The 72,089-nt window shown below is 34.3% G+C and overlaps 1 long non-coding RNA gene across 2 annotated transcripts; it reads right to left on the bottom strand.

Moving 5' to 3' along the window:
- Nucleotides 1-33,110: 33,110 nt before the first annotated feature.
- On the bottom strand, nucleotides 33,111-42,101 carry LOC138152931 (uncharacterized). Of its 2 annotated transcripts, none has more exons than XR_011166253.1 (4): nucleotides 41,472-42,101; nucleotides 40,767-40,868; nucleotides 38,424-39,008; nucleotides 33,111-37,703 (listed from the first exon to the last, which is right to left on the bottom strand). It is a non-coding gene; the product is annotated as an uncharacterized lncRNA (long non-coding RNA). The 2 variants fall into 2 exon arrangements; XR_011166252.1 differs by having other exon boundaries at nucleotides 38,428-39,008.
- Nucleotides 42,102-72,089: the final 29,988 nt, after the last annotated feature.

Below are 72,089 nucleotides of genomic sequence, written 5' to 3'. Positions count from 1 at the left end.
CTAAGGAGATGCAGAAATATGCTCACCAAAGGGATATTTCTTCAGTTACTTACCAGATTTATATTTTCAGCATAATACAATTGAACAAATATTTGTTAAGAACCTCCTATTTTCAAAGACCTATCTTAAGAAATGGAATAATAAGTGCAGGAAAATAATAATAATGACAATGAAAATGGTAATAATAAAAACACCTCAAATTTATCTAGCACTTACTACATACCAGGAACTGGGATAAGCATATTAAAATTGTTATCTCATTTGTTGCTAAATACTTAAACACCTTTTTTGGAGGGGGGGGTGAATTTTATAGTAAATGAAATGTTAAGATAGCCATTGACAGGTTTTGGGAAAGCAGATTTTTTTTAGATTAGGTAATCTGAACACATGAGCATGTTTTTAAGCAAATGCGAAAGATTTGCGAAAAGTATGAGAGAGTACCTGGGGTTAGAGAATAATGATCTAGTGTTATGATAGAAGTCTGTGAAAGAGAGAAACTGAAGCAACAAAGTTCCAAGTATGATCAATTTATTAGTAAAGCAAGCAATTGCTAATAAATGGGGTTCAAGGTTTTTTGTAAACCAAAACAATACCTGACAATCAAGGAAGTTTTTTTTTTTTTTTAAAGCAATTGGGGTTATGTAACTTGACCAAGTGTTACATAGCCAGTTTTTTTGTGTGGGTGTTAAATATCTGAGGCTGGAACCGATCCCAGGTCCTCCCAACTGGCGCTCTTACTAACTGCACGACATAGCCATCACAAGGAAGTTCTTTAGTAGTAAAGTGATACTATCTATTATTTAGCACCTTGGATGTTACTGATTTACAATTGGCTAGAATCAGAAAATGGGGATTTTGCACAATCTGGGGATTTTAACACAGCTTGGAATATTTGCCGTTAGCCCTTCAAGAGATACATGTGACATTTATCTTAAGCAAATATCTCTTAAAAGTGGGTAATTGGTCACTTACAAGAGAGAAATAGGGAACTAAAGTTACAAGTGTAAAAAGTTTCAAACTCATATAATGTGGAAGAATAGTAATTTGATTAGTTTGACTAATCCTTAATGAAATAAAGTAGTATATCACACTTCAATATCACCTGAGACAATTCCAAAAGACTCATGATGGAATATGCGATTCATATCCAGATAAGGAACTGTGGAGTCTGAATGCAATTTGAAGCATACTATTTTCTCTCCCTTTTTTTCTTTCTCATGATTTTTCCCTTTTGTTCTGATTCTTCTTTCATGAGATGATTTTTGCGGAAATATGTGTAATATATTCCACATATGTAGCCTGTATCAGGTTATAGGCTGTCTTGGGGAGGGAAAAAAAGGAAGGAAAGGAAAAATTTAGAATTCAAAATCTTATAAAAGTGCATATTGAAAAATAAAAATAAATAAATAATAAAATGTAAAAGGAAGAAAGGGTGAAAAAAGCATTTCAATATCACAACTCTCCCTTTTGATACTTTCAAGAGGCATACCTATTTGATCAGAGTATAGAAAACTCATCAATATCTAATGAACCCTATATCATCTCATATATCATTCCATCAAAATCTTTCAATGTAAAGCAACAATTACAGAATCAAAAAGGTTTAGCTAAATCTATTTTTACAAAGCCACTTAATAATGATCAATATTAATTAATGTTGAGAAAATCTTCATACTGTAAGCACAACAGTTGATATAGAACCAGACAATTGTAAGTCCTAAAGAAAAGAGAATATATTTAACTAGAATTGTGAGTATGCCTCCTCCAACACATAAACCCTAATATACAGAAATATGGATCAGAGGGCCTTTGTTCCCATACAGATGCAAATAATTGCATATATAAAAATCCTTCTTCAGATTTTGAGAACTTGGCACTAATATGTATTCAGAGTCTCTATCTTCTATTAGAAAAATTTGGAAGCCATACATTCTTAATTCTTAAAGAAAACATTCTGATCATGATGCTTTTCTGAAAATTTCTAGTCCATTCAATTAGAAAACTTTCACATTCTTATCTAATTCCTCAGTTTGGAGGATGATATTCTCATATTACTCTGATAGAATATAACTATTAACAAAGGTGAATGGCAAAATTGGAAACTCATCAAATTCAAAATGAAAACAGTAATATATTTCCTACTTACATTCCATTATAATAAGTTACATTTTTCAGTATTCACCTAATAATTAATCCATATAGTATTACAAGAAATTTTAGTTTACTTGCACTGATTATAGAACTTTTCTATCAAAGGAGGGACACAGTTATGAAGAGAACCAGACTTTTCCATCAATTGCAAAGACTGGCCTTACATGAGCCATAAAAGAGGGGGGAGTAACAAACATCAACTCTGTTTAATTTTAGACATAAGTCATATCTGTCTGTCAACTAGGATGCAATCTTCCACAGTATACATACGGTGTAAGCCAGGTTCACAATTAATCAGGTGGGAAATTTTCCTACCCAGAAGGAAGGTAGCACAATTGGAGATTAAGTCAAGAGAGCCTTTGCAAGGTCATCCCCTCATCTTTTTACTGATTCCAGACATAGAACTGTAGCAGTTCTCAAATTGCATTCAGTTCGGGAAACATATGGAATTTCTTTAAATGACAGAGCAATGGCTTAATTATGTTTCAGACATCAAAACTTAAAATAATATGAAGTTATAATTCTATGAGATTTTATCCCATATAGCAAAATTTCACAAAATCATAGATTAGGGCAAAGTTATTGTTACTTTTCTCATGCTGTAATAAGTTTAAGGACATTGTATTAATTGATAATTACATTCTGGATTTTAGTCATATACAATGAATATCTCCCCACAGTAAGTCATTATTGTTATTTTCTAATTTAAAACAAAATACACTCCATTAAATATCTAACAGTTTTCAAAAAAAAAATTGTCACATTCTTTTGAGTTCAATTTATAACAGCCTCCAGATAAAAATTGAAGTTACTTTTCTAATAGCATTTCTGATACAGCAGTTTTTCAAATTTCACAATGTAAGAAAGATTTTACAAATACAAAAACATGCACAAGAATTTGCACTAAAAATATTAGCAATCACGAATATTAATTCAGTCAAATTCATTTACAAATTATCCTACTTACAAAATAATTTATCTCATAACCCCTGGAAATTTTATACTAGTCATATCTTAATCTAATATGGAGTAATTACCCTCAACAATAGTTTATATAATGCCACATACTGGCTTTTCTTGATTTATTTTTTTGATTTTTTAATTTTTTTTTGTTGGAGTGGGGAAGGCAGGGTAATTGGGGTTAAGTGATTTGTCCAGTATGACAAGGCTAGTAAATGTTAAGTTTCTGAGGCCTGATTTGAACTCAGGTCCTTCTGACTTCAGGGCCTGTGCTCTGTTCACCACATCACTTAGCCAGCCCTTTTTCTTGATTTATGAAACTTTAAAGTGTTTCAAAGTAATGCCTTCTCTGGTATTTTAAAATGTATACCATTAAAAAAAACCTTTTATTTATAGTTTGCATTTCTGAAATGTATGAACAATTTTAACTGTCAATGTGTAGCACCAATGCAATATTTACAGTGCCTACAATCACTACAAATATACCTGTATGGTGCTCAATTGTAAAATATAACAGACTCTCCATATAGAAACCAGAAGCAAAACATTTATTTAGACACCAGAAAACCAAATCCCAAAACCAGTAAGCTGATTCCAGTATAGTAGCAAAGAAGTTAATAAGTCATAATAGCACAGAGAGCCACACGAGCCTTCCCACCAACCAATATTTACTCACAAACCTAACTTTTTCCCTCAGATGCATGCTCTCCTCCCTCCAATCTAGCTCTCTCTGACTCTGAGCTTCCTGTAGGCTCTGCTACACCCTTCATCAAACTCCTCCCACCACAGGCTCCATGTGAATACATTCAGCCTATTAGGGGGCAGAGTGTATTTTCAAATCAAAAAGGTCTTCAAATTCCCTTAGGCTCATTAAGGGGTAAGGAAGATCTTCAAATTCCCATTCCCATTACACAATGTCAACATTATATTTTTCTAAAGTCCTTTTTTAGTGACAGAAGGTTTTATCCAGTTGAATTCCTATGAGGTCTGAATACTGCATTGCTTATCCTCTACATAAGCACTTCAAATTTATGTGCTTCTCCCAGCAACACTGGGAGGTAGATGCAAATATTTCATCTCAGTGTAAATGAGATAAGAACAAAAATTTCAACCAAATCAATTCTTGATTTATAAGTATTAATGCCGATATTTAAATATCTTTTTTTTCTCAAGGGTTTTCTTTTCCTTTTTTAAAATTGATTTGTTTATTTATTTTTAGTTTACAGCATTCAGTTCCACAGTCCCATGAGTTTCAAATTTTCTCCCTCTCCCTTTCCTCCCCCACAACTTCATGGCAGCATGTTCTCAAATATATGATCTGCATATACCTTCACATTAATTATTAGTCAGGTTGTAAAAAAGGATTACAACTGATGGAATGATTAGTGGGAAAAAGGAAACAGAATAAAAAAAGAAAAAGAAACAGAGCAAGTAGTTTGTTTCAATCTGCATTCAGACTCTGCATCTTTTTCTCTGGATGTGTATATCTTTTTTGATCATGAGTCTTTTGGAGTTTTCTTATAACCTTACATTGCTGAGAGGAGCCCAGTCTATTGAGGTTAGTCATCACACATATGTTGTGTCTGTACAGATTTCTCCTCGTTCTTCTCTTCTTGCTCAGCATCAGTTTATATAAGTCTCTCCAGGTTGTTGTGAAGTATGTCTGCTTCTCATTTCTTATACCACAGTAAAATTCCATGACATTCATATACCATAACTTGTTCATCCATTCCCCAATTCATGGGCATTGCCTTGATTTCCAATTCTTTTTCACAACAAAAATAGCTGCTATAAATATTTTTGTACATACAGTTCATCCTTCTACTTCTCTGATCTCTTTGGGATATAACCCTAGAAGTGGTATTGCGGGGTCAAAGGGTATGCTCTTATTTATAGCCCTTTGGGAGTAGTTCCAGATTGCTCTCCAGAATGCCTGTATCAGTTTACAACTCCACCAACAGTGCATTAGTGTTTCAATTTTTCCACATCATCTCTTTAATCCACTTTATATCTCTCTTTGTTGACCTCAATATATTTATTAATGACTATGCTTGGAGTCTGTTTTCAAACAGTTCCTCTTTTGAGCGGGATTAAGGGGAAGGAGGCCTGTTGTTTTGAGTACAGTTTGCTTAAAAAATTAAATGAAATTAATTTGCTAAAAATTAATTTAAAAATTAAATTGAAAGTGAAAATGATACTAATGACAATGTCAACTGACTTTCCATAGATCTTTAAAGTTTGTGAAGGTCTTTTCATATCATTTGATCTTTCTAATGCCAATGGCATAAGAGCTCCTTGAGAACAAGGGCTGTCTCATTTATTGCTCTGCATGCCCAATATATGACTGAACCTACACACTCAATAAAGGTATGAATTTCCTGATTACACAGAAAGAGAATCCAGCTCATTTGTTCTTGCTAATGTACTTTTACTTCATCATTGTCACTACAAAACACAGAGTTGCTAATCAAAACAATATGTAGGCTAAATGTATTGTTTCATAATGCTATGTTGTGTTATCATAACTACTTTTGATGTAATGAATTACAGCTTCTTTATTTAAAATTTGACAACATAGCAGTTAAATGCTGAAATCATTGAAATCTGCCACAGTGAGAGAAAATCCCAAACTGTTTGCCTTAGCTTTGATTTGAAAGACTGGATTAACACAAGCTAATAGAAATTAGCAAGGGTGTTGTTATTTGACCCAGAATGCATGCATTAAGAAAAATTTGATGATACATTTATTTTAGAAACTTTCATTGAAATGTTTGGTTTAATATGTGTGTGTGTGTATATATATATATATATATATATAATATGTATATTTTATTATTATTGCTTAGGATTTCTTGGTAAATCATAGCTCCAAACCAAATATTTGTAAATAACATTTCAATTTCACCATTACCCTTCCTACCTAATTAAGAAACATATTGTAAAACAAGCAAATAAATAAAATATAAGCAAGTCACCAAACCCATGTGACTTCTTAGCCTCTACATTTAAAAAATCATAAGGAGTCATAAATAAAGATATCCCTTAAAGCAAACCCAAAACACAAGAAAACTTTGGAACCTAAAGAAATCTCAGGGCTATCTGATAGTACAAACAATATCTGCATGAGAATATACTCTACTTGACCATGGACAACTGAGTGTCTTGGTTTTGCTTTAAGGCCCAAAGTGAGGAAGAACCCCTGATCTTCTATGTCAATCCATTCTACCTGAGAAGGGCTCTCCTCATTAGGAAGTTTTTCCTTACATCAAATCTAACCTCTTTCCAGCTTTCCCCCTTTATTTCTAGTTCTGCCCTCTGAGGTAAAGCATGACAAACTTGATCTCTCCTCTATGTGATAACCTTTCAAATACTTCAAAACAATTTTTTTCCTTTTTTTAATTTTATTTTTATTTTTAGTTTACAACGTTCATTTCCCCAAGATTTTGAGTTACAAATTTTCTGCCCATCTGGTTAAAGCAAGAATGATTATCCCTCAGAATGTTCACTTGGTTTCTGTATGATCTGCAGGCTAGGAGCTCTGAAACAGCCATATGCTAACAGCTCCAGGACCAACATACGGCCACAAATTCTCACCCCATGGAGCAGGGTATGGACTGCTCCATTCCTCTCCCTGCCTCAGTTCCAACAGAGTTCTACACTGACCTTTTACTTTGCCTTTAGCATTTTTGGTGTGATAGTTCTGGAAACTGACACTGCTGCTGGTGATCCACTCTCCTGAAGTCTGCTTTAGCTGCTGCTGGTTGGGGCCATACTGGGGCTAAAACAATGTGCTCATGCTGGCCTGGGCTTGGCTCCCAGCATGCTATTATGGAGCCTTCTTGCTGGCCTCCTGGGCTGCCTTTAGTGGAAGATTTGTTTGTCTCTGACTTTGTGAGTTCTGCAGCTAAAAAGTTTGTTTAGTCATATTTTATATGTATTTGAGGTCATTATGGGTGGAGCTCACAGAGTTTTCCTTCTTCTGTGCTGCCGTCTTGGCTGTGCCCAAAGAAAATAATTCTTTAAAAATTAGTATTGAGCAATTGGAAGCTCACTTTATGATAAGTCAATAAACAGGAAAACAAACAAACAAATAAAAGAATAAAACATAGAAGACAATGTAAAATTTCTCATTGGAAAAACAACTGATCTGGAAAATAGATTCAGGAGAGTTAATTTAAAAATTATTGTACTCAATGAAAGCCACAATCAAAAAATAACCGAGACATCATCTTTCGAGAAATTATCAAGGAAAACTTCTCTGATATTCTAGAATAAGAGGGTGAAACAGAAATTGAAAGAATCCATAAATTATCTCTAGAAAGAGATCCCAAAATGAAACTCCCAGGAATATTATATCCAAATTCCAGAGTTGCCCTCAAGGGGAAAACAGAGCATGTAAACAGAAAGAAGCAATGCAAGTATCATGGAACCATAGTCAGGATAGCACAAGATTTAACATCTTCTGTATTGAAAGATGAGAGTTCCTGGAATATGAAATTCTGGAGGACAAAGGAGCTCAAATTACAATAGAGAATAACCTATCTGTAAAACTGAGTATAATTCTCTAAGGGGGAAAATGGAAATTCAATGAAATAAGAGGACTTTCAAGCATCCTTATCAAAAAGACCACAGCTGAAAACAAAATTTGACTTTCAAATACAAGACCCAAGAGAAGTATAAAATAGCAAACAGGAAATCATAAGGGACTTAATAAGTTTAAATTGTTTACATTCCTAAATAGTAAGATGACATGTGTAACTCCCAAGAACTTTTTCATCATTGGGGCAGGGAGTAGGCATACACACACATCCACACATTCATAATCCATATACACATAAAACACACACATATACATACATATACATACATACATACATATAGATAGATAGATAGATAGATAGATGAGTGTGTGTGTATTTATATATACATACACACAGTGGGCACAGGTGTGAGTTGAATGTGAAGGGATAATATCTAAAAAAAATAAAATTAATGTGTGAGACAGGAATGTACTAGGAGAATGGGAAAGGGAGAAATAGAATGGGATAAATTATCTCACATGAAGAGGGAAGAAATAAAAAAGCTTTTAAAGTAGAGGGGAAAAGGGGGCAGAGGAAGGGCCTGATTGAATCTAACTCTCTTCAGAATTGGCTCAAAGAGGGAATAGCATACGCACTCAATTGTGTATAAAAATCTATTACCCAATAGGAAAGGAGGGCAAGGGTATAAGAGAAGGGGTTTGATAGAAGGGAGGGCAGATTAGGGGAGGGGCTAATCAGAAGCAAAACACTTTTGAGGGGAGACAGAGTAAAAGGAGAGAGAAAATAGAATATACAGGGAGGGGGATAGGATGGAGTAAAAGTAAGTTGGCAATAGCAATTGTAAAAAAAATTTAAGTAAGTTTCTCTGATAAAACCTCATTTCTCAAACATGTAAAACTGAGCCTAATTTATAAAAAAACAAGGGCCATTTTCCAATTGATAAAGGATCAAAAGATATGAACAGTTTCATTTGGAGTAAGTTTGTTTAATAAGTAGTCTTTAATTTTCTCAATATATAGTAATTTAAAGTGACAAATTTAGGCCACAACACATTATCAGCTGCATCTCTTGCAGTTTTAGATCACAAAGTTTAACAGTACACTCTTTTGTCATTCCTTATTATTATCTGATTTCCTGTTAGATATGTAAACAACTGTGTGTATGTATTTTAGTAGTGAATTAAGTGAAAGGGGCTGTATTGACAGATTATGGGAAAGCATTATTTTTAGACCAGGGAGTCTGAACACATAGGCATGTTTATAAGAAAATACAAAGGATTTTCTGTTTATTTTTACACTTATTTCTTCCCCTTCCAGTTTGAGTTTTTTACAATTAAAAATGTCCATCCCTTCATTCACTTCTTCAAGAATCTTATTCACTGAATGGCCATTGCCTCACTCCATTTGAGCACTTGAAAAAACCTTAGCTTAAAAGGGCCAAGGTCTCCCACTGCATTTTGGGCCATCTCCAGTCATTCTATTCATGAGTGACCACTGGACCTAGATGGTTCTGGAGGAGAAAGTGAGACTGGTGACTTTGCACAGCCCACACTCACCCAAATAAAAGTCAACTGCAAGTCATGTCATCATCTCCCAGATGTCATTGTCCTCTTGGAGAAATGAAGGACAAACCACATAAAGTATTTAAGAAAAGTATCAGAGAGTACCTGGGGTTAAGAGAAGAATAAAGTTCAAGTGTTACAATAGAAATCTCTGAATAACAGAAATCGAGGCAACAAAGTTACAAGTTTGATCAATTTATTAGCAAAGCTAGCAATTGCCAATAAATGGAGTTCAAGGATCCTCAATAACCAAAACATCATACGACAGTCAAATCAATTATTTTCTTGTAAAGTGACGTGATCTGTTATTAGCACTGTGAATGTTAACAATTTACAATTTGTTAAAATCAGAGAATGGGAATTTTGTACAACATGGGAATTTTTATACCACTTGGAATATCTCTCATCATCATTTCATGAGATATATTTGAACTTTATCTGAAGTAGGCTTCTCCTAAAAGTAGGTAGTAGATGACTTATTAGAGAGATTAGGGCTCTAAAGTTGCAAGCTTAAGGAGTTTTAAACTCAAATAATGAGGGAGAAGAGTAACTTGATTAAACTTGAAAAAGCCTTAATGAAATAAAGCAGAATATCAAATTTTAATATCATACAGGGTATCAAAATCCTTGAAGGAGATCATAGAAAGGGAATGAGATCAAGGGTCCAGGTTATTCATCTTTATCAATTGGAATGATATCTCTTCTTTTGGAACCCAAAAGTAGGAAGGAGAACAGAGGCAAAAACTTGTGGAATTCCTTGTTGATGTTCTTAATTTTCTCAGTAAAGTAGGAAACTATGTTACCTGGTATTAATTTCGAGTCCTATCAGTCATGGAAAAAAAAGAAGCAAAAGCTGGATATTTTGCTATGGAAATGAGGTGGGTGTATTTTTTGGAGGAAGAATTAGAGCAGAGAAAGAAGTTAGTGGGGGCAATTCAGCCTTAAGGCAAGGATTTTTAAAGATTAAAGACAATAGCTTATAAAGGAGTGAACCATGTGATTAGAAGACAGGTGAGGCAAGTGGAGTCAGATATACTCATAGAATAAAGATGGTTCAAGTGATCAAAGATCACAATACAGGTGAAGAACAAGTTTAGTGTGGAGAAAAGGTAGGAGAAAGCAGTTTTCTATCAGGGTGCATTCATAGAACAGAATTTCAAAATTGTGTATATTTGAATTGGTCCAATTCTGAGATATGCTCATGTCCAAGGCATAACCATATTTGCCTGTGGAAGTGAGAAAGAATTCATCAAAGCTGAATAAGTTGAAGATTTTGTGAGCCTTTGTCAAAAGGACTACTTAAATTAAAAAAAATAATAATAATAATTGAAGCCAGCAGTGATGATGGTTAGCAAGAGAGTGGTGAAGATTTCTGCTCCAAGAAATCATAAAATAATGATACATGACCTAGAATTAAAAATGACAATAACAAGAGAGTTTTTAAAGCAGATTCTAAAAAACTCAAAAATTGACTACTCAATTTTGCCCCCTAAAGTAAATCAGACAACTTTAGAGCTTTTCAGTAGAGACACACTAGACTACTTTTTAAAGGACTACTATATTAGGTCCAGACATTCAATCATTTCTGAATTTATTTAATGATATAATCATGAAGTATCATATTTTCTTGGGATAATAATGAGAGATTCATTCAAATGCTTTGCTGAATTCTAATGTGGGCAGTGGGATACAGTTTTGGACCTGGAATCAAGGAGTGATTGCTTCAAATCCTGCTTCACTGACCCTGAACTTGTCACTTAATCTTTCAGTCATTTTCTTCTCCAGCTCATTTTATAGATGAGAAAATTGATGCAAACAGGATTAAATAACTTGTCAGGATCACAACTAAAAAGGTTTTGAAATTGGATTTTAATTCTTGTCTGATTTTCCTGACTCTAGGCAGAGTGCTTTATCCACTATGTCACACAGCTTCTTTCACTCCCTTCCTCTGTCTCTCTGTCTCTCTGTCTCTCTTTGTCTCTCTGTCTCTCTCTCTCTGTCTCTCTGTCTCTCTCTGTATATACACACATAAACACATATACAAATGTATATATAAATATAAGTGTATATTTATGTGTGTATATGTATATACATATACATACATATACACACACACTTTAAAGCACTGTAGTAGTGCTATGAAATACTATTATAAGAATGACTTTCTTCCTTGTGACAGACTCCTTGAAGTGTCTTGTAGTTCTACTTCAAAATTGTGCTCAAAGAATCAGAGCATAAACCATGTATTTGTAACTGAGAATTTGCTATAAACTTATATCTACTAATTCTGAATTTATTTCAGTTGAGCTTAAGGAAATCATGAACCACTACTTTAGCTGAGCTTTCACCACCATAGCTCATTACCCTCAAGCAAATTGTTCAGGTGGAGAGAATAAATGACCCCTAAGGATGCCCTGAAACCAATTGTTGGCGTTATTTACCTACCAAGACACCCAGTTTCTTATTCTATAATCAACAACACTACACTTCATTTCCATTCTTATATACTTCCCCCATTGCCTGGCATATTCCCTTAGATCCTTTGGACACCATGAGCCTAAGCTCTTCTATTCAGTGAGTAGGCAATTTACAATTAAAAAGGAGGGGGTTTGATTTCTGTCTCAAACATTTATTGGGTGTATGACATGAGGCATGTCTCTTTATTTCTCTAAGATAAAGTTTTTTATAATCTATAAAATGAGTAGGTAGACTGAATGACCACCAGAATCCCTTCCAACTCCAAATCAGAGGCCCTTTTACAAAGTTTTATGAATAACTTTAATAAAGGCATAGAAAATATTCTTTTAAATATGTAGTTGACAAAAAAGAGAACAGTAGTGGATTCATAGACTAGCAAAAAATCTTAATTGGTGAGATAATTTGGCTGCATAGAAGGTGACATTCAGTGGAGATAAATGTAAATTTACTTGGGTTCAATCAATCAACTTCACATACTTTTTCAGTGGCTAAGAACTGAAAAGAAAATTATGCTCATCGATTGGGAAATAATGAAATAAGTTTTAATATGTTAATGCATTGAAATGTGACTGCAGTGTAAGAAATCATAATGGACTTAATATTATGGAAACAGAAAATATTGATGTAGGTTTTACATGACTTCATATGTCTAATTGATGTCATATTACTTGCCTTCTCAGGAGTTAAGGGATGGAGGAATTTGAAATTAAAATAAAAAGGAATGTTTTTAATGTAATTGGGAAATATTTAATTATAAACTGATACAAGGGAAAATAAGAAGAAACAGGAAATTATATGTAAAGGCACTACAAAAATGCAAATGGGAAGAAAAGTCACAATAGGATAATTGATACTAAAAGTTGTGAAATTATAATGATCAAATTTTTTCCCAAAGAAGAGTTATAAGATGGGAAATTGGAGTATGTATACAGAACATTATATATAATATGAGATTTTTAATGGGTTAGATTTTTGAATTGTACATCTTAAATTTATTTTATTTTTTTGAAAGCAATGACCCTCTATGGGGTAGAGCAGGGAGAAACATTTTAAACTCTACTTCACAAGTAGAAGATATAAATAGCATGAAAAGACAAAGAATGTATCTGAAAAAAATAATGGATTGTAAATTTAGTAAATATGTTATTATCTGGTGAATCTCCTTAATCAGATTAACACTCAGATTTTCATGAAATTACAGGTTTCATTGAGAGTGTCGGAGTCTCCTTATTCTACGAATAAGTAGGTGATAATTCAAATTTACTCTGTCCTGTTGAGATGATATCTGGAGAGTTCTACATTCTGGGTGCAACATTTTAGGAGAGATAATGAAAATCTGGAAAAAGTCCAGAATAGGGCAATTAGGATAATGAAGGGCCTCAATTTCATGTCATATGAAAATCAGTTAAAGAAACCTGAGCTATTTAGCTTAGAGACGACATAAGGGGTGTAAGATATCAGATACTCAAAGGAATATCTTGTGAAAGAGTGAACTTATTGGCTTATTATTCTCAAAAATCAGGACCAGGAGAAGGGGCTAGGGTTTGCAAATTTGAGGTTGTATAATAATAAAAAAAATGAGGTAAACAAAACAAAACTAATAATTACTTATATCTTAACATGGAATTTGTTGCCTACTCAATTAGTAGGTTTTCTTTCAATGCCAGAATTGAAGAAAACATGTATAAACATTTATATCGTTTATTATGCCTTTTCTTTTATAATTCTCAATATATAGCCACTAAGGTCTTTATTTGTCCCTAAAATTCTGTAATTCTGATTCTGTGGTTCTATGTGCTATTAGGTAAGTTAATTTTATGCTCTTGTGGAGGCAATTTGACTATGTATGCCATATTGAGATAGATAGCATATCTTTGCAATATAAGTAACAAAAATTTTTACCAAACTATTGATATTATTTCTGAAATTTAAATACCTTTGTGAATGCTATTTGTGAGAATTTTGCCATTAATAATCACAAAAATTCCCTACATTTCCAACCCATATAAAAGAAGAGTTGCGGATTTTAATGCTGGTTATGTATAGTTCCTATGGAGTGTTAATGTTAAAGTTTATCTATTCGTTTCCAATATTTTATTTTCAAGATTCAATTCAATTCATTGCCTCTCATATGGAAGTCAATACAGGCAGAATTACATACTGTGTAAAGAATCAGTCTCAATTTAGGAAAATTTTGTTCACATCTCACCTCTGATACCTACTATGTCATACTATATAAACTCCTTCACCTTCTCAGAATCTCTAAGCTTCACTGGGCCCCCAAAAGGCTAGAGGACACACACACACACACACACACACACACACACACACACACACACAGAGGAGAGAGAGAGAAAGAGAGAGAGAGAGAAAGAATGAAAGAGAGAGTTAACAACCTCTGATATACTAAAAAGTTGGTGGGTGAATATCAAGCTTTTCATTATACTTTAAAGTGATCCTTTTCAATACAGAATTTTCTTAGTCTTCAAGTATTGAACATGTTGTTTAATTGCTCTCTGATAGTAATTGAAGATAGCTTTACTGCATGTTAGAAATTAACAAAATACCTGCTCTGCCTTCAAGGAAAATTGTTGTGTCAAACACCAAGAAATAAGACAGAGATAAGTATACCTTCAAGTGAGGGTCTATTTGCTATTGAAAAACTATACCCTAGGCCCAAATCCTAACTTATGTGCCATTGTCATAAACTAATGGGGTTCCATAAAGAACCAAAAGTAAATAGAGTTTTTAAAGGAACTTTTAAATGCTAACATAGTGGTGCCTTTCCTACCAAGGAAATCCTTCATTGATTTCCCATTGTCCAAAATATAAGCACTACAATATTTATTTTTAAAGGGAAGTTTTCCTTGATAATCTCTTGAAAGATGATATCAAGGGTCTTTTTTTTTTCTTAATGTGGTCTTCAGGTAGTCCGATAATTTTTAAATTATCTTTCTTTTTGTCCAGTGAAATAGTTCACATTATCTTCTGTATTTTTTCATTCTTTTTGTTTTGTTTTATAATTTCTTGATTTCTCTGAGAGTCATCAGTTTCCATTTGCTCCATTCTATTTTTTTGTACTATATATTAATTTAATTTTTTAAAAATTTATTTGTTTGTTTTTAGTTTACAGCATTCAGTTTTACATACTTTTGAGTTTTAAATTTTCTCCCTTTCCCTTATCTCCTTCCCCAAGATGGCATGCAATATGATATAGGCCCTATGTATTCAGTAATAGTAAACATATTTTTACATTAGTCATGTTAAAGAAGAACTATAAGCAAGGGAATGAACAAAAGAAGAAATAAACAAGAAAAAAATAAAACAAAACAAAAAAGAAAGAGAGCAAATAATATGTTTTCATCTGCATTCAGACTCTGTAATTCTTTCTCTGGATGTGGATAGCTATTCCCAGAATGAGCCTTTTAGAGTTGTCTTGGAACCTTGCATTACTGAACAGAGCCAAGTCTATCAAAGTTGGTCATTGCACAATGTAACTCTAACTGTGTAAAATATTCTCCTGGTTATGTTACCCTCACTCGGCATCAATTCATATAAGTCTTTCAAAGTTTTTCTGAAATTTGCCTGCTCATCATTTCTTATATCACATTAGTATTCCATTGCATTCATTGCCACCACAAAAACAGCTACTTTAAATATTTTTGTACATGCAGGCTCTTTTCCTGTTTTTTATTATCTCTTTGGGATACAGTCCCTAGAAGTAGTATTACTGGTTCAAAGGGTATATACATAGTTTTATAACCTTTAGGCATAGTTCCAAATTGCTGTCTAGAATGGTTGGATCAGTTCACATCTCCACCAACAAGGCATTAATGTTACAATTTTCCCACATCTTGTTCAATTTTTGTAATTTCTATGTTTTGTCTTGTAAGTCAATCTGACAGGTGTGATTTACCTAAGAGTTGTTTTGATTTACATTTCTCTAATCAATAGTGATTTAGAGCATTTTTTAATATCTGAAATTTATATTGCACTTTAATTTTGTCAAGCACAAATATTTCCTAAATATCACCTCATTTAATCCTCATAACAACCCTGAGTAGGAACTTATAGGAATATATATATATATATATATATATATATATAGTATTTATTTTTAGTTTTCAACATTCATTTCTACAAGATTTTGAGTTTCAAATTTTCTCCCCATCTCTGCCCTACCCCACCCCAAGATGGCAACCATACTGATTACCCCTTCCCCTCTCTTCTTTCCCCTCCATCCTTCTCTTCTCTCCTTCCTCCTTACTTTCTTGTATGGGAAGATGAAATTCTGTACCCCATTAACTGCATATCTTATTTCCCAGTTGCATGTAAAAACTATTTTTAAATTAAAAAAAAACTTTGATATCCAGATTTTCTCCCTCCTTCCCTCCTCACCCACCCCCATTGAGAAGACAAACAATTCAGTATAGGTTATACATGTGTAGTTATGCAAAACATTTTCAGAGTAGTTATGTTGTGGAAGACTAACTCTATTTTCTTCCATCCTCTCCCATCTCCCCATTTATTCCATTTTCTTCTTTGACCCTGTCCCTTTTCAAAAGTGTTTGCTTTTGAGTACTGCCTCCCCAAATCTGCCCTCCCTTCTATCATCACCCCCTCTTATCCCCTTGCCCCCTCTTTTCCTGTAGGGTAAGATATTCAGTTCAGTGTGTATGCAATTCCCTCCTTAAGCAAAATCTAATGAGAACAAAGTTGACTCATTCCTTTCCACCTACCTTCTCCTCCATTTTCATAGCTTTCTCTTGCCCCATTTATGTGAGATCATTTACCCTATTCAATCTCTCCCTTTCTCCTTCTCCCAATATATCCCTCTGTCATCTCTTAATTTTATTTTTAGGTGTCATCCCTTTATATTCGGCTCACCTTGTGCTTTCTATGCCTACACATACACACATAAACATACACATATATACATATATGTGCATACACACAAATATAAAGACATATATACAAACGCATATATGTGTATGTTTATATATACATGTGTGTATATGCATATATGTATATATGTATGTATTCCCTTCAACTATCCTAATACTGAGAATAGTCTCATGAGTTAAAATATCATCTTTCCATGTAAAAATGTAAGCAGTTCAACTTTAATAAGTTCTGTATGATTTCTCTTTCCTGTTTACATTTTCCTGCTTCTCTTGATTGTTGTGTTTGAAATCCAAATATTTAGAGCAATTTTATATGACTATAGATATCTTTAATTAATTCCTCTGAACACGGCTTGTTCATATCCTTTACCATTTATCAACTGGAGAATGACTTGTATTCTTATACATTTGACTCATTTCTCTCTGTATTTTATAAATGACTCCTTTATCAGGGAGACTTGTAAAAATTCTTTCCCAGTTTTCTGATTTCCTCCTAATCTTGGTTGCATTGACTTTGTTTAAAAAAAAACTTTTCAATTTAATGTTCTCAAAATTATTGGTTTTACATTTCATAATATTGTATATCTCTTGTTTGGTCTTAAATTCTTCCATTCTCCATAAATCTGAGAGGCAGACTATTTCTTGCTCTCCCGGTTTGCTTATAGTGTCAGCCTTTATATCTAAAATGTGTGTGTATATGGACTTTATTTTGGCATATGTTGTAAGATATTAGTCTATGTCTCTTTTCTGCCATTCTTTTTTTTCTAGTTTTCCCATCACTTTTTGTAAAATAGAGAGTTCTTATCCCAGAAGCTGGGCTCTTTGGGATTATCAAACAGTTGACTATTATAGTCACTGATTACTGTGTCTTTTTTACCTAACCTATTGCACTCATCCACCACGCTATTTCTTTTTTTTTTTTCATAGCAATCGGGGTTCAGTAACTAGCTCAAGGTTACATGGCCAGTTATTGTGTGTGTGTGTGTGTGTGTGTGTGTGTGCTGATAATCTGAGGCCAGAAATGATCCCAGGTTTCTCGACGCTGGGGCTGGCGCTCTTATGCACTGTGCCACCTGGCCACCCCAACCCTGCTATTTCTTAGCTAGTACCAAGTAATTCTGATGATTGTGCATTATAATATAATGTAAGATCTGGTTTGACTAGGCCACTTTCCCTAGTATTTCTTTTTGTCCTTTCTTTTCAGATGGGGGAAGGCAGGGCAATTGGGTTTAAGTGACTTGCTTAAGGTCACATGGCTAGTAAAGTGTTAAGTGTCTGAGGCCGGATTTGAACTCAGGTTCTCCTGACTCCAGGGTCAGTTCTCTATTCACTGCACCACCTAGCTGCCCATCTAGCATTTCTTTTCATTAATTCCCTTGATATTTTGGACCTTTTGTTCTTCCAGATGAATTTTATTATTTTATTTTATTTTTTTGTAATTTGATCCATTCTGATTTTTCAGGAATTATTTTCCTCAGTGAACTTTTGGACATCCTTTCCCATTTGGCCAATCTACTTTTTAAGGCATTCTTCTCCTCATGGGCTTTTTGGACTTCTTGTGCCATTTGATCTAGTCTACTTCTTATGGTGTTATTTTCTTCAGTATTTTTTGTCTCCTTTAGCAAATTGTTGACTTATTTTCCATGATTTTCTTGAATCACTCTCATTTCCCTCCCCATTTTCCCTTTCCTTCTCTTATTGATTTTTCAAAATCCTTTTTGAGCTCTTTCATGGCCTGAGACCAATCCAAATTTTTCTTGGAGGCTTTGGATATAGGAGCTTTGAATTTGTTGTCTTCTTCTGATTGTATGTTTTGCTGTTCCTCATTACCCAAATAAGTTTCTATTCTCTTGAGGTTTTTCCCATTATTTGTTCATTTTCCCAGCCAATTATTTGACTTTTTAATTCTTTGGTAATATAGGGCTCTGCTTTTAATGTGGAAGACATACTTTCCCAAGCTTCAGGTATTTGTGCAGCTGTTTTCAGAGATACTTCTAGGGACCTATACATTTTTAGTTCTTCAAAGGTGGTATGCTAAGGAGAAGTGCTTATTTCTCTGCTGGCCTGTACTCTGGTCTGTGAGTGACCACAAACACTCTTTTCAGCCCTGGAACTGTGAAGAGGGTTCACTATTCACTGCTACCAAAATCCCCCAGACTGTTCCAGGACTGCCACCCATATCCAACTATGGACAAAGCAACAGAATCCTGCCTCAGTGCCAGCAAAGGGACCCCTGTAATCTACTTTTGATCAGTTGTTTGGTCCCCTTAACATCTATGATATGAGAGCTCTGGAAGAAGCTGCTGCCACTGCCAACCCTACTGATTTGGCCACTGCTGCCACTGCCAGAGCTATGTTGTATCCAGGGCTGTACTGCACTCCTCACTCACCCAGTTTCTGATCTGATCTTCTAAGTTGACTTTTGGCATTTGTGGGTTGAAAAATCTGGAAATTGCCACAAGTGACTAAGATTCAGTCATCTGAGTCCTGTTCCAGGCTCACTAGGACCCAGTCTGTGTTGACATGACTTGCACTACACTACATTCCTCTCCCAGACAAGCTTAACAGACCTTTTCTGTCAACCTTCCAGAATGTCTTGGGCTGAAAATTTGTTTCACTTTGTCTTTTTGTTGGTTCTGCTGCTCCAGAATTGTTTACAGTCATTTTTACAGGTATTTGGGGGACAGCTCAATGAGTTCCTGTCTTTACACCATCATCTTGGCTAGACCCCTAGCTATATTTCTTTCTTTCTCAAATGCAGACAGGACAAAAATTAAATAGTCTTTTTTGTATGGACAAACTGTTCCATCTCAAAAGGCAATCCAAAAGGTATGTAGTTACATGATCAGAAGTAGTGACAGACTCCTAACCTTCACATGCTTCAGTGTCCACATGGTAGATTGCAGAAGGCTGATGACCATTCTTCATAAAGCCAGGGCTCAAAGTGGACATTCTCCATTCAGTAGACATTCAGTCAAAATATACTTATGAGGAAACCAAGGGAATTTTTGTTAGATTCCTTCATGTGGGGAAGATATATTAGTGAACTATTATGACCAGATTATCTCTGTTATTTTCCCTTAAATAAGTTTCCAAGAATGTACCTCCCCCTTTCAGTGAACCATGTAGAATCACAAGTCAAATAACTATTTTAGTACACGTCTGTGTGAAAGAAGGGAGAAGTTTTTTTGTACTGGTACTTTCAACATATTTTGGTTTGTTTCTTTTTAATTTTTTCAACATGGGGAAGTATTGGTAATACCAAAAATTAGTTTTTTCCTGATTTTCAAAAGAAGGGGGCCTGTATTCTTTAAGGCAAGAAAACCTACTTTAAAATAATCTCCCTCTGTCTCTCTGTCTCTGTCTCTCTGTCTCTCTGTGTTACTGTTCGGTGTCCTGTGTTTACCTGTGTAATGTCATGCCAAGAAAAGGCAACTTCCCAAGGTTCAAAATACCAGCATAGCTGCTCTCCATTTTATTCAGTGACAAATTAAGAACAGAGAAGGTCAAAATATGACATTATTCAAAATACAGCATTTACTAAGTGTGATTAAATAATCTCCAAGTACTACCCCACCCCAGGACCTTACATTCATTCAATCAATTACAAAGTCCCTGTTCTAAATACTACTCCACCCCTAGGCTGTACCTTCATTTAGTCCATCACAAAACCCCTCTTCTCAAATGGAGATTAGTTTTCCAATCATTAAGTAAAGTACATTCATTTGTTCACCCATAGAACAGAAAAAGGTCAAAAGTTTCCCACCCCTGGATCACAATTGAATCTACCCCAGAGTTACAACAAGTTTAAGCACAGCACTTAATACCCAAATGGAGGTCTTTTATTCATCTTGACATGAGGCAAGTTCTCAGCAATCTTTCTATGTATAGTGCTTATATTGGTAGGCTATGCAAAGATAAAGAGGCTGGGATAAGAAATCTCTTGAGGCATTTGTGGATGAGTATAACTTAAGCTATGTTCATATTGTGATACTTTCAGATCTATGATCCCATTTCTTATAAACAATATGAAGTCCATAGGTAGAAAATGCCTTTAAATTTTTATTCTTTTTCAGGCTTAAAAGGGACATAACTTTCTTGCAATTTATTGCTCAAATATTTTCAAAAATCAACAGTTATGGGTACAATACTGACCATAAGAAGTATCATTGCCTCATGCCATGTGAAAACAAAAACAAAAACATATTTCTACTACACATTGTCCTTTCTATCAACTGTTCTGATCCACTGATTACATTAACAAGGAAGGGGATGGGACAATGACATTTTTCCCTTTCCTACCTAATTGATAAATATAAAAGAGTTCCTCCAAGGATTAGAGATATTTTCTTCTAGCTCCAAATGTAAACAGGCAGTTTGGATTGTGATTTTATATTCTCTAGTTTTTATTATCTTAATTATTCTTCTTGATATTTTATGACTCAAGTAGAGGGTCCAAGGAATTTGAAAATTGTGTAAGCAAATGGAAATGTTTTAAAAGTACATGACTATTAGGAAGTCTAGGTGACACAGTGAATAGAGCAGTGGCTCTGGAGTCAGGAGGACCTGAGTTCAAATTCCAGCTGCAGACACCACACACACACACACACACACACACACACACACAAACACTAGCTGTGTGACCTTGGGCAAGTCACTTAACCCCAATTGCTCTACCTTCCCCCATCCAAAAAGCTAAAAAAACAAAATAAAAGTATGTGACTATTTTCTGCATACAGCTCATTTGAAATTTTAGGTTTTTTGTATTTTACAAACTCCAATTCTAATCCCTAACTACTTTTAAATTATAGTAACTATACAAAGAGATGTTTAAATTATAGTAACTATGCAAAGAGATTTTCAAATATATAAAAGATGTATTTATTAAGAAAAGATACCATTTGCTTAATTAAATTTATATTTTTGCTACCTGGAACAAAAAAAAAATGCTTCTTTTTGAAATGAACATTGATATGGTCCACTGTTTAAACACTCTGAACAATAACTTCTATTATATTTATTTTTTTAAAACCCTCATATACAGTTTTAAAATTAATTTAAAATTTAAAATTTAAATTAAGAAAAGAATGTGATAATTTGACAGCTTTCTTGGCACCTATATGACTTTTTTCATCTGAGCATCTCTAAGCAATTAGCACCATTATTTCAATTACCATTTAACTATTAATCAATTAGTACAGCACTATTTTTGTATAAAAAACAAAATCTCAGAAACATAGAAGAATTTGTACTTTTACCAAGGTCAAAATCAAGTGTAATTGTCTGAATCAAGTTTAGACAATTTAATCTCATGCTTTTATTATTTTCTTAAGTGAGACAATATAATACAAAGACAACTGAAAAGTGCGAATAACCAGCATTTGTGATTGTGTGTGTGTGTGTGTGTGTGTGTGACAAGAGGCAAAAAAAAAGGGCCCAAAATTTAGTTTGGAACAGGGAGGTGACAGATTCCCTAGCACTGACTGAACAGGGTAATGGAAAATCTCATCTAGGTTTGGAGATTGTGTGTGGCAAGTAAGCATCATGGGATAGGAAGGCAAGCTCCTAGTAGTTTCATATTTTAAATATTTATTTGTCTATGAATATGAATTATTCTTATTAACTAGTTTACCTTTAGTTATTTATTTTTAAATTAACTTATTATTAAACAAGTGTTCATTTTTATTATATATAATTATACACACTTATACAATCATTACATAATTATTAATTCTATTCATTTATCAATTAATTATAAACAATAATTATTTAATTAACTAGATTATTTTTTATATTACTGAAGGAATTAATATCCTGTCAATAGCCACCAGGAGCAAAATCCTAATTGTCCTCCATAGTTACCATTCTCTGACAGAGTGAAAAGTATGCTCCATCAACTAGATATTTCCATATGATTTTTCCTTCACTGAATTATCAGTAGTTTTAGAGTAATACAAAGTCAACCTCCACTCCACCTGCATGTCTTAGGTTACATTGCCTATAACAATTCATACACATTTAGATAAATGAGTACAAAAATTATATGTTAAAATGAGTACAAATATTATATGTTAAAAATAATTACCACTAGTATCACATTTTTTATTTCTATTACACCATTTTATTGACAACACCATCTTAAGATCTTAATGATTTCATTGGTTACACAAACTCATAGTGTGCATAATATCTTTAAAAAGTCTTCTTTAGGCTAGAGTTAGTTTATTTCCAAAAGTGTATAAACACTAAGTGGTCAATGGGTTTAGAAATACAAAAGGATTAAACTTCCTCTCAGGATAATTATTATCTTGGGATAAATTGGGGAAACCTTTAAACTCATTAACTGAGATCCCATACAAATGCATGCCTCTCTCTACTACTACAAGCTATCATTATTTTAATCATGGACCTTATTAACATAGTCATACCATCTAGAAGGAGGAAGCAAAATATTTTTACATGAAAATATTTTACATGATTGAGTTAATATCTGCAGTCTTCCCCTCTTTATAGAATCATTCAGGTTGTCTTCATATAACATGGACTTGAACTCTCAACACCTTTCGTATTCTGATTGGCCTTTCATCTAGTTACTCTCAAGCTATTCAATATTCTCACTACACTATGGTAGGGCAGTTAGGTGGTACAGAGGAGTATCAGACCTAGATTCATCTTTCTGAGACTCATCTTCCTTAGTCCAAATCCAGCCTCAGACATTTTCTAGTTGTGTGACCCTGGGCAAGTCACTTAACCCTATTTGTTCAACTTCCTTATCTGCAAAATGAGCTGGAGAAGGAAATTGAAAACCACTCCAGTATTTTTTCCAAGAAAACCCAAAATGAGATCATACAAAAAGTCAGACATGGCTTAAATGACCAAAGAACAACAACAACAAAATATGCTGGCATAACTGAAAATAATACTTTCTTGCAGAATCAGATGAAAAGGAGGATTTAAGAGTGAGAAACAGAAAATGCAAGGATTAGTAGGGTTTTGTTGTTGTAGACATGTATTTCTTTATAAGTTTTAAAAATGTAAAGACCTCTTGTAGTAAAAGTCCTCTTCTCATGTTGTTAAAAAAGGAAAAAAAATATTGATCAGAGATTGAGAGACTACTTTACAATGAGATCTAAAATCACTATTCTTCAATAGAGTAAAATCAATTTTCATATGAATGAAGATTATAAGATATGCACATGTTTAAACATGTTCTTGTAAATGTTGGTTAAAGCATTGCTGAATAAAGTATATAGATAGCCGTATAACTCATCAATAATGTTTTGAAACAGAATACATAGATAGGTAGATAGATAGATAGATAGATAGATAGATAGGTAGATAGATAGATAGATAGATAGATGAATATATCAGCAGTCAACATGAGGAGCCAATTTTGAGGAGGTAGACATATGATTAATTTTATATTTTAACACCAAGTAAAACTAAAGTAAATTAAAGGAGTCTGTGGGAGAGGCAGGGAGGGGGAAACCCAAAGCCAAAACCAAAACACAAAAAAATTTATGTTTCTGGAAATAGCAGCTTGACTTGCTCTTCTTGGTTAACATAACGTATGGATTATCTACACAGGTTTGAAAATATATCATCATAAATAGCAAGTATATACCGTTGTAGTGATAGTAATGATATATTGAAAATAAAAATGGGTGCTCTTAATAGGTACTACATAAATTAAATAATAAAGTGGACTTTTTTAAAACAAAATAAACAAAAAATAAAGGACACCAAGAAAATCACCAAGCTTATCATTAATAATTCCTACGATCTTTTTGTCTCATCAAATCATTGGATTTTAGATACCTTCCCAGAACCAAAATGGTGAAGTAAGCAGGAAATAGTTATAACCTACCATATTGACCTCCAAACAACTATAAAGTAGTGCCCCTAAACAAATCCTGGAATAGAAGAACCAGCAAAAATGATGGGGTGAAGCAATATTTTAGCCAAAGAAACTTGAAAGATAGGCAAGGAAGGTTAGTCTCACTTAAGGTATAAGGGAAACCCAGTCCAGAGAAAACATTCCAGCAGGCCAGCAACAATCCCCACCTCAGAAAACCTGTGAAGCAGGCAAATTCCAACATTAGGGAATGCCTCCCCCCCCCCCCCCCCCCATGTGCCTTAGCATAGCCAGGGAATGCCACAGACTCCAAATCTGAGAACTGTCACATGCTTCAGCATAACTCTGGACAAATAGGCAGCCACCAAAATACAGATCAACATATGCTCCATTGTAGCACTGGGGAAGCACAGAAACACTCCACCAATCTCAGCACAAACCAGATACCAGTACTAAGATGACAGATCGACACCAGGTAAACTCTCAGATGCCTATAGCCTACAGCAACATCAATCACCTCCCAAATTACACCCTCACCTTAGCACCAGACACAAGGGTGCCCATAGTCCTCAGGGAAGCACCAGTATAGCACCAGATAAACAACCATGGCTTGCAACTCCTTGAAAAAGATGACTGAGGAAGTGCCTCTTACATTCCAGGAGCAGAGCTCACATTTAAAAGAAGAGAAAAAGATCAAAAAAGATGAACACAAAAGAACATAAAAAGAATCTAACCATAAAAGTTTTTATGGTGACAGGGAAGTACAAGATGCAAACTCAAAAAAGGATAACAATGCCAAAATATCTATTTTCAAAACTGCAAAGAAAAATAGGAAATAGTCTAAAGCCCAGAGACAACTTGTGGAAGAGTTCAAAAAGGCATTATGAAGCATATGAGAGAGGTAGAAGAAAAGCTAGGAAAGGAAATGAGAGTGATTCAAGAGAATTAGGAAAAAGGACTCAGCTTGGGGGAAAAAAAAACTGCTTAAAAAGTAGAATTGGCCAAATGGAAAAGGACATGCAAAAACTCATGAAAATGTACTGGCCAAATCAAAAAGGAAGTACAAATTCCAACTGATGAAAACTTAAAATTTAAAATTGAGCAAGTGGAAGCTAATGACTCTTTAATATAGCAATATTCAATCAATCAAACAAATTCAAAAGAATAAAAAATTAGAAGAAAATGTAAGGTATGTCATGGGAAAAATAACTGACCTGGAAAATAGATCCAGGAGAAACAATATGAGAATCATTAGACTGCCTGGAAGCCATAATCAAAAGGACTACCAGGACAGAATTAAAAAAAAAAATACATATCACAGGAAACTGCCCCGATATCCTGAAACCAGAGGGCAAAATAGATATTGAAAGGCTCTATTGATCTCCTCTGGAAAGAGATCCCAAGATAAAAATTCCAAGGATCACTGTAGCCAAATCACAGAACTGTCAGGTCAAGGGAAAAAATATTCCAAGTGGCCAGAAAGAAATAATTCAAATATTGGGGGAGCCATAATCAAGTATACACTGTTGTGAACTGATCCAAGCATTCTGGAGAGCAATTTGGAACTATGACCAAAGGGTGATTAAATTGTGTGTGCCCTTTGATCCAACAACACCACTACTAGGTCTGCTTCCCAAAGAGGTCACAGAAAAGGAAAAGAAACTACATATACCAAAATATTTGCACCAACCCTTTTTGTGCAAAATATTGGAAATTAAGGGGATGGCCATCATTTGGAGAATGACTGGAACAAGCTGTGATATATGAATGTAACAAACACTTTTGTGCAAAGAGAAATGATGAACAGGCAGATTTCAGAAAAGCCTGGAAAAAAGTTATATGAACTGATGCAAAGTGAAATGGTCAGAACCAGGAAAATATTATACACAGTAATGGCAACATTGTTTGATGATCAACTATAAATAACTCAATTCTTCTGAGCAACACAATGATCTAAGACAAGTATAAAGGACTAACAAAGGAAAATTTAATCCATATCCAAATAAAAAAAAAATGATGGACTCTGAATTACAATTGAAGCATACTTTTTTCCCCCTTTAATCTGTTTCTTCTTTCACAAATCTGACTAATAAAGAAATATGGTTCATATGATAGTGTTGAACCAAAAGTGACAGTGAGTGAGAACTTAATAATTTTAGAAGTGGAGTTTATTTAGCCAGTAATGGCAGGGGGCATGTACCCAAATTGAGCAGCCCTGAGGAGCATATGCTCAGGGTTTTATAAAGGCAAAAACCACAACTTAACAGTTAGATTACATAGTAATCAGTTCGTTGCCTAGTGATCAGTTTGTTGCCGAACTGGAAAGTTCCGAAGTCCATTCTGAGAACTAAACAAAAGGGGGTCTAGGGATTCCAGGTGTCGGGTTTCAGTAGGCCTCCTAGGAGGGCTTTGTTGGGGGGTTAGGGAAAGTCTCTGGTAGGGTTTGTTGGTGGGTTCAGACAAGTCTCATAGGGGAGCTTACCCAAGACAGGAGAAATGGGGGAGATTCACAAAATGGTGGTTGTAATAATAGCAAATGTGTCACCAATACCAAATTGCCTGCCATTTTCAGAAGAGGGGAGGGGAAGGAAGGAGAAAAATTTAGAGCTCAAAATCTTGTCAAATGAATCCTTAAAATTTTCTTCACATGTAAGTGGGAAAAATAAAATACCACTAAAATATAACAACAAAAACAAAAATATTATTGTTTACATCTACCATTTAAATGAATTAAAAGTAACCAGATGAATGTTTTAATGTTTCTATTTCCTTCATTGACTTACTTCCATATGAGCAACATCCATTCAAATAGCTAGCAGTTTGGTTCACAAGGCTTCATGGAGTCATGGAAAAGCCCTATCACTATGGCATAACATAGGGATTTATTACCATTGAGTATAAACATTGCTATATAATAGCAACACTTACACAGAATATCAGATTCTATGGCATCTAATTGATTCCTGGATGGTAGTTTTAGCAGGAAAATAATAATTGAACCAAAGTCATGGCAAGTGTTCCTTTTATCCTGGGTTGTATGATCAAGAAATTATTTAAAGTACTTTAAAATATGAAATTAAAGACATCATCAAGGCATGATTTTTAAAAATCATTTCATGTAATGCAAAAGCAGATTTTTAGGAAAAAGTGGTGGTCCTCAAAAAACCCTACATTTATTAGCTGTACCAGTTAGGTAAGTCACTTTCACCTCTGTGTTTTTTTTTTTCCCACAACTAGAAAGTAGAGATGACAACATTTATGTGGAAAGGTTGTTATGAGTATCAAATGAGAAAATATTTGTAAAATAGCACAGTATCTGACACAAAGTAGGCACTACAGAAATGTTTATTCCTTTCCCATTTCTTTCTCCCTGTCCATTGCTGCTCCTGCATAATGTGGGATTTTGATCGGTTTCTCATTATGTGAGTTTGTGTGTCTTTATGAAGTCCCATTTTATAGGGTTCAAACTATGGGAAAACATGTACATTGTGAGATCATATAACTCACATAGAGTTTTCATGAGTATTTTGTTAGTATTTACCTTCTGTGCAAAATAGAGAGGAGCAAAGAAAAAAGGTTTGCCTGATCTGATGACAAAGTAGACAAAGTTGATGTGATATATAGTTGAAAAGAATGAAGGGTTTCCCCAGTCCTTAGTATTAGGGACATCACTTGGCAAGCAATCCATTAATTTATATTATGTAAACCTAGAAATACTTTGAAATTGGTATTTCATCTCTGTGGTAATTCAACAACATTTATTGAGCAAGCACTGTCTGCAAACACTGTCTGAAGTAATTTGATTGAATTAACACTCAAAAGTTATGGAGTAACTTACTGAGTAAGCAGCATTTTATTAGCATTAAGGTTATATGTTTTATTGCATGGAAGGGAGCACACTGAAAGGTAGAATTCTGTGCACTTATTAAAAAAAAGAACAACTTAAAATTTTAGTTACAGAGTGAACATAAGAAATAGTGTGTAGAAACAAGCTGTTAAATATAAATTTACCTAGACTAAAGCCACAGAGACAGAAGTGTTTAGAGTAGAAAGAATTAATTAGGAAAGTCTTCATAGCATCATAAGGTTATTTATTTGTAACTAGAGGGCTGAGTAACTAGATAGTATCTGCTTCAATCCCTTAATTTTATAAATGAATAATATAAAACCCAGAAAGTTTTAAGTTTATTTTCTGAAGTCACATAGAACAAGTGAAAGAACAAGAAGAACCCAATTTTGAAAGAGAATATTGATAAGTATATAGGAAATGGAGGATATTAAGAGCATTTGCCAATATATCATTCAAGAAATACATCAAGCAAGATGAGAAATGTGGACCAGTTATATTCTATTAAAAAGTAAAGAACATTGATCAGGGGGTCCTTAAATTGGAGTCTGTTAACTTGATTTTTTTCAAGTATTTTAATAACTCTATTTCAGTTTCCTTTGTAATACTATGTACTTTATTTTGGACACGCAAATCATTATTAGAGGGGCTCCATAGCCTACCAAATCAGCCTATCTTAATGATATAATTTATCTTAATCATATAACCCCATTTTATCAATCAATCAATAACTGAACAGGAAAGGAAGAAAAAGACAGTCTCTGTCTTCAAAGAGCTCACAATCTAGTAGAGGAGACAATAGACAAACAAACATATACAAACAGGATATATGCAGGATAAATGAGAAATAATTATTAGAGGGAAGATAGATGAATTACAAGTGATTGGGAAGGCTTCCCATAAAAGTTAGGATTTTGCTTGAGACTTAAACTTTCATTTTTTAAGTGTTTCATTTTTAATTTATATTTAATTACTTAATATTTAATTTAATTAATATTTATTAAGTGTTTAAGTGTTACAGGTATTATGCTAATAGCCTAGCATGCAAATGAAGTAAAAAAAGAAAAAAATGTTTCTGCCTTCAAGGTGTTTATGTTTTAATGGGAGAAAATAAAGCACAAAAGGGATCATCAAAACAGAGGATAGGTAAGAAGCTGAGCCTGTAGTTTGGTGCTAAAGTCTGAAGACTCAGATGTAGATGAGGATCATATAAATATTAAGTGTACCTTTGACAACAAGCCATTTTTTAACATTTATCATGATTATAGACACTAGACATTTTGCGGAATTTAAATCTGATGTGATACAAAACCATTTGAACAAGTTTTATTTTTACTGCTTGAACAAGTTCCTTTAACTTTCCTGACACTTGGTACAGTTCAAGGTTCATAATGCAATTCTATCTTCATTTGGGAATTTCTATAATTCATCAGAGTTCATCAGAGCACAGAGGAGGAGACCAGTGACCACACATATCCCAGGATTATACCACTGTGGAAAGACCAAAAACTTGCAGACTAACAGAACTAGATTAGAAAAACAGCAATATGGAAAAGTCTGAAGCTTGGAATAAACTGGAGAAATAAGTGAGCAAACAACAAAACAAACTGAAAACAAAAAGCTCCTTCAGTGGCAGGGAACACCAATATATAAACTCAGCAGACAAAAACACTAAACAAAACACAAAAGAAAACTAAAAAAAAAACTGCTAAACAACAACACTACAGAGTCTCAAAGAAAAAAAAAATGCTAGTTAGACCCAAGCCCAAAAAAGAATTCCTGGAAGGGTTAAAAGATGAGTGGTAGAGGAAACAAAAAATAGGAAAAAAATGAGAGTGATGCAAGAAAATGAAGAGTGAATTAGTAGCTTGGAAAAACAGGCACAAAATACTGAAGAACAGAACTTTTTAAAAAGCAGAATTGACCAAAGACAAAAAGAAGTACAAAATCTCACTGAAGAAAATAATTCCTTACAAAAACTAGAATTGGACAATTGAAAGTCATCAAGAAATAAGAAATCATGATCAAAAGAATGAAAATGTAAAAGAAAGTGTGAAATATCTCATGGGGAAGGGTGGGGGGACTGATCTAGAAAATAGATTGAGGAGACATCACTTGAGAATTATTGGACTACCTGAAAGCCATGATTAAAAAAAAAGAGCCTAGACATCATGTTTTAAGAAATCACAAGGGGAAACTGTCCTGATATCCTAAAATAAGAGGGTAAAATAGAAATCAAAAGAATCCATTGATCACCTACTAAAAGAGATTCCAAAATGAAAACTCCCAAGAATATTATAGCCAGATTTCAGAACTCTTCAATCAAGGAGAAAATACTTCATTCAGCCAGAAAGGAACAATTCAGATATCATAGAGCAATAATCAGGACCAAACAAAATTTAGCAATGACCCCATTAGCGAAGTGTAGGTATCAGAATATTATTTTACAGAAGGCAAAGGAACTAGAAATACAATCAAATTTAAATACTCAGCAAAGCTGAGTACAATGATTTAGGCAAACAATAGATATTTAATAAATTGTAGGCCTTTCTAGCATTCCTGATGAAAAGACTAGAACTGAATAGGAACTTTAACATTCAAACACAGGACTCAAGAGAAATATAAAAAAGATAAACAAGAAAGAACATTCATAAGGAACTCCATAAAGTTAAATTGTTCACATTGCTATTTGGGAAGGTGACATATGTGACTCCTAAAAATTTTATCATTAGCACAAATAAAAGGAATCTACATAGACAGAAGGCATGGGTATAAGTTGATTATGGTGGGATATCTCAGAAAAGACAAAGGGGTATAAAAGAAGGATGTATGGGTAGAAGGGGGAAGGAGTGGAAAAATTGGGAAAATTCTCACATAAAAAGATGCACATGGAAGAAATCTTACAGTGAGGAAGAAATGGGGAGGCACTAAAGGGCAATGCTTGAACTTTAATCTCATAAAAAATATTTCAAAGATAGAAGAATATATGTGTATATACCTACTTGTGTATAGAAATTTAATTCACCTAACAGGTAAATAGGAGGGGAAGGGGATAAGAGAGGTAAAGGAGGGGGGATGATGAAAAGGAAGAGCAGATTAAAAAAGGCAGTGGTTAGAAGCAAATTATTCTTTTGATGAGAGACAAGATAAAAAGAAAGAGAAGAGGACAAAAAAAAAAGAAAATAGGATGGAAGGAAATACACAGTAATAATAACTGTGAATGAGAATTGGATGAAGTCGCCCATAAAATGGGGTTGGATAACAGAAAATATTAGAAAGCAGTATCAAACTATATGTTGTTAACAAAAGACAGACTTGAAATAGAAAGCCACACAAAACTGGAGGAGAATTTATCATGATTCAGATGAAGTAAAAGAGGCAGATGAGGCAATCATGACCTGAGACAAAGTAAAAGAACAAAAAAGCCTAATAAAAAGAGATAATCAGTAAAATTAAATTTTGCTAAAAGGCACCATAAATAAAAAAAAATTATCAAAACATTTAATGGTAAATTTCTCTGATACAGTTTGCATTTCTCAAATGTATAATAGGGAATTAGGTCAAATTTATAAAAGTAAGAGTCATTCTCCAATTGATAAATAGTCAAAGTATATAAACAGGCAATTTTCAGAAGAAGAAATCAAAGCTGTCTATAGTCATATGAAAAAGTGATCTAAATCATTATTGATTAGAGAAAAGCAAATTAAAACAATGCTAAAATGCAATCTCACACCTATCAGATATGACAAACGTTGGATGAGATGAAGAAAATTGGGTACACACCAATAAAATTTTGGTGGAATTGTGAACTTGTCCAATCATTCTGAAGAACAGTTTGGAATTATGCTGAAAGGGTTATAAAACTGATTCTAACATTAGCCCCGAGATGCCACTATGAGCTCTTTACCCCCAAAAAACATCAAAGGAAAAAGGAAAAGGTCCTATATTTACTATTTCACTATACATATAAATACACACATATATGTTTTTGTGTATGTGTAGATGTGTATATGTATGTGTGTTTATGCATGTATGTACATACATATCTATCTATATATCTCTTTCTCTCTATCTTTCTATTTATCTATCTCTGTTCTATTTTGTGGTGGCAAAGAATTAGAAATTTAGGGGATTTTCATCTATTGGGAAGTGATGGAAAAGGCTATGGCATATAATTGTGAGGGAGTACTATTGTGCTATAAGAAATGATGATTTTTTTTAAAATGGAATTTCTTATATGAACATAAACAAAGTGAAGTAAGAAGAACTGAGAGATCATTGTGCAAAGTAATAGCAATGATATAACAATGATTGGCTATAAAAACCTTGGCTCTTTTGATCAATACAATTAACCAAGACAATTCCAAAGTACTTATGATAAAAAAAAAATATTTTCAACTTCCTGGGAGAGAATTGATGAACTCAGAGTACAAATTGAAGTGTGTGTGTGTGTGTGTGTGTATGCACACACACACACTTCAATTATATATATATATATATATATATATATATATATTTGCAATATGGTTAATATGGAAACATGTTTTACCTGATGTCAAATGTAAATAATTGATATGTATTTCTCCTGTCTTTTCAGTAGGTGGGGGAGATGTCAAAAAGGAAAGAATTTGGAATTCAAAATTTAAAAATAAAAGAATGTTAAAAATAAATTATTTTGGGGGAAAATTATACAGTTAATGGACCAACAATGTATAATGAAAGATGATTTTTGTGACTATCCACATTTTTTACAAAGTTTTTTTTCTTTTTTTGCAGTGGTACTGGGTAAGTATGAGAAAATAAATACATATTAATCACGTTTAAAGGATTAAAATTAAAATATCATATAATTCAGTGTCCGATGAGATAATTTACTCTTCATTCTCTTTTCTCTGCCAAAAGAACTTATCTTTATATAGGAAAAAAATGGAACCAGGTGACTAACAGGAAGTTAAGTTTAATTAATAATCTAATTTAGTGGAAAGGTGATAAGACAGCACCTACTTAAATTAAAAGCTCTAACCCCAGCATAATGAATGTTACAGACAAATCTAGCAGAAGTGAATACTGAGCTACTCTCAATGATCTTGGAATGATCTTTGAGAATGGAAAGATTTCCATGTCTAGGGACAAGCAACTATACCGACTTAAAAAAGAAGGAAAGAGGGCATGATATACCTCAATTCATATCAAAATTCTAGAATCTATAGCCTGACTCATAGGGAATTTTGTAGACTATGTTTTATTCTAGATTTGAATTCTTAAAATATTCTGGATAGTTTTAATGTCTAGAAAGATATTTATGGTATTCAGAAAGACCATCATGACCTTGGTAACAATCAGTAATTTCATAAGACGATTGTGAATGTGTGTGTGTGTGTGTGTGCATGTGCATGCATGTGTGTGAGTGAGATATTTTGACAACAAAGAAATGGAAACAGAATTGATGCCCATTAATCGCACAATGGCTAAGCAAATTGTAGTAAAATAAAATGATAAGATTTCACTGCACTATAAGAAACAAGTAATATGAAATATAAAAAGTCATGGAAAACTTTTGAACTCCTACGGAATGAAGGAAGCAGAATAAGAAGACTACACACAATAACTATCATCATGTACAAATAACCACAAAAGAATATGAATGCTTTATAAATATATTGACTGAGCAGCGAACAAAAATTGCAAAAATATATCCCCTCCTCCTTTGCTGAGGTACAATTTTAATTATAATCAATATGTTGGTTGATCTTGCTTAAAGATTGATAAAATAAGATTGAAATGTTATAATTTAATTCCCTTTTGTTGAGAAGTTTACTAGACTTGGAAATCTACGTTTAAAAACCACAAACAAATGCAACACCTAGAATTGACAAAGTCCTTGACAAAGTCTCTCAGATAATTTGTATAAAGATGATGAAGACATTTAATTGAGGTAATAGTATAGGTAGTCAATTTCAGAAATAATTGAATATTCAGAGGCAAATGGGGGGGTGTTATTGATTATTTAATATCAACATTCAAGGATGACTGTTAGAAGGCACAAGGGATATATTCTGGGTCCTGTGGTTTAATTTTTTTTTATTTCCATTGACAGTTAAAGGGATAGATTACATATTTAGCCAATTTGAAGATCACATATAACTGAAGGGACAATGAAAAACATTTAAAATTTGGATAGGACATTTTAACTCATGAAAAATTTTCAAGTCAAGACTAGATAGCCATGCATTAGCAATATTGAAAAGATTTTTTTGTTAGCTATGAATTAGAATGAATGACTTTGTAGGTTTGTTTCATCTATGAAATCGTGTATTTGTGTAATTATGATGGGCACGTTCTAGCTGTATAACTATGCACCACTCACCTAACTTAATGTTGCAGGCAACTCTCTACTATTATGTAACAAATGAATTGCTTGTCTCCAGTATGACAGTAGATTACATATCAGTAAATTCTGATGTAGATTAAATCAAAGATAAACTCAAATGTTAATTCATATAATTTTATATGTGTGTGTGTATATATATTTAAGCATATACAGAGAGACAGAGATGTTATTTATGAAGTCCTTTTTTCATTCATGAAAAATTATATATACATACATATGTATATATAAAGACTAAATATAAAATTTGCTGACGAAAACTAGGACACAAACTAGGGAATAGCAAAGTGATTGTTGCATGCCAATGTCTTATGTTTGTTTTTAGTTTACATCATTCATTTCCACAAGATTTTGAGTTATAAAATTTCTCCACATTTTTCCCCTACCCACCACCCCAAAAGAGTGATCCCACTGAATATCCCCTCCCCCAATCTGTTCTCTCCCATATCTTCCCCCATTCCCCCTCTGACATTCCAGTAGAGCATGGTAGATCTATATGCCTCAGTGCCTGTATATCTTATTTTCCAGTTACATGTAAAATAATAATAATAATAGATAGATATTTAAACATTTCATTTTAAAACTTTGAATTCCAGATTCTTTCCCTTCCTCCCTTGTCACCCACCCTTACTGGGAAGACAAGCAATTCAGTATGGGTTGTACATGTGTAGCTATTCTAAACATTTCCATAGTGGATATATTGTGAAAAACTGACTATATTTCCCTCCATTCTATCCCACCCCCTGCTTGTTCTATTCTCTACTTTGATCCTGGCCCTTTTCAAAAATGTGTGCTTCCAACTTCCCTCTCCCTGCCAGCCTGCCCTCCCTTCCATCATACCCCCTCTCATCCCCTTCCCCCTACTCTCCTGTAGGTTGAGGTACCCTATTTAGTGTATATGTCATTCCTTCCCTAAACCAAATTCAATGAGAATTAGGTTGACATTCCCTTTTGCCTTCCTGTTCATCCCCTTGTAATAGTAATGGAATTTAAATATCCCCCTGTATTGGCTTGGGTTTTGGGTTGAGTGTTGAAACCCAGAGCTTGTGAATCCACTTGTGGGATGTACTTGAAGTAAAAAGAGAAGACAGAACTGGGAGGAGCTGGTGAGGTGTATTTAGAGAAGGCCCAAGCAGAGAGAGCAGGCAGAAGAACTTGTAGTGGCAGCATTGTGGAGGATTTCTGAGGGCCAGTTGGAGGTCCCGAGGACTTTTGAGAGCTGCCAAAGACTGCCAAAGACATGGCTATGATGCTAGTATTTTGTCTGTCTGTTTTGATGTTTTGCCATATTTGTCTGCTGGTGAAGGACAGTGCTGTTATTGCAGAAGTTCTGGAACCTTGCTGTTGGTTCAGAAGCCCAGAAGAACGATTTTCTTGTTATATGTTTACAGAAATCCTGGAAGAGGGTCTTGCTGATATTTTCAGGAGTCCCGAGACTGTTCTGTAGGCAGAGAGTGAATTGATTGGGACACTGGCAATGTATACTGTGGCTTTGTTAAACTTTGTCTCCCCAGGAACAGAGATTGCTGAGAATTTGACTTGGGTCAAGATGAAGAAAAAACCTCTTTTTGGGTATTAAATGCTGTGATGATATCTTAACTTGCTGTAGCTCAGGGGTAGATGGCCTTTGTACTCTCCACTGCCCATTTGATAAGGTACTTGGCATTAACTGATGATAATTGTAATTCAGTTGTTATCCAGGGGTGGGAAACTTGACTTTTTTTGTGCTCTGTGATTGACCAAATGAATATACTTTGGTTAGGATTGGAAACTAATCCTAATCTCGATTTGATAAGAGAGACTTTGTGTTTGACTAAATGAATGTACTACTCCACCCCTGGGCAGCATTACTCATAAAACCTCAAGTGGAGAAGCAGTTGATCATCTTCTAGAGATCCTTCCTCCCAATGTTTGTAGAATTTAGGTTAGTGGGCAGCAAGAAGAACACAATAGCATGGAAAAAGAACCAGTTGGTCTAAATTATGGGTCCTCCAAAATCTAATATTCTTTTCTCAATGTAAATTATTATTCTTAGAAATTTATGTATCATACAAATTAAAATAGCTTCACATTTACTCATTAGCTTCATATTTTTTCTACGATCTTCCTTTCCATCTCTGTGCAATATTCTTCCATTTTCCAAACTTCTAACAGCAGTCAATTATGTCCTCCTACCTAATCAAATCTTGAGGGATCTATAAAATAATACTGCTTTCTCATAGTGGCAACAGATCATCATAGAAGACACAGTATCATAAGATCAGTTATTTATATTTGGAAGAGTCTTCTGGACATATCTCACCATCTTTCACATTAAGAAACTGAGATTCATTGACTGTCAGAGATGGTTTAAGATAGTAAATGAAAAAGCTAAGGATTGAATCCAGATCCTTTATCTCCAAAATCAGTGATCATTCTACTTATCCTTGCTGCCAACCTGATGGCCAAAGTTGTTGCCAGATAAGTATTTTAAAAAATGAATAACTCAAATGTCAAATATGTCAAAGTGAAAAGGAATAATCAGTTATGTTACAGGTGAGTGGAAGGGCTGTCATTCAGAGCTAGGAAAAGGAACAAGTACATTCAAGATAAAAATAAATGAAATATGGAAGAGACAACAATCCAGATCATAAAAGCCACCCCCAAATATTCCCATTTCATTCATTTCATGAGTATTTAAAGTGGTAGGGTTTAGGATTTTTATTTGACTTAGGGGTGGGGAAACTGGCACCTTGAGGCCACATGTGGCCCTCTGTTTCCTTTAAAGTGGTCTTTTGACTAAATCTAAACTTCACAGAACTTCTTTGTGAAGTTCAGATTCAGTCAAAGGGTCACACTTAAGGACCTAGAGTGCTGCATATGGCTTTGAGGACAGAAGATCCCCCCTCCCCCAGAATGTTTCTGCCTCAGGGATCCATTGGTCTCCATAGTATTAATATATCTTGGCCCACTTTATTCTTTTAACATTTCACTTGGAACAATGTAGAGTTACGACTGCGTCTTCACATGATATTTTGCCTGTAGAAAATAAAAATAAGCAAAGGAAAATCTTAAAGATCTGTGAAGTTGTAACAAATATAATTTTACAAGCTAGTCAGTTGTATAATTTAATTATGTGAATGAAACTCTGAAGTCAATTATCTTAAGATTTTCTATAGACTCACACCTAAAGATAGATTCTGACTTCGCCACTAAGCCTCAGCTGTCAACAATCACCATTCAGCACCTGTCAGAATTGACATTAGAAATGTAAACAGTACTTGGAGGAGTGGACACAGTGAAACCTGGATAAAATCCCTACATTTTTACCTTTTACAAGTGTCAGTTGCTTTATATTGTCAGGCTTCAACATTAGCAGCAGGGCAGCTTAGACACTTTCATATCATTTTAAAGATTTTCTTTTATATATGACATAACTTAGCAGGAAATGAGGCTACAGAATCACAGAGTTGGAGATGGAAGGAACTTCAGAAGTCATCTATTACAAAACAGTCACTACAGATGAGCCACTAAAGCCCAAAGAAGGTGAATAATTTGCCCAAGGTCACACAGTTGGTAAATAAAGCCAGGATCTCAAATTAGTGATCTATCTCTTATTCATATAGCTTTATTATCATTATTAGTTATTATTATAGTTATACTTATCATATTATTGTTCTCACTGTTGTCATTGTTGTTGCTCTTTTTGGCAAATTATTTGTAATAAATCCCCCCCCCCACCCTTGGTATAATACTTACTGACCCAATGGATTATCAAGCTTGACATCTTGGCCTCAATCATACCATATGCTGGCCAATTGAGATAGCACACTGAAAACACTTGATTAAAATATAAACATAATGAACATAGTTTGTACAGAATATTATCAGCTGTAGTCTATATCATTTAATTCAGTTTTTGTCACAGATAAGCTGGTGATCTGATTTGATAGCATGTTTCCAGGTGAACATGGTTGAGGCCACAGTCTTTTAGATGGATAAACCGAAGAAAAAAAGCTGTTGAAGTTTTCAGATGTTTCTATTTACCTTACAAGATCTTCTGTATCCTTTCAGAATTTACAATTGCTAGGCATCATTCCTTAAAACTTGACTATTGGTATTCTTTTAAATATTTTTTTTTTATGTAATGTTTATATCTAACTTGGTTCAGGAAGGGGTAAGCCAAAAAGCTGTTTTCAGAAGTAAGATGTTTTCATTCTGACTTCTCTTCTGTGGTTATCAAATTGGATGCAGACAAGCGTCTTGAAGCTTCACCACAAGGATATCTTTGGTGAATGTCTTGAAATGGTTCCTGGGCTTGTTATAAGCACAGCTTTAATGACCCTATTCCAAAAGAATTACGCATAATTAAATTGTAACAAGAGGCTAAGTATATGGTATTGGAGAATTCCTGAATGACAAGAGAAGCTCCAGGCAGCAGCCAAACCCTTTATTAGTTTGCTTTGTTTATAGAATGTGGCCACAGTGGCTTTTGTGTGATTTTTTTTCTAAGCCACTTTAAACCTTCGATCTGTTTTCAAAGGTTAGGGAACAGAGGACCACAGTGTGTTCTTACGTATGTGTGTGAGTGTACAGCTGTGGCAGTCCACCTAAGCATATGTGATGTGAAGTACAACCATTTCTACTTCATCATGTTTCCTACTTTACAAGTCTTGTGAAGACTTCTGCCCGATGTCTGTAGTGTTTTCTTAACTTCTTTACAAATGTGCTTGTAGCATTCAGGAATTACAATTACTCTGAGCAGTGTATTTCCTAGCACTATAGTCTGGAAAGATTGTTTTTTTTAAGGAAGAGCTAAACATGAAGATATAGGTACTGATTTAAGAACTAGACATCTTTACCTCACCTTAATTACCATCTTCCCTGTGCAACTGAGAAAGTGGCTAACAAAACTTAAATTATATGCTCTCAACCATCTACTGATGATCATTTTAACTCCTTATAATGATAGGAGAAAATATGGAGTAATCTCTATCCTCTTACCCCAAGTCTGTTTCTGTCATACAACTTTTTTGTGTCCTGCCAACATTGATAATTGCAGTCATAGAGACACCATTCTATGAAAAGAATTCCAACTACATTTAAATTGGGTTCTGATTTGCTTTAGTTTACTTGATCCAGAAAATGACCTTTTGAAGTTGGAAGGGCAAATGTCAGTACATTTATTTATCAAATGAGCAAACTGAGTCTCAGAGTGCTAAAGTCACTTCCTCAATGTCACATAGTAATGGAAAGGTCACAACTTAAAACCAAGTTTTCAAATTTCAATTCAAATTACTTTTCTATAATATCACAATGTTAATGTGAGGCCCCTCCTAGTAACCCATCACTTGTTAGTGATCTCTCTCCCTCTTGAAATCATTATGTTTCATTTTATTCATACACTCTTCTCACCATCACCACACAGGCATGCACATTGAAGATTCCCTGAGAATAGAAAATGTTTCTTTTTTTTTTCTATGATGCTTCAGTGCCTATATTATCTTGCTTATAATAGGGACTTAAGAGCTGTTTGTTCATTTGAAAATTTCACCTTTATCATACCTCAAATAGCTTCATTGATTCTAGTATAAATAAAAAAAGTTTAGAAAAAAGAATAGATATGTAAAATTAGAAAAAAAAATAATCAAATTTATATTCACAAAGTAAAGTTGTTTCCTTGCAACTAACTCTTTAGGATGATATTCACTTATTTCATAGTGAATTTCTCATTTATAGTTTATTTCTTACTAAAATGTCTTCAGTTTATAAAACCCAATCTAATTCATCACCACTTGAATTGAAATAAATCTACCATTGCCTCTTTATTTACATGATATCCCAAGTCAGTCTGCCAAAATGCATATTGCTGTCATTTAAATAATAATTGCTTACTTTCCTACATGGCATTTTACACATTTAACATTTTTAAAAGTTCATTGTTTTAAAAAAATCAGGAAAAAATTTTAAAAAGTATTTACATATAAATTACTGACAAAACTTATATAAAAGGGATAGAATTGTTGCTAAGTTAAAATCTGAGTTAAATCTACTATTGAATTTTCCATTAAGTCATTATTATTTTATAACTGGTTGACTTACATGAATTGCTATCTCTCTGAATTTTTTCAAGACTCTTTTCCTTGGATTTTTTGTATTTGAAACTTCTGCTGTTCTATTTCTTCATATTCATTTATACAATTCCTGGAGGGGAAGAAAGATCTTGATTTTCTTCTCTGATTCTTCAATTTGAAGTTTTGTATTTTGATTACAACTTCTCATAAAATATTATAAAATACTAATACAACTGTGAAAGGATAATGCCTTGATTTTCCTTATGAGGCCTTTTAAACTCCTGAAGAATCTCAAGTATATGGAAATCTATCCTGTACCTCAAAGCCATAATGGGATACTACTTTCTTTCCTAGTAACTCATTCCATACACACTTTTCATCACCTACTAGGTCATATTAACTCAGAGTTTCAAGATGTGCCTTCACAGTTTGACATTCAATTAGACTAGTTATATACCTTTTTTTCTTTTTAAATCCAAATGTGAACACATGCAAAATATTGTGAAAAATTGATTTGATAAAATGTTTATATCACATATATGTTAAAACAAAACCAAACTTAAAAAAAAAATCTGTCTGTCCCTTCTAATTTCACTATATATTTTTTTGTCTCTGGGAAATCTCATTCCTTTACAAGAAAAACCTGTTTTGGAAGGTTAAACCCAGTTAGGTCACAATATAAATTGGATGACTGAAGGGTACAGTTATAAATAATAAAAAAAAAAATATTTACCATTTAGGGTGTTGATTGATTTGAGACTTTCCTCCAGGTGGGTGAGACCAGAGAGTGATATTGTAGAACAGCTGTTCAATTATGTGAAATGAGAACGAAATCTCTGTGCAGAGATACCTCATGGACACATTTCTCTACAATTTCTTGACCATCCCTCCATGACACATATATCATCTTTGTAATTTCCTAATAAGTGTAAAAGTAAAGTCAGGTCCTTCGGGGATGATGCCTTTGGGTTAATGTTCTGCATATGGTTGCCCCTTCTGTTCAAGTCACATCTCCACCAGTTTCTCTTCCTGTATTTGGCCCACTTTAGAGTGGGGAAACAGAAACTCTTGTTTTTAATCCTGTTGAAGTGAAATAAAATGAGGGTTCCTTGGCATTCTCAAAAGTCTTTCTCTGTTATTTGAGATTTAGGATGTGCAGCATTCTGCTTGCAACATTATAAAATAATATTTTTTTAAAAAGAACAAGAATTCAATTTGATCAGCAAAGAATGCAGAAATTTACTTAAGTAGTCAAGAATGTGGCTAGCCTGACTTTTGTATTATATTACACCTCATGGTTTAGGCATCTTATTTGCCTTAAATGGTTTCATAAGCAGCAGAGCTGACTCAGAACTGATCTGTGGTAGCTACAAGGGGTAGAGCTAAACAGCAGATTTAATGAGTTAGGAATTTCACACAATGCCTTATTCAAAGAATCCAGGCAGCAAGACCAGTTGTTGTCAGTTGCATTTCCCCATCTCTGTTCATCCAGAAGTAAAGAACATTCCACAAATGTTTTAGAAAACTTTAAAGCAGGTGTCAATTATCATTTGATTCCAGGTTACACATTTCTGGATTATTTTTTGTCCCTCCTTAGCAGTTCTGTGGAAGTCAGTTCAGGAAAAAGAAATATGAAATTCTGAACAGTGCCCTAATGTTATGCATGATCAAATATTTCCCAATAGATTTTGGCACGCTTTAAGTAATTTTGAAATGAAGGGCTGGAAACATTAGAAAATGGGCATTATTCATTCATTTACTCTCTGTTCATTTGAAGGAGATTGAAATTTACTCAATACAGTGTTCTTCTGAGAAGAAGTAATTCTAGATTTCAGAAGGTCTTTTTATTTTTTTAAATTTATTGGGGATGAATAATTAATTTCTTAAATACCTCTTTAGAGGAGATTGTGGTATAGGAGTAAGAACACTGGATTCACTGACAAAGGATCTGTTTCAAATACTGGCTCTTTCGTGCTTTTACTTCTATGACAATTCATAGAAGATTCTTGATAGAGATCAGGATCTTTGCCTCATCATTCTCAAATAAAAATTTACTCCTGGCTGCTTCAACCCAAGTAAAACTAGAGGAGGGAATAGGATCCTGAAGTAATATGAACCTTGTTTATTCTCTCCTTTTAAGACTACAACATCCAACAGAGGGCATTGGTTGGGAAGCCACTTGCAAAAGTAATAGGATGAAGGTAGGGCAGGGCTGGTATCAGCTCAACATGCTAACCCAGGATTATGGCAGGGGGAGGAATCTTATACAAATATTATCCACTCTGACTAAAGAAGTAGGCAGGTTGAAAATTAGGATCCTAGAATCAGGTACCCCCTTTAAAACAATAATGTTGATTTCATGGTCCCAGAACACAATTATTGCAAGTTATAGGGTCAAGATATTATTATTAGTCTGTCCTAGTCCAGATTGAGGATTGATATGTGGCTGATTGGAATGCTTTTATAGTCACAGAGCATCAGGACACTAACTGAAAGACAGGAATGAAAATGAGTCTGTCAAAAGCTAAGCCAAAAGAAGTTTATATGAAATAGAAAAGAGGAAGATCTTTTCTACCATCCCTAGCAAAGAGACTGAATATTGAGCCATTGGAAATTAATGCAGTGAAGAATACTATGAAATACATAAAAATAAAATCTCAGAAGTAGAACATTAATACAATATATTTATAAAGAGAATCACAGAAGGGAAATGGATTAACCTCAGAGAGGTGATGAGTGAATAGAAGACTTACTACCTTGAAGTAAGAGTCAAAGAATAAAATTAAATGTTGCAAGTCAAAACTTAAAAGAATAAACAGCTTAGAATACAAGTTGGAAAATCTTATTCAGGTAGAAGGCACCCTAAAAATAGGGTAATGGGATAAGGGGAATTCACAAACTCAATGCTTAAACAAGAAATATTAGATTTAAGTGTTTTTTTTTTCTTTTTTGGAGGGGGAAAGTCAGGGTGACTGGGGTTAAGTGACTTGGCCAAGGTCACATGGCTAGTAAGTGTTAAATGTCTGAGGCTGGATTTGAACTCAGTCCTCCTGAATGCAGGGCCAAGGGCTCTATTCACTGTACCAGCTAGCCACCACTTAAATTGTTTAAAAAAAAAAGAACACAAGGTAAGTCACAGAGCAAAAATGAAGAAAAAAAAATGAGCTAGACATGCAAAAATAAAACAAAAATCTTACATGGAAAATATGATGAGACTAAAAAAATAAAAATCATTATGTTCCTTAAAAACTATGATAAAAGAGAAGTATAGATAACACATTTCAAGAAATCACTAAACTGACTTGAATTATTTAAACCAATCTGAAAACTCTGAATCTGGCTTATTCTCACCTCCTTTACTTTTATTCACATATACTGAAAGGAACTGATGAAACATACAAAACCACACTGATTGAGTTTAATTCAAATTTATCTTAATTGTGCCCTCACTACAGTGAGGTAGACATTCTATTATTCCTAATTAGCTTTGCTATTTTACTCTCCACAGCAGCTGTTCCAAATATTCTCATGTCTCCTCAAGCTTTCCACAACACTCTTTTCCCCTATCTTCTCAGGGAGTAAATAGTTTTATACTTTTCACCTCACTGAGACTATTAGAAGAGAAACCTTATATCATTTCTCCCATCATTTCATGGCATTCAGCTACTTCCCTCACACTTATTCTTTTTCACTCCTTTCTCTAATGAAGAGATGCTCTGGTCGTCTCACTTATTTTTCCTTACCATAGTTCCCCTCCTCCAGCATCCCTTTCCCTTTTAACAGAAAATTATCTCATATAAGAGATAGTATTTTTAAAGAAAAACAAAAGAAAGAGAAAATATACATAACTGATCCTTACATTAAAAGGTTGAAAATTGTACAAAGTACACTTTTGGACCTCTCACTTCTGAAAAGGGATGGGTTGGGAATGTCTCCTCAAGTTTATAATCTTGCAACATATATGATATGTGTGTGTATTTGGGTGGAAGGATTTGTTCTACTCATTTACATTGTTGAAGTCATTGTGTATATTGTTTTCTTGGCTCTTCCTACTTTACTCTTCATCAGTTTATGTAAATCTTGCCATATTTCTCTGTATTCATCACATTCATTATTTCTCACAACACAATAATATTCCATGATATTCATATCACACAATTAGTTTAATCATCCCCCTATCAATGAAGGTCTATTTTGTCTCCAATTCTTTGCTATTATAAAAAAAATACAACAATAAATATTTATCCTACATTTGGTGACTATGTTCTTATCAGTGATCTCTTTCGTATATAAGCTCAATCACTGATGAATCACTGATTCAAAACATGTGGGAATTTTATTTAGATAATTCTAAATTGCTTTCAAAAAATGCTTGGATCTTTTCACAGCTTATCCAATGCACTAGGGTGCTTGTCATTCCACAACCCTTCCAATACTAACAATGACCATCTTTGGTTATCTTTGACAGTTTTCAGGATAAGAAGTGAAAAGTTAAAATTATTTTGATTTGACTTTGTCTTAATATTGCTGATTTAAGTTATTGTTTCATATTGGTTTCAGCTATAATAATAATTGATAACATTATGTAGTGCTTACTATGTGTTATGCTCTGTGCTGAGTGATTTAAACTTATGCTCATTTAATCTGCACAACAACTTTGAGGGTTCAATTTGTAGTCAGATTATTTGAATTCAAATCTCAACTTATACCCTGTCTGACATTCTTAAAATTATTTGCCCTCTTCAAGCCTCAGTTTCCTAAACTTTGAAATCTTAGGGTTGGGTTACATTACATCTAATATCTCTTTTAGAACTCAATCTTGATACTTTAAAAGGGAGGAAAGACTTCTGTCCCTTCAAAATTTTAAAATCTTTAAGAGGCAACAGATAATAAAGAAATGGACAAATTTAGGAAAAGAGCATGGTATATTTTCTTTTTTTTATAAATAGAGAGTCAATAAAAATTTTACAAATATAAGAGAAAGAAGGAAAAGAAGTTTTTTGGCATTTTTTGTAATTGGAAAATGGTAGAAGAAAATAGGGTTATAATGATGGTGGTCACTTGGGTAAATCCATTAAATCACCCTATTTTAATTTAAAAGAACTAAAATACTTTACCTTAAAGTAATGCAAGAATATGTCTCAATCAGTCAACAAAATTATACTAAATCAAGGGGAGTCATGAATCAAAAAGTGTGAGATAGTACAGGGGGAAATGAGCAAAATAATGGAACATGCTAAAAAATGAAGGGATAGGACACTAGTGTGGTTCAAGAGGTGAAGATTACAGGATTGTGATTGAATATCTGTAGATTTAGAGCACTAATTTGTTTTTATTCCATTTCTTCCAAATCCTTTTATATTTCTTCTGAAGTGGAAGGTGATTTGAGAATAAAATCCAAAAATCATGTTATTACATTTTAAATCCCCTTAAACTTCTGTTAGTACACTGATTAATATTTATTTTTTTGCTTATTTCTTACTTTGCTATATAATGTTCAATATTATTTATACTCTCCTATTTTGATAATGCATTGTACCAAACTTCAGCCTCCTTCTTAATTTTTCTTTCACTGGTGGATAAGACAGTTTTGGGTAGGATCATTCAAAGAGAGGTGATAAAGGGCAGACAAGCATATTTTCTTTTCTTTCTTCTGTTTCATCATAGCTAGTTTAGGAATTTGTTTTGCATGACTGTACATATTTGCATTGAATTTCATTTTTCTTTGATGTTTAATGTATTGGGGAGATGAGAGGAGAGAGGATTATTGCCCAAGACACAGTCCTGGACTAGCTAGAGCTAGATAATATTATTCTAAAGAAATAATTAATTATAGAAAGAATAGATAAATTTGTAAATGAATTATAATAATCCACTATACAAAACTTTTGGATTTCATTTATAATTTAACAAATATTATTTAACACATATATGTCAGTCACTGTCCTAGGTTCTCAGAATATGAAGACAAAAAAAAAGAATCATTCCTTGGACTTAAGAACTTACTGAATCTATGAGGAAGCAATCTGAGGCAAGTAGATCATGCAAGATTCCCCTGCAATAGTTCAAGAGAAAGTCTGTGAGGACATGAATTAGGTTTGTGTCTGTTAATCAATTAGTCAATAAACATTTATTAAGTACCTACTATGTGCCACACACTGTATTAAGTTCCATAAATAGAAAGGCACAAGAATATATAATGGGGGGGATAGTATGAAAAAACATCATATAAACAAGATAACCCTCCCCCCCCCACACACACACACAGAGTATATTTAAGATGGATTGGGAAAGGTATCATGTATAGGCCTGAGTTTTAGTTGGCACTTGAAGAAAGTCAGCCAAATCAGGAGGTAGAGATGGAAAAACAAAGAAGACAATGTTTTGAACTGAAGCATATGTGGCAGGGAATGGCTATGAAGGGTTTTGAATACTAAATACAAAATGTTGTATTTTATCTTAAAGAAGATATGGAACCCCTGGTGTTTATTGAATTATAAATTGTCATGGTTGAACATTAGCTTTAGGAAAATTACTTTAGCAGTTGACTAACAGACATATCAGTGGAGAGAGACTTTTATTAGGCAGACCAACCAGCAGGCTATTATAATAGTTAATGTTTAAGGAGATGAAGGTATACACTGGGGTGGTGAAAATGTAAGATGAGAGAAAAATCATATTTGATAGGTCTCACAAAGGTAAAATTGAGAACTGGCAACAGACTAGTTATAGAGAGTGGTCAGGGAAAGAGAGTAAGTAATTGAGAATGACTGAAGTTGCAATCTGGGGAATTAGGATGGCAATGTTCTTAAAGTTTGGGTAGGAAGTTTGGAAGGAGTGTCAATGGGGCATGATAGTGGGAAAGATAGTTTTGGATGTATTGATTTTAAGATGTCTATAGGACATCTAGTAAGAAATAGCTAATGGGTCATTGGAGATTCCAGACTGGAGGTCAGCAGAAAAGTTATGGCTAAATAAGGATCATCAGCATAGAGATAATAATTGACTCTCTGGAGGTGATAAGATCACCAAATGGAATGATATTGAGGAAGAAAAGGAGAAAGCTGAGGACAGATCCATGTGGGACACCCACTGTTAGTGGTCATGATCTGAATGAACATCTAACACAGGAGACAGAAAATGAGTGGCCAGATAGGTAGGAGAACATGTGCCCAAAATTAGAGAGAGAGAGAGAGAGAGAGAGAGAGAGAGAGAGAGAGAGAGAGAGAGAGCATTAGTGGTACTGTAGAGAATGGTTTCTTTTGAATGAAACAGACTACAGAGTTAAGAAGAGAGTAAAAATAGCCTCTTTAGTATTCCACAGAAAGGAAAACTATTCCATCTGTTATCTCTAGGTATTTTTCCCCCTAGCTGTTGCCTATAATCCTCTCCATCCTCAAATCTGTCTACTGACCTCTCTAAGCTTTTTTGAAGTCTCAATTAAAATCTCATCTTTTAATAAGAAGCCTCTTCCAATTTCTCTTAATTCTAGTGTTTTCATTTTATTAATCATTTTCTGTTTATCCTGTATGTAACTATTTTGTATATATTTGTTTGCATGTTGCCTCTCCAATTAGGTTGTAAACTCCTTGAGGGTTGAAACAATCTTTTACTTCTTTTTATATCCCAAGTGTTTAGCCCATTGGGGTACTTATCCCCATCAGCAGAAATATAGTAAGCACTTAACAAATGTTTATTTATTGATTGAGGAATCTAAGTCACAAAAAAGAGAGATGTGGAATTTTTAAAAATGGTGATGAATAAATAAGGTGAGAGGAATTTTTTTTCAAGTAATGGGATTTTCTTGATGTATAACCAGGTTACTTAACATGGAGACACCTTGTTTTCCTGTGTTCTTCTGCATGTGGGTGTATATCCACACACAAATAGCTTTCCAGAGGACTGCTGCCATGAACAGTTTTCAAGATTCTGATTACATAGTATAGTGAGCTCTCTATTTATTCAATAACAAAACAGAGCAAAACATTAATAGAAAATCAAAATGCAGCATTCTCAATGTTACAACTTATCACAGAAAATAAAAATACAGCATTCAACCATGTCACAACTCAACAACTTAGCACTAAAATGGACAAATAGTTTTCCCAAAGTGCTCACATAGGTTTTTTTTTTTCCTTTTGGAGGACAATTGGGGTTAAGTAACTTGCCCAAGGTTACATGGCTAGTTTTTGTGTGTGGGTGTTAAGTGTCTGAGGCCAGAACCAAACTTGGGTCCTCCTGACTCTGGGGCTGGTGCTTTCTCACTGTGCTATCTAGCCATCCCTATGTTCACATAGTTTTAAACAAGGTATATTCATTTAGTCAATCACAAAATTGGTAATTCAATCACAAAGTACAAAAGTCAAAGTTCTCCACCCCTAGGTCACAGTGATGGAATCCTAATAAAGCTTCCCCCAGCCCAATATTTAAACTTCATTATAAACCTGGCCCTTGTGAACAGCAGACCCACTGCAACTACCTAGCCCCTGCCAACTCCCACGAATGTCCTAACTTTTTTGTATATGCCTCATTGCCCAGTGGAGTAATAGGTGTGTCCCTAAACTCTTAGTTCCCAGAGAAACAACAGATGTGTCCATATGATGGGAACCTAGCTATTGCCTGTACCTGGTCACTGCCCCCAGACCTGTTCCCACAGAAACTGGTGTGTTATTGTATTCAATCACATCATCCATCTAGCCCAAGATAGGACAACAATAGCTAGCTAGTTGGATGGCAGAATGACCAGAATGTTTAACCACCAAACCATAGATGGAACCCCTCCTCCATTACCTAATCCCTTAACAAACTCCTTCTGCCTTTTTAATATTAATGCTATGTAAATTTCTGTTGTGTAATTGTATCTTTACCCTATAAAAATACATCTTGCTTTCTCTAAATTGCTGGTTCCTCCTGGAACTTAACCCACTTCATGAGAGGCGTCAATCTGAAAAAATGCCTATATTTGGATTAGAGGTGGTCTGACTCTGAATTCTTTGAGATGGTTCCACCACAACACATCATGAAACTGCAACAGTTTTGGGTGGGCAACGCCTCCGACTCAACAGTTTTTGGTGTCCCTGGGTTTAAACCACAACAACAGTAAAGCATAATCTTTTCTGTCAATACATACTATCCAAGTAAAGTCTTCTTTCAGCTTGACTCAAGGCTGGCTCTCAGCTTCCATGGTTCCTCTTCCATGGTCCCAGCTCCTATCTGAATCTATCCACTTTTCTCCTGGGTTCAAAGGCAGGCAGTTCCCAATTCCTTGTCCATCTCCTTGTCCAGTTTTTCATCCAGTTCCTTGTCCTGTTCCCATTCCATATTGAAGTTCACAGTGTCCAGTTCATCTCAAATACTTTACAAGCTCTGTTCCTGGAAAGTCAAGTCTTAACTAATTCACAAGAACATTCATACGCATTAACAAAGTCACAACAGCATATGAACAAAGTACCAGCAACACAATCATGCTTCCTTAGCCTTTGCCAGTTCCAGTTAGCCCTCTGAAATCCTCAGCAGCTTCATCTGGCCCTGAGAAATACTCAGCTTCTCTGGCTGGCCCAGAAATTCTCAGCAGCTCCAGCTGAACCTCAGAAATCCTCCTTCAGAAGTCTTCTCAAAATCAAAATCACTTTAGCCTCCACGTGGCTTGCTCCAAGAAATTCTGTCTCAGTTTTCAATTCTCATTTCTCTCTCAATTCTCAGTTCAATCTTTAGTCCATCAGCAGCTGCCCTGCCTCCGTGATGCTTATCTGAAGAAGTTCTGACTGTCCAGCTTGTGCTCTTCCTTATATACATCACAGCTCCTCTCTAGAAGTTCACAAGTTGTGGGTTTCATGCATCTGTTTCTTAACAGACTTGATGCAAGGCTCAAAAGAAACATAAACTGAAACAAGGTGTTAATTCAATAGCTGAAACATGTTAACTACTTCTTTGCTTGCCATTACATAGGGGAAGAATAGCGTCCTCTAATTGGCAAGGTAGCTGGTACAGGATACTTCTTCACAACTATTAAGATAAGTGAAGTGCCATTCTCTTTCCTATGAAATCTTTCCTGCTCTATTCACAAAATGAAGATCAAAAACAGTTCAATCACAGCACAGGTGCCATTAAATGACCTAGTGAGGAGGTAAGGATTTTCTTTCCTTTATCTTCCCTTTACCTCTTGGCTTTGAGAAACAGTGCTGGGTTTTGTATTTCTGCTCTCTTTCATCTATCCTTCTCAGATGCAGGTGCTGGCAGCAAGCCCTAAAAGTCTCAGGATTTGGATCATGGCAAACTTTGGGACTAGTATTTTGGGTGGGACATCATAGCTTGTTAGATCAATAGGGACGGATATAATTGACCCTCAAACTCATGAGGTATTTTGAAATTGGAACTTGGAATTGTACTCATTAATAATTGATTCAAACAAATAAGTAAAAGCCCTTCCCCTACCAAGATACTGAGGTGGAATAGGGGAAGACGTTGATTCCTCCCATGTGTTGTAGCATATGTGTATATATTTGTTAATATACCTTTGAATCAAGTATTTCTTTTTAAAAGTTAATCTAATTAGTACTTCCAAAAGTGGAACCAAGATGGTAGAGTAGTAAAATCACTCAAGTGAGATCTCTCAATGATCCTGTGCAAATAATAATAGTAATAATTAATAATAATAATAATAATAATGCCTCAAATTGAATTCTATAGTGGCAGAGTAAAAAAAAATGTCTGAGTGAGACATTCTTCCAGACCAAGACAACATAGAAAGAGAAATCTATAACATGGGGGGAAGAGGTTAACCCATGGTCTGGATGTCATATTTCAAGAAACAATTAAGGAAAACATCCCTTATATCCTAGAACCAGAGGGTAAAATAGGAATTGAAAGAATTCATCAATCACTTCCTGAAAAAGATTCCAAATGAAATACTATATCAAAATTCTAGAGGTTCCAGAAATTCCCAAAAGATTTTTGAAGCAGCTGTATAGAAACCATTCAAATTCCATGAAGCCACAGTCAGAATCACACAAGCTTTAGCAGTTACTTCATTATGAGAGAAGATGAATTGCAATATTATATTCTGGGAGGCAAAAGATCTAGGATTACAATCAAGAATAAACTACTTAGTAAAGCTGAGTATAATCCTTAAAGTGAAAAAATGGATTTTTAATGAAATGGAGAACTTTGAACTATTCTTGATGAAAAGACTAGAGCTGAAGAGAAAATTTGGCTTTTAAATATAAAACTCAAGAGAAGCATAAAAAGGTAAATGTGAAAGAGAAATCATAAAGAAGTCAATAAAATTAAACTGTTTACCTTTCTATAAGGGAAGATGATTATATGTATCTTCTAAAAATGTTATCAATTTTACGCCAGTAAAGCTGCCAATCTAAGTTAAGTGGATGAATATTTATAAAAATATAAATTGCCCACCTATCAAGGGAATCAATACAAAAGACAATGAAAGAAGACAGCTGAGCAGTATCAGATCTCAAACTTGTTACAAAGTGGTAATCATAAAAATAATCTGATACTGTCTAAGAAATATAAGGGTAAATCAGTGGAGTAGCTTAGGTATACATTACAATACACAGGTGAAAATAACCATAGCAATTTAGTGTTTGATAAACTCTATGATTCAAGCTTTTGGGATAAAATCTTACCATTTAACAAAAATAGATGGGGAAATTGGAGAGAATTTTGGCAGAAACTAGGCATAGATAAATATGACACACCGTACCCCACCATAAGTCGTAACAAGATAAGGTCAAAATGGATAAATGATTTAGATATAAAATATACTTTTATAAGTAAATTTGGGGCACATGGAAATATGTTCCAGTCAGATTTATGTATAAAGGAGAAGCTTATGACCAAGCAAGAGATAGAGAGGATTACAGGAAGTAAAATGCATAATTTTAAATGCATGAAATTTAAAAAGCTTTTGTACAAACAAATATAGGCAAAATCAGAAGGAAAAGAAGAAACTAGGTAAATTTACAGGGTCTTTCTACATTAAAGCCTTATTTCTCAAATATACATGGAATTTATTAAATGTATTAAAAAAAGAGCCTTTCCCCAGTTGATTAATGGTTGAATAATATGAACATGTAGTTTTTAGAAGAAGAAATTAAAAGTATCAATCATAACATTAAAAGTGTTCTAAATCGCTCTGGTTTGAGAAATGCAAATTGAAACAACTCTGAGGTACCACCCTCCTACCTTGCAGATGGGCTAACATGAGAGAAAAAAATGCTGAAGGTCATGTGGAAAAATTGGGGCACTAGAGCACTATTGATGGAGTTTTGATCTAGTTCAAACATTCAGTTGAACAATTTAAAACTATTTCCAAAGGGTTATAAAACTGTGCATAGCCATTGATATGGCAATAACCCTACTGTATCTATATGCCAAAGAGATCAAATGAAAGGGCAAATGGACCTATATGTACAAAAATATTTATAGCAGCTCTTTTTGTTGTTACAAAAATATTAGAAATCATCAATTGGGAAATGGTTTAATAAGTTGTGATGTGTGATTATAATGGAATACTATTGTGCTATAAGAAATGATGAGTAGGTTAGTTTCTGAAAAGAAAAACTTAAATGAACTGGTGAAAAGTCAAGTAAACAGTACCAGGAGAACATTGTATATGGCAATAGCAATATTGTAAGGATGATCAATTGTGAAAGATTTAGAATCTCTGATCAAGACAGTCATCTAAGGTGATACAGAAGAACCTAAGATAAAAAATACAATCCATCTCCAGAGAGAGGACTTATGAACTCTGAATTCATATTGAAGCATACTTCATTTTACTATATTTTTCTCTTATTTTCTTGGTGTTTTCTTTTACAACATGATTGATATGGAAATATGTTTCACATCACCCCATAGATAATCAATATGGAATTGCTTGCTCTATCAGATAGGAAGTGAGGGAAGAAGAGATTTTGGAACTCTAAATTTTACAAAATGTCTATTAACAATGTTTTTACTTATAACTTGGAAAAATTTAATGATATAAATAAAATAATTAAAAAATAAAAGCTAATCTGACTAAGCAGTTAAATGGAACTGGCAAACAGGTAACCCACTCTTCTATGCTTGAGGAAACTCAATTAGTGGTGGTGGGAGGAAATAGGAAAGAACCTAGACAATCCCCAACATTTCTAAGGATACAAGAGAACACTGTGGGGTTGGGGTGAGATATAATTTATCTAATCTTCAGGTGGAAGTTCCCAAAGTATTCAGTGTTTCATTAGGAGGAGGGAAAAATTAATATCTTTGTTGTCAATAGGGAAAAAGGAAGTCTCTCTATCTCTCTCTCTGCCTCTGTCTTTCTCTCTGTCTCTCTGTCTCTGTCTCTGTCTCTGTCTCTCTCTGTCTCTCTCTGTCTCTCTCCCTCTCTCTCTCTCTGTCTCTCTCTCTCTCTCTCTCTCTCTCTCTCTCCCTCTCTCTCTCTCTCTCTGTCACTCTCTCTCTGTCGCTCTCTCTCTGTCTCTATCTCTCTCTCTCCATAGAAGATGTCATGTTTCAAGGATGACCTAGAGATGCAATCTCTGACATCTGGAAATTGATTAGATATACAAGTGAGTGAGAGTGAAGAAGCAGTACTAAATTCAGGATTATAATTCTGAGTAATTGAAATAATGTTGGTATCCTAAAGAAAAATAGGGAAGTTAGGTAGAGGTTAATTTTTTAGGACAATAATGCATTTTCTTTTGCTTATGTTGAATTTTAGATTTTTCTGAGGCATTTTATTGGAGATATCTATTAGATATATTGTGACATATAGAGTTCAAGAGAAACTAACTCTGATTAAAAACAATCATAATAACAACCATAATAAAAAACCTTTATATAACATTTTAAATTCAAAGGTAGTTTTAAGATATATTTATCTGAGAGTCATTCTAATAAAGATGGTAACTGAAGATTTTATAGGTGATAGGATCATACAAAGAGTTAGTGAAGAAAGATAAGAAAACCTAGGACTAAGTCCTTTCATGAATATGTTCTGGAGCACGGTTGTCAATCAACAAAGGAAAGTGAGGAATAGTCAAATTTGTAGGTTATAAGGACAAGTTAATAACACAGAAATAACTGGCCGTGTAACCTTAAGCAAGTTACTTAACCCTGATTGCTCATAAAAAAGTTAATACCTCAAAAGGAGGGGAAAATATTTAGGAGAAGAGAATGGTCAACAATATTAAAAGCTGAAGAGATATCAAACAGGATAGAGAATGGGGAAAATTTTCAAATTCAGAAATTATAAATTTGGATAATTTCAGTGGAATAATGAGAGTTGATTATAAAGCATTTGAAAAGTGAATGGTTGTTGACAAAGTAGAAGTATTAAGTATAAACCGTTTTTTTTCCCCCTAGGAGTTTGTTTTTGAAAGAGAAGATACCTATAGGATGATAGCTTGAAGAGATGGGAGGGACTAACACAGGGATATTTCCCCCATGGGAAAATTCTGGATATATTAATAACTAGTAAGGGAGAAGCCAGAAAATAAATTTTAAAATATTAAACAGTAAAGAGAATGAGAATAATCAAAGGGGCAAATCCTCAGAAAAGATGTGGAGAAAATTTTTCAGGACCAGTGCAAAAATGAAGATTTTGACATGGCCAGTAGAAGGATCAGTTCATCCTCTAAAACTGGAGTAAAGTAGTAGAGAGTGTGAATTATATTGAGATTGTGTGACATTAGCAAGTAGAGGGGTCTTGGGACAAGTTTCCTTATTTCTTTTTAGTGAAGTATGAAGCAAATTTCTCTACTGAGATGATTACAGTGGAGGGTGCTTTAGATAGCAGAAAGGAAAAATCATTGGATTATAGATTCTGTGGTAGAAATAATTTTAAAGGCTTCTGAGTCTTTTATTTATAACTGAGGATACTGAGTCAATTTTGGTTTCTTATTTTTAGCTGAAGAAACTGAAGCACATTTTGGTTTAAAATACTTTCCCAGTATACATAACATAGTTTTCTGGTGTCTGAGGAAGGATTCCTTGACATGTCTTTCTAATTCCAACTGCAGTATATCATCCTCTACATCATACTCCTTGCCCAGGACAAAGTTTGGAAAATATACTGTAAAAAATAGGACTAAGAGATAATCAAGGAACAGGACAAATGATGGGCATGCGAGGACTCAGTTGGTAATAGTTGGTGGAGCAGCATTGTGGATGAAATGCAGAGAATGAAAATTTTAGAGACAAGAAGACTTAGGTTCAATTTTTTTTTCTGGTAATTATTGAGTATATAACCATGAACAAGTCACTTAAATACTTAGTAACTTAGGTATCTCTTAACTACCATAAGTGGCAGACATAAGTGATAGACATATATTGGAAGAACTTCTATTCTAAGAATTCCTCATTCTGATCAAATCAGAGGACGCCCCCCCCTGAAAGGAATAGAAACAAATTAACAAGAAATACAAGCAAACAAACAAACCTGTTTCATGAAAACTTGATTAAATGCCTTGCACATTCTGTTTTAGGAAATAGCCTTTCGCCCCTCTCCTTCTTGCTCATACCATACATCAACAATCTCTGTTCAGGGAAAACACACACATGTACACATACATATATGTGCAAAGCTTTGTGCACATATACATAGAAACTTATATACATGTGTATGGGTGTGTAAGGAAACACTAGTTGCTGATATTCCTAATATTCCTGAAAGAGCCTCATCTCCCATCACTGCCAAGGTGTTATAGCCCTAAATCATATGTAAATGAAATACCCTATTAAGGAAGTCATTATCAATTAGAAGACTGAAAAGGAAAATAGTTTTAAAGCTGGAAGAAAATTAGAGGTCATCTCTCCATTTCTTTAGCTTTCAAATGAGGAAAATGAAACCCTAGACAAATCAAGCAACTTACCAAAGTTCACATACATGGTAAATGGCAAAGAAACACAGGCACAGAGGTTCACTATTGAGAAAATATCAAAAGTGATAGGTGCTAATCATATTGCTTAACTTGACCAATTTGATAGAACTTGACATGGTACTTGTCTGGCACGTATCATATTGACTTAATAGTCCAATCCCACAAATATCTCCAACCCATGGTGCATTTTACATGTTGTTAAAGAATAAAAACATAATACTTCAACTACTTTTATGAGAATTTTGTGTATCATGCTCCAAAATTAGATGTTTTCCCTGAAGAATCCTGTTCCACAAATTGCATCATGTATGTAGCCTCCAACATTATTTATGCCCTGGATTGGGTTGGGGGAGGAAGATGCTGTTACCTATTTCAATATGAATATGACTAAAAGTTTGAATTAAACATTTTTGTTATTTTTGGAAATAGATTAAATGAATTTATTTTACAGAAGCTAACAGGAGCAGCACCTATTTCAGGGACTTCTTTCTCCTCCTCCTTTTCCACCTTGAAAATATTTGGAAAAATTTCCATCCTTTATGTTCAACATTTTTTTTTCAAAGTGAACCATATTGCATCTAGTTGTTTCATGCAAAAAACATATTGTAGACTGCTGGCATTTCCCAGCTATTGAAGTTTATGCTTCATTGATTAAAATTCTACTTCTTTGTGTCCTTGAAGTATCTTTTTTGCCCTCCTTTAGTGTAACTTGATTGTCTTCTTTCCCTTTACCATATTGAGACTGTGTTAGCTTTCTCTTATCATCTGTTTTCATTATGACAATAGGATTCTAGGGAAACTCTGAAGGGGATGTCTTCAGAGCTTCTGAATTCCAGAGATTCAAAACTCTAACAAATAAAGACATCATGGGCACAGTACTTCACTTTGATCCAAGGGGGGGGGGCACTAACATTCACTCCTTAATGACAGTAGAATGCAATTTGCTTGTGAGTAGATATTGTTTCATTTATTTCCTTCAAATCCTTAGCACAGTACCTGAGTTTCTTTAGGGGCTTGGAAAATATGAAGAAAAAAAATAAACTTTCTACTCATTTCAAAGATTCTACTTGGTTTATGACTGGATCAAACAAAATGTTTCCCTCTTCGCTTTCAGAAACCATTTTTGTTTGTTTCTTTCACTTTGTTTTTAATTTTTTTAACTAAATGTTAAGAGAAGAATGGAGATCATGAATAATAAGTATGACAGATTCACATTATGCAAAGGATATTCCTCAAAAATATTCGTGAGAACAAAGGAGGCACACTTTTCTACAAATAGCTATATTGGTTCACTTCTCACACAGGAATTTCCTAAGGCCAAAGACCCTTTTGGGCTCATAGATCTAGGAAAGCTTTTCCAGTCTTATTTCATATTATTTACCTTCACAAAAACTCTTTGTTGTGGAACTTCATCTGTCACCTCTGGACTTAATATATCTATATAAGTCATCCATGTTTGGACTGACCTTTTACTTCATCTCCAACTAAGAGAATACTAATCTTCCTTCAAGGCTCAGTTAAGTGCCTTTTCTTTCATGTGACCTTCTGTGCAGATCACATCACTCCTCTTCATTCACCCCCCATTGAAAATTTTCCAAATTTGTAAAACTTTGTCTGGATCTAGACTTTGCTTTCATCACTTCCAACTTGGCATTGTGGTTAAACAACTACTAGAAACTTCCTCTTCTCCTACCAATGCAACTGAGCTTCTTTGAAAGCAAAACAGTGTTATTTTGCTCTTTGCATCATCATAACTTAGTACTGTTTTGCTATTAGTAAATGCTGAGTATTTGGTGTTTGATATTTGTTATTCAGCATTAGTATCTGTTAACAGATAATATAGAGGTGAGAACTCCATGTAACCAAGAATCTTTTCTCTTGATTTGCACTCAAGTGTTTTAGATTACCCCTTCAGTTTGTGAGAACCAGAGACAAGATTGTCTTTTAACCAAATCTAAGTATTTTCATGAACATGTAAAACAAAACTGCTAACTCAAATGATGTATTTCTCTTCCACAACTGTCATTCTCTCTTCTTTTCTTGTTAATTCAAGGTTTCATTTGAACTGGTGACCTAGAAGCGAAAAGTTCTATATTGTATTATAAATCTACTAAACCATCCAGTCCCCCATATGTAATTATCTTTGTAACTGCATTAGAAAATATGAAAATTAGTTATACTTAAATTATTTATACTTTCAAAATATACTTTGAAAAATGAAATTAAATTAAATATTACATGTACTAGCACATGACCTCCAGATGTACTCAATATAAAAATGATAAAGCATACATATAATTAAATATCCTTTCATTAAGTAGAATACAGAGGGCAACAGCAATGTAAAGGCTTGTATTAAATAAGATTACATTAGTAAAGGAGAAAGTGATAGCCCAGTGACAATACTCCCAAGAAGCAGACAGACAACAAGCTCCTTTACTGTGCCTGTTGAAAGTCACTTAGAGAATGATAGGATGATGTATGCATTCAAAATTGGTGGGTAATTGTTTTCAGTAATCGGTACCCTCCAGGGCCTTGTATCAAGATGTAGTTTTGTCATTTATGTGTTTTAAATAGAGATGTGGGAAGGAAGGATGCACATTTTCCTAAGTGCATTTTCTTTTGAAATACTTAGCAGTGGCAAGACTTAGAAGCTAGCTTGGGGACCCCCAGGTTTAATAGATGAGTTGTGGAGTGAGTTATCCCAGGGGCTATGAAATATGCTTGTTCTACCCTTAGAGTATAAAGATAAGCAAACAACTTGGGGATTTTGCTACAATGGAGACTCATCTAATTGTCATGTTGAGGAGATGCCAAAAAGTTAACTGTGAATATTGTGGGCCTTTAGGAACTCATTTGTCAGTTGCATAAATCAGGCAATTTTAATGTTCTTCTTTATACAACTAGAAGTAGTACACCATAATTTTGATTCTGTGGCAGTTATTCTATAGGCTTTGACAATGGGCAGAAGGGTTGCACCATAATGTAGCACTATTGACCTGAGGATAAGTAATTTTTGCTAAAGCAGAGCTATAAGAGATATTCTAGATTTTAGGTTCCATAGTATTTTGTATTTATTTTTTAAACCAAAATTTAAAAGGATAAGATGAAAAACTCTGGTTTTTATAAGTTACATTCACTATGTTTGTGTCATTGACTGACCAAATTAGTCTAGCTAGCCTACTTCAGAAATTGGTAACTTTAATGAATGTGTGTGTAATGTGTGTGTTTGTATGTGTGTGTTAGAGAGACAGAGACAAAGACAGAGACAGAGACACAAACAGAGATGCAGAGAGATTCAGCAATTATTGGCAATGTCTTGTTGTGGAAGTTCAATTACATAAATTTGTATGTGATATAGTGGTTATATAGTGGTATAGTGATTATTATACTTTTAAAATATGGGAATACAAATCTATGTATGCTTCAGAGGAAAAAAATGTGATAAAATTAATCCCACTTTGGGCGGGGATAAAGAGTAACCTGGAATATAAATTACTGTAGGAGTTCTAGAATGAGGAAATGCATAGTGTCACCTTTTCTGCAACTCAGAAAGTCTTTTTTTTTGGTGTTTAGTCAATTTTCAATCACACATAACACTCTGTGATTCCATTTGGGCTTTTCTTGGCAGAGACACTAGAATGGTTTGCTATATACTTCTCAAGTTCATTTTGCTGATGAAGACCTGAGGCAAACGGTGTTAAGTGAATTGCCTGGGACAACACAGCTAGTAAGTTTCTGAGTCCAAGTTTGAACTCCAGAATATGAGTTTTCCTGACCACAGGACTGGCACTCTATCCACTGTGCCACCTATATATCTCTATAGTCTTAAAGAACTGCTAAAGACCCTGAGATGTTAAATTATTAGCCAAGGTCACATAGCCAGTATGGATCATAAACATGACTTATACTTAAATCTCCTGGTTTCTGGAAACTTTTATCTCATAATTGTTTATTTAATGTAAACTTAGGTAGGTAAAATGAGATAAAGTTTGGTCTCGATTTGAACACTTTGCATAAATTAACTTTTACCTGAAATAAGATTTTAACCTATATTACATAAAAGAATGTTGATTTTATACAGGTAAAAGATATTACTTATGGAATTTGAATTTTGAAAGTAGAAATTGGTTTGGATAAATGAGAAGAGAAAAATCATGTAAAGGATGATCTATACCTCTGAAATATTTGTTTCTTCTCCTTTATACAAACCAAATTAAAAACCAAATAATAAAACTAATTTATTCTTCTGTAAGGCAACATGGCATGATAAGGAAGAGTTGAGCTTGGAATCAAGAAGACTTCAGTTCAAATCCTGCTAGATCTGTCCACTGGGGTAAGATTTAATTTTGCTCTGCTTTAGGACACTCCCTAAGACTTATTTACCGAGACATAGATGTCTTTGGATTTGTTTTGGTGAAGTGAATTCTCACAACAGGAGTTCTTTATGCTAGGGGAAGAAATATCCTTCAGATTTTTTTACATACATGATACTGTGAAGTATTCATTCAGTATTATTAGATTTTTATATATACATAAATTAATTTAATGTCTCAATTCCATGTAAGCTAAATTTTCATTTGTAACACTAGCACCAATTGGATAAATGGACTTTTCATTATAATTTTTGCACTGAATTCTTTTTTTACTCCAGAAATAACTGGATTCTTTGGAGTTCTGAGGATTTAGTCACACTCCTTCTTTGCTATGGTCAGATGATTCATGCTGGGACTGTCAGGACTTATGAAAATAAAACTTAAAGATAACACCAGAATCCCACCATCCATTTAAAATGAAAAAAAAAAAAATCAGTGAAAGTGTGGTAACTCAGCTTCATCTTTTTTATTCAAAGGTAAAAAGGATAAGTTTAGCTTTATGAATTGACCAAAGTGATGGACTCCATTTCAACTGGATCACATTTTCATACTTGTTTTGTATGACAGTATGTATATGTACATATGTATATGTGTATATGTATATAATGTATATTCACACTAGTAGTGTTACACCTTGCTAACTGACATGTGCTCTTTAATTCAGTGGAACTGGACTCCTGGCTCTGTGCCAATAACATGACACTCCATCTCTCAGCTCCTAACATTTTTTCTGACTGTCTCCTATGTCTTCTTCTGCCCTGACTTCTAACCTCTCTGGTTTAAGTCTCAACTCAAATTCAATTTTTAGTGGAAGCCTTTATCAATCCTCTTAATTCTAGTACTTTCCATTTGTTAATTATTTCTTATAGATAGAATCTTTTGTATATATTTGTGTGTTTTTCCTCCCAATAGATTGTAAGCTCCTCAAGGAGAAGGACTGTCTTTTTGCCCCTTATTGTTTCCCAGGAACTTACCACAGTGCCTGGCACAAAGGAGGTGATTCATAATTGTTTATTGATTGATTGGTAAAGTGTAAGGAATGATGGATTTATACTTAGAGAGCCTGTGTTCAAATTCTAACTCTGATGCTTACTCTATTGTGGCTTTAGAGTGTTAAACAAGATGACATCTGAGGTCCATTCCAATGAGAATAAGAGAGAGACAGAGACAGAAAGAGAGAGAGAGACAGAGAGAGAGACAGAGAGAGACAGAGAGAGAGACAGAGAGAGAGACAGAGAGAGACAGAGACAGAGACAGAGAGAGAGACAGAGAGAGACAGAGAGACAGAGACAGAGAGACAGAGACAGAGAGAGAGACAGAGAGATACAGACACAGAGAGAGATTAGAGAGACAGAGGAGAGAGGGAGGGAAAGAGAGAGAAAGAGGGAGAAAGAGAGAGAGAGAGAGGGAAAGAGAGAGAGAAAGGCAGAGAGAGAGACAGACAGAGAGAGACAGAGAGTTTAGAGAGACAGAGGAGAGAGAGAGAGAAAGGCAGAGAGAGAAAGGGAGAGAGAGAGAGAGAGAGAGAGAGAGAGAGAGAGAGAGAGAGATATGAAATACTTATCCTAGAAATTTATAGTACATATCTAGGTAAGACAACTAGTTTTAGAGTTATATAAAAGTTGCCTAAATTGACTTCTTATTTAGTTGTTAGATTGATACTCTTTTCTCCCAAATTTATTACTGGAGGATGACCCAAGATGGTGGAGTAAAGGTAGGGATATGACTGATATCAACAAAATTCCTCTCAAATTTTAATATCACCTCAAAATGAATTCTGGAGCAGCAGAATCAACAAAAGAATAAAATGAAAAAAAAATTGTCCAGGTCAAGACTATTTATTAGGTTGGAAGGAAAAAAGTCTATCTCATTGGAGTGAGAGTGAAGTGTAGTCCAATGCAGGCCATGCCCCAGCAAGTCAGGAACAGGAATTAGGGGTGACTCCCTAAGCTGGAACTAGATGATAAAGACGTCAGACAACTGCTCAGAAAGCATTACAGGGGATCTTTTGCTGCCACTGTATGCCTAACTCTGTTGCCTTGCCTAGTTCTGGGTCACAATCCCGAGGTGAGGAGAAGAATACTAGAAGGAGCAAGGCTACACTTCCAAGGTGAAAAGGGGGCTTGTGGCCACTCACAGACCAGAGAAGAGTCCATAATAGCAATGACAACATATCTTTTTAAAAATTTATTTACTTTTAGTTTTCAACATTCAATTCCACAATCCCTTGAGTTGCAAATTTTCTCCTCCTCCCTCACCTCTCCCCTCCTCCCCCCCCCCCACCATGGTGGCATGCAATCCAATATAGGTTTTACAAATACCTTTGCATTAAACATTAGTCAGGCTGTAAAGAAGACTTATAACCAATGGAGTGAATGAGAAAGAAGGAACACAACAAAACAAAACATGAAAAAGAGAGAGCAAGTAGTTTGCTTCAATTTGCATTCAGACTCTAGTTCTTTTCTCTAGATGTGAATATCCCTTTCCATCATGAGTCTTTTGGAGTTGTTTTATAACCTTGCACTGCTGAGAGGAGCCTAGTCTATCAAAGTTAGTTGTCACAGACACAATGTGTCTGTAATTGTGTAAAACGTTCTCCTGATTCTGCTCTCCTCACTCATCATCGTTTTATATAAGTCTCTCCAGGTTTTTATGAAGTCAATATGTTCCTCACTTCTTATAACACAACAGATTTCCATTCCATTCATGTACCACAAATTGTTTAGCCATTCCCCAATTAATGGGAATGCCCTTGATTTCTAATTCTTTGCTACCACAAAAGAGCCGCTAGAGATATTTTTGGACATGTAGATCCTCCTTCCGCTTGTATGATCTCTTTGGGATATAATCTTACAAGTGGTATTTTTGGGTCAAAGCGTATGCACATTTTTATAACCCTTTGGCCATTGTTGCAAATTGCTCTCCAGAATGGTTGGATCAGTTCACAACTCCACCAACAATGCACTAGTGTCCCAGTTTTGCCACATTCTCTCCAGCATTAATCTTTTTCACATTTTGTCATATTAGCTATTCTAATTGGTGAGATGTGATACCTTGGAGTTGCTTTGATTTGCATTTATCTAATCAATAGTTATTTAGAGCCTTTTTTCATATGCTTGTAGACATTTTTAATTTCTTCCTCTGAAAACTGCCTGTTTATATCCTTTGACCATTTATCAGTTGAGGAATGGCATGTATCCATATAAATTTGACTCATTTCTCTGTATATTTTGGAAATGAGGCCTTTATCAGAGACACTGGTTGTAAAAATTCTTTCCCAATTTTCTACTTCCCTCCTAATCATGGTTAGATTGGACTTATTTGTACAAAAACTTTTCACTTTCATGTAATCAAAGTTATCCATTTTGCATTTCATAATGCTCTCTATATCTTGTTTGGACATAAGTTCTTCCCTACTCTATAAATCTGACAGGTAAACTATTCCTTGCTCTTCCAGAGGGCTTACAGAATGAGCCTTTATATTTAGATTGTGCACCCATTTAGACTTTATTTTGGTATATGGTATAAGATATTGGTCTATGTCCAGTTTCTGCTATACTATTTTCCAGTTTTTCCAACAGTTTTTGCCAAGTAGTGAGTTCTTATCCCAGAAGCTGGAGTCTTCAGGTTTGTCAAACAGTAGATTACTGTAGTCATTTACTGCTGTCTCATGTACCTAATCTATTCCACTGATGCACTACTCTATTCTATTCCTCAGTCAGTACCAAGTAGTTTTGATGATTGCTGATATATATATATATATATATATAACACAGTTTAAAATCTGGTATGGCTAGGCCACCTTCCCTAGCATTTCTTTTCATTAATTCCCTTGATATTCTGAGCACACATATTCTTAGATACCATGTTGTAAGAAGTGAAAAGTTACAGATCTTCAAGAGCTAATTCTGAAAAGAATAGCACAAATATATAAAAGTTGAGATAGTGCTGTCTTCTTCCTCAGGGGCAGAGCCCAACTTTAAAATAAAGTTGAAAATCAAGAAATAGGCTGGAAAGATGAACAAATAACCAAAAGAGAACCTGACAATGGAAAGTTAATATGGCAAAGAAGATCAAGATACAAACTCAAAAGAAGACAATATCAAAACATCTATAGGCAAACCCTCAAAAGAAAAAAAAAATTGAATTGGTTCCAAGTATGAAAAATTTGTGGACTACCTCAAAAAGAATTTTCAAATACAAAAAAGAAAGGTAGAGAAAAAATTGGAAAAGATGAAAAAAATAGTGAACAGATAAAGGAACCTCAAGAAAGAGTGAGCAGGTAAAGGAAACTGACACAGAGGGACAAAACACTGAAAAAAATAACACTAGAAAGAAAAATAGGCTAAATAGTAGAGTTAGAAAAAAAGATCACTAAATAGAATTCCTTTAAAAAAACAGAATTGAAACAATGGAAAAAGAAGTGCAAAATCTCTCTGAATAAAATCATTCCTTAAAGATTAGAATTGGACAACTGGAAGCTGGCTACATGAGACATCTAGAAACAATAAAAAAAAAATCAAAAGAATGAAAAAAGAGAAGAAAATATGAAATATTTCATTGGAAAAATCAACTGACCTGGTAAATTGTCTGAATAGATATAACTTAAAAATTGTCGAACTATCTGAAAGTCATAAGAACAATTATAATAATGGTAAAGAGCTTACACACGATGTTATAAGTAATTAGCATGGGAAATTGACCTGATATCATAGAACTGGAAAATAAAACAGACATTGATAGAATAATCAATTGGGAAATGACTGAACAAGAAGTGTTCAGTTTGAACACACATTGATTGTGATAGAGTGCTAGAAGAAATGCTGAGCTTAATGCTTTCAGACAAACTTGTAATGACTTACATGGACAGAGGCAAAGTGAACAGAAAGAATAATCTGCACAATAACAGAAATAATGTATGATGATCTACTTTAAATGACTTAGTAATTTTCAGCAATGCAGTGATCTCAGACAATCTTGCAGGATTTATGATGAAGGAATTGATGACATAAGAATGCAGAATTAAGTATGCATGTTTCCCCTTTTTTTCCTTTATTTTTATTAGGTCTTTTTCTTTAATCTGTATTTTCTTTCCCAACATGGCAAACATGGAAATACGTTTCAGTATGACTGCACAAGGATAACCTATATCAAATTGCTTGCTTTCCCAATTAGGGTGGAGGGAAGTGAAAGAAAGAGAGAATTTGGAAATATTTTCTCATTTTTAATTTTTTGGAAATATTTATTTATGTATTTTTAATTCCCCGATTGAATATAAAAACACACTAACTTTTTTACATATTTACTTATATATATATATATATATATATATATATATATATGTATGTATATATTCATGCAAAACATACCCATACTAGTCATGCTAGGAAACAAAAGAGACACAAAGATCAAGAAAAATAAAGTAAAAAAAAAAGTATTCTTAAGTTTGTATTCAGACATCAGTTTTTGGTTTTTTTTCCTCCCCTCTGGGGCTGTCAAGCATTTTTCATCGTAAGTTCTTCAGTTGTTTTAGATCCTTGAATTACTAAGTATAGCCAAGTCATTCACAGTTGATCATCTTACAATAATGCTGTTACTTTGTAACATAGCATATTTCACTTTGTATCATCTTATGTAAGTGTAATGCCATGCACAGTAGCTTTCGAAAAGAATCTTTCCAGATTTTTCTGAGACCATCCTGTTCATTATTTTTATAATACGATGGTATTCAATCATATCACATACCATTGTAGAGCTAAGCATGAGGAGCTTTCTAGAGTACTGCTTCTGTGAGCAGCTTTCAAGGTTCTGATTACACAGTATTGTAAACTCTCTATTTATTCAGTAACAAATTAAGGTGAAAAATTCACAGAAATTAAAATTCAGCATTTACAATGTAATGGCTTAACAACTTATCACTAAAATGGACCCATAGTTTTCACCTGATCAATTCACTTTGTGACTGTGAATTCAACTCAGACCCATCAAGAAGGTCTGAGAACTTAAGACAAATCATCAGTATAATCCCAGGACCTAATAAATCATCAGCAAGTCCCTCCTCCAGAATTTCTATCAACATACAACAATGAAATCCTTTTTCAGGGCTTCTGAACAAGCATCAAGGTCCAAGGGCTTCTGTAATAATAGCAACATCCTCTCTAACAGTGGACACATCTGACAAAGTAACATCAAAACAGACAGACAAAGTACTGACACCACAGCCATGCCTCCTCCCTATTCTCCTCTCTTCTTATTTCCCTATTCTCAGTTCTCAGTTCAGTTTTCAATTCTCTTCTCTCTCTCCAACAGTAGCAGTCCAGCCTCAAGAACCTTACTTACTTCAAGCAGTTCTGGGCTCGCTAGCTTGGACTTTTCTTTATATAAGGTATTAGCTTCTCCCTGACCTGCCCCTTCCTTTTATGTCAGTAACTTCATCCCACTGTGGGATTCACAAGTTCTTCATCTTAATACTTAACACAATCATGAACTTGGACTAAGTGCTAAGTACCTGTTAGCTTGCCAATACAAAGGAATCTTCAAATTTCATTATTATTACAACCATAAGTTGTCCAACCATTCTCCAATTGAGGGGCATACCCTCAATTTCTAATTTTTTTTGGCTCCCAGAATGAGCTGCTATGAATAATTTTGTACATGTAGGTCCTGTTCTTATTTTTTTAAATCTTTTCTAGGATACAGATCTAGTAATAGTAGTATTGCTAAGTCAAAGGGTGTGCATGGATTTTAGCCCTTTGACAATAGTTCCAAATTGTCCAATAGGACAGTTGAATAAGTTCATGCCTCCATCAGCAATGTAATAATGTCTAATTTTTCCCACATCTCCTCCAACATTTGTCACTGACCTTTTCTGTCTTTTTGGCTAATTTAATAAGTATGAGATATGACCTCAAAATTGTTTTAATTTGCATTTATCCAATTAATTGTGAGTTAGAGTATTTTTTCTTCTTCTGCCTATACATAGCTTTTTAATTTACCCCAGTGTACTTCTTCTCTTCCCTTTCTCACAATACATTACTCTCTCATCATTTAATTTAATTTTTTTTTAACATATCATCTCTTCCAACTCCAAAAGACACATGAAGGAAAGGGATATCCACATCCAGAGAAAGAACTATAGAATTTGAATGCACATTTAATCAAACTGCTTGTTCTCTCTATTTTGTGTTTTGTTTTGTTCCTTCTTTCTTGTTCTTTGCATTGGTTATAATTCTTCTTTACAACTTGACTAATGTTTAATGTGAAGATATTTTTAGAGTCTATATCAGATTACATGCCACCTTTGGGGGAAACAGAGGAGGAGGGGCAGAGGGAAAAATTAATAAAGTTAAATAAATATAAAAATAAATAAAGTTAATAAATATATTTTTAAAGATATCTGTTCATATTCAGTTCATACTTGTATCCTCTGTATTCGTACACTTCTTCTAACTACCCTAATAATGAGAAAATTCTTATGAGTTACAAATATCATCTTCCCATGTAGTAATGTAGTCAGTTTAAATTTATTAAGTCCCTAATGATTACCCTTTCCTCTTTACCTTTTAATGCTTCTCTTCAGTCTTATATTTCAAAGTCAAATTTTCTATGCAGTTCTGGTCTTTTCATAAGGAATGCTTGAAATTCCTCTATCTCATTGAATACCCATTTTCTTCCCCTAGAAGATTATACTCAATTTTGCTGGATATGTGATTCTTGATTCTAATCCTAGGTTCTTTATCCTCCAGAATATCATATTCCAAGCCATCTGATCCTTTAATGTTTTAGAAGCTGCTAAATCTTTAATCATTCTGATTGTGTGTCCACAATACTTGAATTGTTTCTTTATGGATGATTGAAATATTTTCCCTTTTGATGAGGAAACTCTGGAATTGGACTATAATATTCCTTGGATTTTTCATTTTGGAATATCTTTCAGGAGGTAATTGATGGATTTTTTTTTTTTACATTTCCACTTTACCCTCTCATTGCTAGAATATCAGGGGAATTTCCCTTGAAAATTTCTTGAGGGGCAGCCAGGTGGTGCAGTGAGTAAGAGTTCTGGCCTGGGCATCGGCAGACCTGAGATCAGTTCTGGCCTCAGATACTTGGCACCCACACAAAATAACTAGCCATGTAACTGTGAGCAATTTACTTAACCCCAATTGCTTAAAACATATTCTTGACAGACAATGTCTAAGTTCTTTATTTTGATCACAATTTTCAGGTAGTCCAATAATTTTTAAATTTTCTCTCCTGAATCTGTTTTTCAGGTTAGTTGTTTTTACAATGAGATACTTTGCAATTTCTTCCATTTTTTTTGGTTCATTCTTTTGGTTTTGTTTTGTTGCATCTTTATTTCTAATGAAGGTATTAGCTTCTACTTGCTCTATTCTAATTTTTAAGGAATTATTTTCTTTAGTTGGACTTTAGGACTACTTTTCCATTTGGGTAATTTTACATTTTAAGGCATTCTTCTCCTGATTGTTTTTTGGACCTCTTTTTACCATTTGGCCTAGTCTGTTTTTTAAGGTGTTGTTTTCTTCGGTATTTTTTTGTTTCTAAACTATTTACTTGTTTTCATGATTTTCTTGTATCACTCTCATTTCTCTCTCCAATTTTTCCTCTACTGCTATTACTTGATTTTCAAAATACTTTTTTGAGCTCCTCCATGGCCTGAGAAAAATTCATAATTTTCTTCAAGGATTTGGATGTAGTAGCTTTAACTTTGTTTTCTTCTTCTGAGTGTGTTTTGATCTTCCTTGTTACCATAATAACTTTTTATAATTTTTCTTCTCTTGTTTGCTCATTTCCCCCAAATTCTTACTTAACTTTTAACTGTTTGTTAAAGTACAGCTTTGCTTCCAGGGTAGAGAGCAGATTGTCCCAAACCTCAGGGGTTCTCTGTAACTTTCCAGATAAACTTTTTAGAGACCTGTAAGTTTTCAGTTCTTCCAAGGTGGTATGATCTAAGGAGAGGTATGCTGTGGGCTGCTCAGTGTCCAGCACTTAGCATGATTCAGAGATGTGAATAAGAAATGACAAGGCCATGTGGGTAGTTCAAGGAAGAATGATGAACTCTTTTTATTGATTCTCAGGACAAGGTTTTTATAGAGCAATGAGAAAAAGGAAGGGATCTCAGGTATTCTAATCATTATCTTAGTCTGTCATATCCTGGAAGTAGCATGGCAGTAAGGCCTTTTGTTCTCTAGGTGCCAGAAAGTCTTAGGAAAAGTCAGTTAACTCCTCTCATATGCAGTCACATTACAAAGGATGCTCTTGAGAGCTGGCTTCAAGGCCTGAAACCAAAGCAACATCATCAAGTACATCTACATAGGAACTGACCACCTAAGAATTCAAATATTTTGGTTTTGAACAACTTAAGTCTTGGGGCAGAGCCTGTTGGTCTCAGAACTCAAACAACATCCTTATAAGTGTAACCCATATCAAAAGAACTCAGGAGCTAACTTGACAAAAAGTCACTTCTCAAAGAGGTCATTGATATTCAGGTCCACTGACATCAAGGTAATTATCTGAAGTCCTGGCTCAGACATCTTTGGATCCCAACAGAGGTGTTTGTTACTTTCCTGGTCTGTGCTCTGATCTGTGAGAGACCACATACCCTCTTTTCTTCCATTGAATTATGAGGAGGATCCCCCCTCCACTGTGGCTACAAACTCTTGTGTGCTAAATGCTTTCCCTCATCCTGGGTCTGTCACTGAGAACTGTGACCAAGACCTGAGTAGAGGCAAAGCAATAGAGTCCTGCCTCAGTGCTAGCAAAAAGAGCTCTGTAATCTCCTTCTGATCAGTGGTTAGATTTCCTTAGCATCTGTGGATTGAAAGCTCCAGAAGCAGCTGCTGCCAATGCTGATTCAGTCACTCCCAAGGCCTGCTTCTGCTTTCCTGGTCTGGGGCTGTACTGGAGTGGCATGCAATGGACTGTATGATACTCTCATTCAGGTGCAACACCCCCTTAACTGCTGAACTTCTAAGTTGTCTTTGACTTTTTTGGCCTGAGAGCTCTAGAAACTACCACTGCTGCCAGACATGCAGTTGCCCCAATGCCTGGTTCAAGTTGGTTGGGTCCTTGTCTGTGCCAGTACAGCCTGTGCTAGACTGCACTCTTCTCTCTCCCAGGGGGAACAAAATTTTCCTGTCCAAGTTGCCTTGGGCTGGAAGTTTCTTCCTCTCCATCTTTTTGTTGGTGCTGTCACTCTAGAATTTGTTGAGTCATTTTTAAAGGTATTTGGATGCATTTGCGGGGAGATCACAGGAGAGTCCCTGCCTTTTCTCCACCATCTTTGGTCCATCTCCTTGAAATATTTTAAAATGAATGTTTAAAATTATTTCACATGAAGTTGAAAAAATCAAATATTTTAAAAAGAATTTGTTAGTTTACTGAAGTTCTGAGGACTTTCACTGTTTTTGTGTGACCAAGTATATCATACTGACATGTTAGCCACTAATAGACTAGTGAATTATGGAACAAATCTTTACCATAGCTTACTAGTAAGTGACCTAAATCACTGCGTGACTTTATCACTGAGTTAAGTCTGTTCATCTTGAAAACACGACTTTTAACAATTTTTTTATGCATTCAAATCAATTTACCAGTATTTTGAGTTCAAGTGTAATATCATTTTTGTCCACAAAGAAAAAAAAAAACAGATTGACACTCTGCTGAAAGTAGCATTGAAAGTAATGATCCAGCAGTAACCTTTACCAGTTCATTTTGACCAAAGCAAAATGTTGTCAATAATTATTCAGTTAGATTTTATATGTATAATAGGGTTGGGAGGTCATTCATATGCAGCAATCACCCCTGAGCTTGCTTGTTCTCTGACTCATTCCCAACTTCACTCTCATAACCTCAAATTCTTTTTTGTAGCTCATTGAAATCTTCTTTACTATAATTCATTCTAAAAGATAAAGATTTAATTGTATTAATCTATTTGTCTAGTAACATGTACTTTTGCACAAACACTGCTAATTATAACACAAGGCAATACTTCTCTTTTAAACTAAACATAAAATCAAGGGTTTCAGAGCAGGATAGGACTTTTGAGATTGTCTAGTTGAACACCATCAT

This window comes from Petaurus breviceps, unplaced genomic scaffold (assembly GCF_028583685.1).
Source record: "Petaurus breviceps papuanus isolate PSGF00001 unplaced genomic scaffold, PetGlider_PUasm1.0 90977, whole genome shotgun sequence".
In the NCBI taxonomy this organism is placed as follows: Eukaryota; Metazoa; Chordata; class Mammalia; order Diprotodontia; family Petauridae; genus Petaurus; species Petaurus breviceps.
Note: the sequence above shows the minus strand (reverse complement) of the source record. Positions and strands in the feature narration are given on the sequence as shown.